A 60948-nucleotide genomic window follows, 5' to 3' on the forward strand; every position below is an offset into this window, starting at 1 on the left:
TGATTGACTTGGAGTTACATTGTGTTGTTTAAGTGTTCCCTTTATTTTTTTGAGCAGTGTATATAATAAAACGAGTCCTATATCAATATAACCTGAAAGGCCGCTCAGCAAGAATGAAGCCACTGCTCCAAAACCGCCATAAAAAAGCCAGGCTATGGTTTGCAACTGCACAAAAATAGAACTGTTTGGCCATGATGACCATCGTTATGTTTGGAGGAAAAAATCGTAGGCTTGCAAGCCGAAGAACACTATCCCAACCGTGAAGCACGGGGGTGGCAGTATCATGTTGTGGGGGTGCTTTGCTGCAGGAGGGACTGGTGCACTTCACAAAATAGATGGCATCACGAGGATGGAAAATTATGTGGATATATTGAAGCAAAGTCTCAATACATCAGTTAAAGTTAAAGCTTGGTCGCAAATGGGTCTTCCAAATGGACAATGACTCCAGCATACTTCCAAAGTTGTGGCAAAATGGCTTGAGGACAACAAAGTCAAGGTATTGGAGTGGCCATCACAAAGCTCTGATCTCAATCCTATAGAAAATGTATGGGCAGAACTGAAAAAGCGTGTGCAAGCAAGGAGGCCTACAAACCTGACTCAGTTACACAAATCAAATCAAATGTTATTGGTCACATACACATGGTTAGCAGATGTTAATGCGAGTGTAGCGAAATGCTTGTGCTTCTAGTTCCGACTGTGCAGTAATATCTAACAAGTAATCTAACAATTTCACAACTACCTTATACACACAAGTGTAAAGGAATGAATAAGAATATGTACATATAAATATATGGATGAGCGATGGCCAAACGGCATAGGCAAGATGCAGTAGATGGTATAGAGTACAGTATATACATATGAGATGAGTAATGTAGGGTATGTAAACATTATATAAAGTGGCATTGTTTAAAGTGACTCGTGATACATTTATTACATCCAATTTTTGTTTATTAAGGTGACTAGAGATTTGAGTCAGTATGTTGGCAGCAGACTAACAGTCTGATGGCCTTGATGGCCAGGCAGTTTGCCCTCTGTGATGTGTTTTGCAGACCTCACTACCCTCTGGAGAGCCTTACGGTTGTTTGTGGAGCATTTGCCGTACCTGGCGGTGATACAGCCCGACAGGATGCTCTCGATTGTGCATCTGTAAAAGTTTGTGAGTGTTTTTGGTGACAAGCCAAATTTATTCAGCCTCCTGAGGTTGAAGAGGCGCTGTTGCGCCTTCTTTACCAGCTCTGTCAGGAGGAATGGGCCAAAATTCAACCAACTTAAGCTTGTGGAAGGCTAAACACAACATTTGACCCAAGTGAAACAATTTAAAGGCAATACTACCAAATACACTCAATTAGTATGTATACTTCTGACCCACTGGGAATGTGGTGAAAGAAATAAAAGCTGAAATAAATAATTCTCTCTACTATTATTCTGACCTTTCACATTCTTAAAATAAAGTGGTTATCCTAACTGACCTAAGAGAGGGAATTTTTAGTAGGATTAAATGTCAGGTATTGTGAAAAACTGAGTTTAAATGTATTTGACTAAGGTGTATGTAAACTTCCGACTTCAACTGTATATATATATATATATATATAACATTGACACCACTGACACGTTCACCATGACCCATCGGATGTGTGCTTGTCTATGACACAGGAGATGCAAGGAAATTCAGCAGCTTACTGATGCATGCTGGAACAGGACTTGTTCTAGGAAGAAGCAATGTAGACCTACACAGCTAGTTCCAACCCTATGGAGGATCTAAAGTAGTGGAGGAGGTAGTTCACAGCTCAGTAATTTAGCCTTGTCCAGTGATGGACAAGGCTAAATGGTTCCCTGGTACATTACCACCTAACAGTGCACAGCTTCCAACCCTATGAAGTAACTTATTCTGCCATGTGACTTACAAGTCAAACATCAACCCTTGGAGGAATAAATGAGCTTCTTGGCATGGTAGGTAGGAAGCAGTGTGGGTTTAATTGGTCCACCAAATCACAGCGCCACAATTCTTCCATCCTTGCTATCACTGATATACCCCCGATCCAATTACGTCTGGCTTAGATACTACGGCTGCGACGGGTTTCAAAGCATCACAGACGCACAGCTCCTCCTTTCCCAGAACCCAATGGGACTATAGGCGGCGGACATCAAAGCTTTGTGGACGAGGGCTGGCTGACGCACGCATTGGAGCAACGACATACACACGCCAACGGAAGCATTGACACATACACCACAGAAACACACACACACAAAACCACATAGAATACACACACAGCCAATTCCCTGACCCCCTGTGTGTGTTTTACTCCTAGCTATTACATACAATTGATCAGAGACCAGACCTCCTGTCGTGGAAATTAATTTCAAAGGGGCAATCTGGAATTTAGATGCAATTTCCCATTTAGTATTCTGATCTATATTTTCCCTGTAGAAAATTGTAAAGGTCTGCCTGTGGTTTTAATGTTCTATGGAGGGAGTCATCATTAATTATATAATCGATTTATTTTGGGGGAGCAAGAAGAGAGACAGAGAGAAAGAGTGAGAGAGAGAGAGAGAGAGCGAGAGAGAGAGAGAGGGAGAGATAGAGAGAGAGAATTTGAAGGATTTCTTAAGTTCAGGGTCAAGACCAATTGTATTCCTCATTCTATCTCTATCTAATCTGTTTCCTTATGATTGTTACCATGGACACAGAGTTGCCATAATTGGGTGCCTCACACCAGTAAATGGATAGGTTGTGTTCTGTTGAAGGTTGACAATGATGTCAATGCTAGGCCATGGCCTTGGTACTGCCAGCTCATGGCATGAAGGGGGGCTAGTGGCAAGCACAGCCGTGAAAGGAATGAGAGAAGAGACTGACAAGAGAGGACATTAAAGAGTTTAAGCGCAAGACACACACACACACAAAGAACACACACATGTGCAGGCAAACACAGAAGCACAAAGGAACGTACACACACACACACACACACACACACACACAGTATCAGGAATCAAGGTAAGACCCAAGTGCAGACTGTGTGAAGTAACAATGTTTATTATAACCACAGGGGCAGGAAAATGACAGGTCAAGGCAGGCAGGGGTCAATAATCCAGAGCAGAGGCCAAGGTACAGGACGGTAGGCAGGCTCAGGGTCAGAGACAGGCAGTGGTCAGGTGGGTGGATACAGGGTTAGGACAGGCAAAGGTCAAAAACCAAGAGGACGAGAAAAGAGAGACTAGGGAAACAGGAGCTGAGACAAAATGCTGGTAGGCTTGAACAAACAAGACGAACTAGCAACAGACAGAAAACACAGGTATAAATACACAGAGGGAAGATGGGCGGCACCTGGAAGGGGTGGAGTCAAACACAAGGACAGGTGGAACAGATCAGGGCGTGACAGTACCACCCCCCCTGCCCCCCCCCCCCCCCCTCCTCTAGGGACGCGACCTGGCGTCCAGGATGTCTCTAGCGGAGACCCAGCACATCTCCTCCGGGCCATAACCCTCCCAGTCAGCCAGGTGCTGGGATCCCCTAACCTGAGGTCGAAACTTCAGGAGGCGTTTTACCATGTACGTCGGTCAGCCGTCGATGAGACGACGGAGAGGGGTGGGCCTGGAAACAGGAGACAAGGGGCAGTCAGACATGGTTTTATTTCTAGACACAGAAAAGGTAGGAAAAATACGGAGGTTACAGGGCAACAGAGGACGAACAGCAGAGGGACTAATGATCTTGGAGTGGTGGGGAAAGGTCTCGGAATGCCAGGGTAACATCCATGAGACTCACATTGGCCCCCGAGTCGATGAGAACCTGGAGAGACTTGGACTGGTCGCCCCACAGCAGGATGGCATGGAGAGGGGGGCGAGTAATAAACTATAGCAAAGCCGCTAATAAGCCGCTAATATGGGAAAAAAATTCATTATGGATCAAATTGTCCAACATTTCCCTGCTGACGGAAAATTCCAATCTAATAAAGAATTCAGGGATGCTATTGTGAATTGACACAATGAAATGAAAGAAAAATCCAAAGCTCAATACACCAGCGTTTTGATGTTAGCATTCTATCAACAAAGGTAGCAAATGCTAGCTACCTAACGTCAGTTGGCTACTTATACATCAAATTTGCCAGTATATTAACTATATGCTATATACAGTAACTACACAATGGCTATTGACTTGATTGTTCACGTGATTCTTAGCTTAGCTAAAGGGCATAGTCACTGTGTGTTCTCAATGGACATTGCTAATTGGGGTGCTTTGTAAATTAGCTCTGGCTATCTGCTCCGATTTCAGAGCACTCTCGTCTGAATGTACCAGAGTGTAGAATAACTGTTGAATTTACGGACCCATTGAATATGGCCGGTGTCAGTAAACATTGGGGGAAAAATAACGTAATTAAATTGTTGCCAGCAAAACAGTTAGTCACCAACACTTTCGATAACATGTAAAAAGCTTAACCAGCTCTGCTAGGGTGAGTAAAGTGGTCAGAGTGAGGTGTTCTTTTATTTGTGTCTGGAAGTAGCTAGCAAGCTACTTGACTGCTTGACTGCCTTTGTGACCCACACAAAGGCGGTCTGAACGGTCTGAATTTACGAACACACCGTTCGAACACAGCTGCAAAAACATTGGGTGAGTACATTGATAGAACGTGTACGTCTGCTTTGATGGCAGGTTTGAAACCTGTTATCAAAACGGATATTGCGGGGGTAGCGTAAAAATACTGAAGTGGAGTGTGTGGAGCCGATGGTCATTGGTGAGTGTAGGGGCAAAAGAGCTTGAAATTGGCTAAATTTATGACAGGAAAAGTATTGTTATTACTTTGCATCATGCCGCGTTGAAACAATCGCTAAGTTTGTGCATTTGAGGGTTCTGTGTTGGGACAGTTTGTAGTACATTTTTTATTGCGGTAAAAAGACAAAGAAACTCATATGCCAGACATCACCCCACATTAGTAAACTATTTGACAAAGCAGAGGTCGCGAAGGACATTACACGGGATCGAATAGGAAGAATGCGTTCTTTGGCACGACCAAACACTCCTCGCAGACTCAGGAAAACCTTTTTATTTTATTTAGTCTTATTCTGAATAGATGTATAGAATTGAAGAATGGGAAGAGGCCACAAGAAGACAAAAACTGTTAATGATTGGAGGGAGGACAGTGTCCTCCCTGTGAACAGAAGTTATCATGTTTGTTTTGACTGTAATTTAAAACTTTTTAATAGGAAAGTTTGGACTGATTAAGATTTAACAAAGTGAAAACTAACTAAATGTAAGTTTCTGACCCTACGTTTTACCAGACACACCAGCATGCACACACAACTCACTTATTAGGAATATTTATTAAGTGGTGTTAATACAGTGTTTGATTTATTGTGTGGAGTCTTTTAAACCTCTCTAGGGTATCCCGCCTGGTCAACATCCAGTGAGATTGCAGAGCGCCAAATTCAAATACACATTTTAAAAATTCAGAAAAGATACAACTATTTTAGATAGGTTTAAAGATTAACTTCTTGTGCATCCAACCACGGTGTCAGATTTCAAAAATGCTTTACGGCGAAAGCATACCTCACAATTATTTGAGAACATAGCCCAGCAGACAAATCATTACAAACAGTAACCAGCTAAGTAGAAGAGTTACACAAGTCAGAAATAGAGATAAAATTAATCACTTACCTTTGATGATCTTCATATGATTGCACTCAGAAGACATTCATTTATTCAATAAATGTTCCTTTTGTGGGAGGCATAGGAACTAGTGAGAGGCATAGTGGGAGGCACAGGAACTGCAATTTGAGTCCTAAATCAATGGATACTGTAATGGCATTGAATAGAAAATGACACACAAAAAAAGTCCTACTTCCTGAATGGATATTTCTCAGGTTTTCGCCTGCCAAATCAGTTCTGTTATACTCACAGACATTATTTTAACAGTTTTCGAAACTTTAGAGTGTTTTCTATCCAGATCTACTAATTATATGCACATCCTATCTTCTGGGCCTGAGTAGAAGGTAGTTTAATGTGGGCACGCTTTTCATCCAAAATTCCAAATGCTGCCCCCTACCCTAGAGAAGTTAATTTGGTTGTAAACTGGGTACGTAGAATGATGGAAATGTTTGAAATGTTTTTAAATGGTTTCTGAGGTACATGGAAAGAAAACACTTAATGGGGTTGAATGACCTTTGTTCTGACTTCCTGGTGAGGCCTGATCACCCTCACTAGAAAGACTGGAGACATTGGGTGAAATTTAAATGGGCTATGTAAACACTAATAATTAGGAAGAATTTTATAATTTAGCAATAGTCCTATGTGTGATTTGGAACACAAAAAAGAGAGAGAGAATGAGGGACACCTGTCTCTAGTCTATTTTGCCATTACCTTATGGGATACAATTGTTTCTTATGGACTTATCAAGAGTTGTAATTCTAAATTGATTTCTTATTCTAATTTGGTTATTTTTGATTTAGCAGGCTGTGTTTTTGTTTTTAATTATCGGTCCCCTGGGGCCCTTTGGTAAAAATGCAAATGTGTTTCTTAACATTCTTCACAAAGCTTTTCTTTTCTGTTTATATGAAGAAGTGTATCGCTGTTGTTGTGTTTGTTTTTGTTTTGTTTGACAAATCTCACCAGATTGGGTCTGCTGGATGGTTGGGTTTTCTCCCTAAGGCGTAACTCTGAGGGGAGGACGCCAGTATGATAAGGGAGTAGAAGCAAATTTGCAACATTATTTCAACAAGTGTGTTGTTATGCTCTTTGACATTTGTCTTAGAAATGTTGGTATAAAGAAATCATTTGTCATAGGGTGAATATTTGGTCTAGATTTCCAGAATCAGAAATGTCTTAAACTGTTCTTTAGGTCTGTTCTCTCTCAAAGTTACGGCGATAGTGACTCCAGATGGTATCTTGATGGATGGAAGGAATAAATTGACGAAAACCGTGTGAACCTCACCCCCTCTAACCAGCTGAAGAAATGGTGACAGATGAGTTCACTACGACCTTGTCCTGCACCACTTCTACGGTGAGACCTCAGTCCGAACCAGCAACCTGTACACAGCATCCGTTTGAAGTTATCAACCTGCTTTTCTCTCATGCCCTTTCTCCCAGGAGTGCGACATGAGTCCACGTGGAGTGAGCATGGAGAGAGATCATGTCCAGACTTCTTTCATGCTGCTGGTGTACTGGTAGGAAAATGGACAAGACATAATGGACTGTAAAGGACAGTGGAGGCTCAGATGAGAAACATCATCAAGGGTCATCCACTTTGAACATGTGCCATTGGGAGGACGAACTGAAACACAATCTGAAGAAGAACAAGAAGACACGCCAGAAGATGAGTGCCGGGAAAGAGCGGGTGGTCAACCGTGCCCGTGATTGAATTAGGCTTATCCAAAATGGTTTATTTGGGGTACCATGTTGATTGTGGTGGTCTGCCCACTGCGAAATGTATAGTAATTTAGACTACGAATGCATTGAGATACCAATCTGTCATTACCAGAAGTGATGAGAAGAGTTAATGCTGGGAATATAAGATGAATAAACTGTTTGTACATGTACATTCTAACCGTATCAGTGTGTGCTAAGTTGAGGGTCTTGAATTTGAGTGATGGACTCAACGTGGAGCATTGAAGGCTGTCTTTCCAAATTATGGGTTGTATAACATTGATAGTAGGGGTTTTGTTTTACCATGTTATCAGAATTCTAATACTAAAGCTCATCAATACATATGGCTTTCTGGGTGATACAGTACAATTGACTTGAGCATGTTTTAGTATGTTTATAACTATGTAAGTGGACTAACCGTAGTGACTAACGTGTTGTGGGTTAGATAGAATGATTTATGTGCAAGTAGATTTGTAGCCGAAGGCTAAGACAGAATGTATGCATTAGAGTTTACAGAATGATAGGTGACCATTGCTATACATTCATACCCCAGGGTGAGGTTAACTTGACTGTTGTAGTGAAGCATCTGAAAGACACGACACTGTTCATTGGGCCTTAACTGCACAACTGTTGAAGTGCATGGATAATCTTATAAAAAAAAGTTGTTTTGAAGGATACATGTCTCTCTCCTTTTGGTTAGAAATGCCCACCTCACCCCCCCCCCCCCCCCTTTGGGGTGCATGACCCCCCCTGTACATGCAAATGCATACACAAATATGCATGTATACAAGCACCCACACACACACTCCCCTTATTAACCATGTTTTTCTAGTCCTCTTTAATCTACCGCAAACACATTTCCCACAGTGATGTCGTCAAAGCTTGATACTTGTCTGAACCAAATTGAGCAGCAAGCAGCGACAACACTCAGTATAATGGTGACAAAGGCACGGTAGTTCTTTCATTAACACATGCTGGGCTATGGTGGAGAAACACTGCACAACACACAGTGCATTCATAAAGTATTCAGACCCCTTCCCTTTTTCCACATGTTGTTATGTTACAGCCTTATTGTAAAATTGATTAAATAGATAAAAATCTCATCAATCTACACACAATACCTCATAATAAAATAAAAAACAGAAATACCTTATTTACAGTATTCAGACCCTTTGCTATGAGACTCGAAATTGAGCTCAGGTGCATCCTGTTTCCATTGATCATCCTTAAAATGTTTCTACAACTTGATTGGAGTCAGCCTGTGGTAAATTCAATCGATTGGACATGATTTGGAAAGACACATACCCATCTATAAAAGGTCCCACAGTTTACAGTGCATGTCAGAGCAGAAGCCATGCCATGTGTCACGCCGTGATCTGTTTCACCTGTCTTAGTGATTGTCTCCACCTACCTCCAGGTGCCAACCATTTTCCCCATTATTCCCAGGGTATTTATTCCTGTGTTCTCTGTTTGTCTGTTGCCAGTTCATCTTGTCTTGTCAAGTCAACCAGCATGTTTTTCCGTGCTCCTGCTTTTTCCAAGTCTCTGTTTTCTAGTCCTCCCGGTTCTGACCTGTTCTGCTTGCCCTGACACTGAGCCCGCCTGCCTGACCATTCAGCCTGCCCTGACCTCGAGCCTGCCTGCCACTCTGCACCTCCTGGACTCTGACCTGGTTTATGATCTTTTGCCTGTCCACGACCTGTCTCTTGCCTGCCCCTTGTTTTATAATAAATATCAGAGACTCGAATCATCTACCTCCCGTGTCTGCATCTGGGGCAGGGTACCAAGACCACAGTGGCCTCCATCATTCTTAAATGGAGGAAGTTTGGAACCACCAAGACTCTTCCTAGAGCTGGCTGTCCGGCAAAACTGAAAAATCGGGGGAGAAGAGCCTTTGTCAGGGAGGTGACCAAGAACCCGATGACAGAGATCCAGAGTTCCTCTGTGGAGAAGGTCATCCATCTCTGCAGCACTCCACCAATCAGGCCTTTATGGTAGACTGACCAGACTGAAGCCACTCCTCAGTAAAAGGGGCATGACAAAAGAGAGCCTGTAATGCGCCTTCCTCTTTTGGACGTTAAACAAGGCGACACTCCATCTTAACTCCTCCTCCACATTTACCGGATTGGTTGAATAGTGCAGAAAAAAACCTCCCTGACAGTTATTTTTTCAACTCTGGTCAAGACCAGTATGTAGGGGATCTAGTTTCAGGCATTTTTTTGGTTGTTGTATTTTTCACCTTTCTTTAACCAGGTAGGCTAGTTGAGAACAAGTTCTCATTTACAACTGCGACCTGGGCAAGACAAAGCAAAGCAGTGCGACACAAACAACAACACAGAGTTACACATGGAATAAACAAGCCTACAGTCAATAACACAATAGAAAAAAGAAAGTCTATATACAGTGTGTGCAAATGGCGTGAGGAGGTAAGGAAATAAATAGGCCATAGTAGCAAGTAATTACAATTTAGCAAATTAACACTGGAGTGATAGATGTGCAGGTGATGATGTACAAGTAGAAATACTGATGTGCAAAAGAGCAGAAAAGTAAATAAAAACAATATGGGGATGCGGTAGGTAGATTGGATGGACTATTTACACATGGGCTATGTACAGCTGGAGCGATCGGTTAGCTGCTCGGATAGCTGATGTTTAAAGTTAGTGAGGGAAATATAAGTCTCCAGCTTCAACGATTTTTGCAATTCGTTCCAGTCATTGTCAGCAGAGATCTGGAAGGAAAGGCTGCCAAAGGAGGTGTTGGCTTTGCGTGGCTTTGGCTTTGCGTGATACGGGTACGTTTTGTTATCATGACCAGTGAGCTGAGATAAGGCAGAGCTTTACCTAGCAAAGACTTATAGATGACCGGAACCAGTGGGTCTGGCGACGAATATGTAGCGAGGGCCAGCCAACTAGAACATACAGGTCGTAGTGGTGGGTGGTATATGGGGCATTGGTGACAAAACAGATGGCACTGTGATAGACTGCATCCAGTTTGCTGAGTAGAGTGTTGGAGTGTATTTTAAGTGTATTTTGTAAAAGACATCGCCGAAGTCCAGGATCGGTAGGATAGTCAGTTTTACGAGGGTAAAACGGCGTGAGTGAAGGATGCTTTGTTGCGAAATAGAAAGACTAATTTTGGATTGGAGATGCGTAATATGAGTCTGGAAGGAGAGTTTACAGTCTAGCCAGACATCTAAGTATTTGTAGTTGTCCACATATTCTAAGTCAGAACCGTCCAAAGTAGTGATGCTAGTCAGGCGGGCGAGTGCGGGCTATTGAAAAGCATGCATTCAGTTTTACTAGTGTTTAAGAGCAGTTGGAGGCCACGGAAGGAGTGTTGTATGGCATTGAAGCTTGTTTGGAGGTTTGCTTACACAGTGTCCAAAGAATGGCCAGATGCATACAGAATGATGTCGTCTGCATAGAGGTGGATCAGGGAATCACCCGCAGCAAGAGCGAAAACAGCAGAGGTGTATTTGGAGGGCAAGTTGGTCAGGATAATATCTATGAGGGTGCCCATGTTTATGGATTTAGGGTTGTACCTGGTGGGTTCCTTGATAATTTGTGTGAGATTGAGGGAAAATATCTTAGATTGCAGGACATCCGGGGTGTTAAGCATACCCCAGTTTAGGTCACCTAACAGAACGAACTCTGAAGATAGTTGAGGGGCAATCAATTCACATATGGTGTCCAGGGCACAGCTGGGAGCGGAGGGGGGTCTATAATAGATGGCAACAGTTAGAGACTTGTTTCTGGAGAGATTAATTTTGAAAATTAGAAGCTCAAACTCTTTGGGCATAGACCTGGAAAGTAAGCCTGCAAAGTTCTGCCAATCTCTGCAGTAGATTGAAAGTCCTCCCCCTTTGGCAGTTCTGTCTTGACGGAAAATGTTGTAGCTGGGGATGGACATTACACTAATTTTAAAATGGAAAAGAGATTGGAGATAAATTGAAATATATACAAAAAAATACAAAAAAATAGAAAATGTACAGGGGAGAATGACAAACCACGTCTGCACTGCTACGCCATCTTGGGTGGAACGCTTGCTACGTTAGGTTAGCCGAGTCTGGCCACAAGTAGTGTCTATCTATTAAGCTGTCCGTGGTGCGGAAATGTTCTACCCTCAAATTGTTTACCAAAGTTACACCAGTAATGTTGGGGTACTGACCAAAAGTATGAGCTGAAATGCACTGTTCCAATTATTGTAGAAATGTTAGGGTTAACTAAACAACAAAATAAGCTTTTCTTCTGTAACTGCAGAACAAGGGTGGCAGGTAGCCTAGCGGTTAGGAGGCCAGTAACCGAAAGGTTGCTGGTTAAAATCCCAGAGCCGACTAGGCGAAAAATCTGTTGATGTGCCCTTGAGCGAGGTACTTAACCCTAATTGCTCCAGGGTCGCTGTCAATAATGGCCGATCCCTGGCTGTCACCCCACTCTCCGAGGCTGTCTCAGGTGGATTGGGATATCCAAATAACTAATTTCTAATGCACTTGTACATGTGTGAAATAGGACAAATGTAAGCACCCATCTGAGTATTATCTTAACATGATGAGAATGCTGCAAATCTGCCAGTCAATTTTACCTCCAGGACTGAAACACAGTCTGAGGTCAGTGGCCCCGCTGTCCATAACTATTAACTGTCCAATGTGCTGAAATTCTCTGCCCCTCAAATTGTGAGCCATAGCTACAACAGATACACCAGCAATGTAAGGATTAACTTCACTAAACATTCAAAACAGGATTTACTTTTACAGAGATTTTAAAAATATCCTTTTGTTGTCCATCTCCATCTGATGTGCATATTGAATTTGTACAGCTTGTTCCGTGGTAGTGACATTTGCTAAGCTTGTCCCTTGATGTCCCTGTGCAAAGACATGAATGTTCAGACCTGGATCTGAAAGGTCACATCATATTGATTCATGGCAGAAGACATCAGCCCCATTTTTTAATGGGCAGCACAGCAGGAGACTGCCCAAATGTTGGAATCATGCTTAGCATTGATGCAGGCTGATCAAGTCACATGGTGACCATACAGTATCTTGATTCACTTGATAGTCTAAGAATGTTTCCATTTGGTTGTTGTTTCTAAAGTAATTACTCAGTAATGTATTTGTAATACATATGTAATCTTTCTAGACTTTTTCACTTTGTAAATTCACAGTTGCTCATGTTTGTTTAGTTGAAGTTAAAGCTGAAGTGTATAGCTTGATGTTGATTACATTTTGCTTTCATGCATAGGCCTAAAGGATATAACTCGTAATATTTCCCCTGCTTCAATCCTGCTCCACTTGGTCTCGACCAGAACAGAGGAGTAGGTGTGTGTGGGTGAGTTTGTGACTGGGGCGTGTTCAGAGTGTGTAGCCCAGTCGATGCCCTCGGAGTCCCTTGATGTGGAGGTCAGTTAGACGCGCACTGTTGCAGACAGACAAAACATATTGCAGTTGACTATAACAGCCTTGGGTTTATACAGAGTACACCATTTGAAGACCAATTCTATTCAATGTGAGCTATTCGAAAGCACCTTCCTCTTAACGCGCTCTGTGAGGGGCGTATTTTGAGACGAAGGGAGGTTGCGCATTGAACGCAGCGTCGTAAACTATTTCGCTATCCAGCCCCAGTCAAAGGTTTGTGGATTTTATTTTTTCGTTTGTACACCCGCTCAAATCCACTTTTCAACTGTGCGCCTTTTTGGTTAACACAATTTTAACTCTAACAGAGAGGTGAACATGGGTTTATTTATTTTGGACAAGCGCGGAAAGGTGAAGGATAACGCCATATGTTTATTGTAACGGATAATAATAACGGACATTTGGACTTGATGGCCAAAGAGCCTTGACAACTGTTGATGGTTACTGTTTGTTCTTCGATTAATTTTCACAATGACAGGTGACCAGCTGTTGAATCTCCGAGGAAAACTCTCCTCATTTTCTCTCTGGCTATCTCTGCTCTCTATCCCCGCAGCCTCCGACTCTATTTCACCAGAGTTTCTATCCTGAACCTGTTTGTTATTTTACACGATAAACATTACGATGGATAATGAGGAATGTGTCATTTGTTACATAATAAAACGATGCGGCGAGTTCCCAGCACCTGTTGAACAGTGACAAGCCTACATTATGGCCTGCCGGAGCGGCTGCTGTTGTGGCTTCGGTCCCTTCAACGAGGATAACGCCAGGTTCCTAATGTTAGCGGTGTTTATAATCCTCTACCTCCTCTGCGGTGCCGCTGTCTTTTCAGCACTGGAACAGCCGATGGAAGCAGAGGCGAAGGACCGCTGGGCGCAGCGTTTTGAACAGTTTAGCCAAAAGAATAACCTGAGCAAGAAGGAGCTGGACAACTTCTTGAGGAACTACGAGGAGGCGAACTTGGCCGGGATTCGCGTGGACACTATCAGACCTCGGTGGGATTTTACCGGCGCGTTCTACTTCGTGGGGACTGTGGTCTCGACCATAGGTGATATTTTGTGTAGCTTATAGATTCTCTCATTATCACATATGACACATCATATCCAACACCATGAATCAAAGCTGAAAGCAGGAGATAATCAATTTTATATTTAACTTACTTGGGACAAAATTGCTATTCATATTTTTTGGCACTCCAAAAATTGTAGTTTTTAGGAGTAATTTTAAAAGGAAATTAGGCTATAGGACCTGTACTGTGTAGGCTATAGGGATGTTATGCTCTTATGAATTATTTTCAATAATTCCACAACTAGAACAATCACAGCCAACTAAAGGATGCTTCAATATGCATGCCTATCAAGTTTTAATTAGTCTTATTGTGTGTCATGTAATTGGTTTCAATATGAAACCCTGTTAAATTAGTGCCGCCTGGAGTGCCAATTACTAGGAAACTCCAGCAACTCTCTGTCTCTCCCTCTCTGTCTGAATGATATGAGACTGTGTTGGCAAACAAAAGCCTGGTGAAGAGGGGATGTTTATGGCTCACAAGCCAATCTTATCTCTGATCTTTTGTAGCTAAGCCACACAGCTAAAAGCCTTAATGCCTCTAGATTACTTTATTACATGTCAAGAAAGAAAATAAATGGATTTGGAGGAACTTAGCTAATGCATTTGTATTCAGTACAGATATACTAAATACATACTTATTGTACTTAGATAAGGGGACAAAAGGAAGCCCTACTTTTTCCAGTGAATGGAAGTAATTGAAGAGATCCCTTTTCACCTCTGACTGCTCATTGTTAAATGCAGTGTGAAATGGAACATGGTCATCATGGAACAGAGAGAGCATGTAGTCAAGGACTGGAATGGATGGACTCATCATGAGATTCATCACAGCTGGGCTCACACTGTCCATCAGATAAGAGCTGTGTGTGTGTGTGTGTGTGTGTGAGAGATTCTGTTAGTCCTCCCTTGGTCTGAAAGTAGGCATTCCTAGTGTAGTATAAAGGGGTGGGGCGAGAATGAGAAAAGACGTGATAAAGGATGGTAAAGAGGGAGGAGGAGAGAGGGAAGTAAGAAAGGTATAGAGGAAGAGAAATAAAAAGGGAGGGTTAAGTGTGTGAGAGAGAAGTCAATTAGAGAGAATTATGAAGAGAGAGCGATGAGGGGATGTCTAGAAAGAGAGAAGGCGAAGAATCAAGAATAATATTATTCTTGTCACCATTAGCAACCCTGTAGGCGAGTGAGTGAGTGGCTGAGGAGGCATTGTGCATGTGACTGGATGGTGCTTCACTCCACTCAGGGCAGAGGGAGGGAGGGTGTGCTTGTTAACAACCAATTAACCGTCAGCATTGAACAAACTCTGAGCTTACTTACTGTACAGATGCTAAAACGCGCACACAATCCAAAAGCCAGAGCAAGGCTGTCGTGTTTGTGTGTTTGTGTGCGTGCTTGACACTTCTATTTGGGGCCTGTCTTGTGTGAGCGTTGCTTCAACTTATGTGCTTTTCCACCTGTCTGGGAAAGCTGACAGTGTACATTATTCTCAGGCTGACTGATTTAGGATTGTGAATAAACAGGATTTGAAATAAAACAAAAAATCATACTGCATTGTTCAGTGTGATTCAGTATTGAATTGTCACACTGTTGTTTTCTAATGGTAATGATTCTACTATCTGTCCAATCATGGTGTAATTAGTAATAAATTCAAGCAAAAACATAATTACTAGTTTTGACCTGTACTGTTTTCTTTATAATAACATATCCCTCCATCTTCATGTTCCCCAGGGTTTGGAATGACGACGCCAGCGACCATCAGTGGTAAGATCTTCCTCATCTTCTACGGCCTGATCGGCTGTGCCTCGACCATCTTGTTCTTCAACCTCTTCCTAGAGCGCGTCATCACCGTCATCGCCTTCGTCCTCAAGTCCTGCCACGAGCGTCGCCACCTTCGCAAGGCCGTGCTTCCGCAAAATGGCCGCCGACGCCTCTCCGAGGGCAGCGGAAGAGGCGGCAGGGGAGAGGGGCTGGCTGGGTGGAAGCCCTCGGTGTACTGTGTGATGTTGATCCTGGGCGCCGCCGCCATCTTGGTATCCTGCTGTGCCTCGGCCATGTACTCTGCTGTAGAAGGCTGGGGCTACCTGGATTCTCTGTACTACTGCTTCGTAGCGTTCAGCACCATTGGGTTTGGGGACATGGTGAGCAGCCAGATGTTTGCGTACGACGAGGGGAATGAGAGCCAGACAGCGTACCGGGTGGGTAACTTCCTGTTTATTCTGACAGGAGTTTGCTGTATCTACTCCCTGTTCAACGTCATCTCCATCGTCATCAAACAGGTATATGCTCATAATACTTCAGCTCTTATTGCCTTTGGTTTAACCGGGTAAGTCATTGAGGAAAAAAAACTCTTTGACAATAATGACCTGATAATGGCCTGCATCATCATCAACCCGGTGGGATTGTTGTTATTGTTACTGTATTCATCTTGCTCATTTTATTAAGTAAAGTAGTGACTTTGGGTGTTTTGAAAAGCACTTGTGAATCAAAGTTATTATTGTAGCCATTCATTTTGGAATCGTAAAAAAAAAAATTGTATTCAGAAAAATGTCATGTAAGCTTAGTCTCTAAGACTTTTATTATAGCATCGCCATTGATCATTTATGTTGGGACTTTGAGGTGCTGAACTGGCTGCTGAGAAGGCTGGAGGTGCCATGTCGCTGCCCAGGGAGGGGGCGCCACCAACCGCACCTCAGACACCCCCGCAGGAACGTGGTAGTGCCCGGACACCTAAGGGCCAGGCGGGACCTGTCCATCGAGACGGACGCGGTGAACGACAGCGAGGCGGACGGACGGAGGATGTCTGGAGAGATGATCTCCATGAAAGACTTCTTGGCTGCCAATAAGGTGAGGAGAAGACATGAACATGCATGTGTCCACTACTCACAGTTTACGGCTGTTCCCAGATCAGACTTTGTGCAGATGTGAAATACTTGAGGCGTGTTCACATATACCTATCGGATCCAGATCCTGCAGTGTTTGGTACCCTGATCCTCTATATCCGGCCATTTAATTGCATAAGTGAAGTGCAAACGAATCGTGGTTCCTGCCCGTGTGGTCGTTCCAGGAAACGTTGATGCTGTATCATTAGATGTATTTTTACTGCTATATTGCTGTACCCAGCGCTTGTTCTACATTTATTTGGTCATGAATTAGTTTCTCTCCATTCATCAGGTGAACCTGGCCATCATGCAGAAGCAGCTGTCAGAGATGGCTAACGGTCACCCTCGCCAGTCAAGCTCCAGCTCCCGCCACAATGGCTTCTCCGGAGGGGTGGGCGCCCTGGGCATCATGAACAACCGCCTGGCAGAGACCAGCGTGGACAGATAGGCCTACACCTACCTATACATATAAGTCAGACTGATTGACTGGCCAGAGAGACAGTCACAAGAAATCAGGACTTCCTCTAAAAATACATTGGTTTTAATTGAACAAATAGAGAAATGTACAATACCCAACTCAATTCCAGGAGAATAATTGACCCCATGGACTAAAGCCTGGCCAGACCACATCAGTTCAGAATATGTCACGTACACCCCGCACATCCAATCAAGCTGCGAAGGGAAAGGAAGTGCAGTGGCATTCAGTGTGCAGGAAGTTTGCCGTTTCATAACTGTAGGGACAATGAAATACAATACGTCTGCCCTACTTAATCAAGCTGTCCATCGCAGGAGAATAATTGACCTGAAGTACCAACCTATACCGCAACGAGGTTCCACTGTAAGATAACTCTGCCTGCCGCCACCCATTCTTCTCTGATGCATGCTGGTTCATCAGGCAGTGTCTATGTGCGTGCGTACAGGAGTGCGTTGGTGTGCACGCGTCTCCTTCACCCACATCTGGATCACAACCAACTGTAGCTACTGCTGGAATCTGGTGGTTAGTTACTGAGGCAGTTTCCATGGTGACACTACAGAATACAGAAAGCTACCCAAAGACATTGTAGCTGAGTGGTTTCAAACTACCCTATGGTATTCTTCATATCACTAGCGAATAACAGCTAGCCAACAAACTGCTCATCACCACAACTACAAACACCCTATACTGTCATCTTGATCAAGAAGACCCACCGCTCGCCTGCTTTTCAGAGAAAACACCTAGAGGGGAAGTAGCCTTCTGAGAAAAATACTGAATTTCCACTGTGTGTAAGAAACCGCAACCGATCTATAAGGGGAGACAGCCTTATGAAAAGGCAGGCAAGACTTTTAGAGACAGCTGAATGTGGCAAACAGAAACCCTGTCTAAATATCATGCTTCTGTCTGAGTGGTTATGGCTACAGACTTGTTATGTTCATCAGCTGTAATGGGTTTTCTATTGCACTGCCGCCTCTAACTTGTTATCTGGTATGTTTGAGACATAGTGCAATGGACAATAACACCCAGCACAGCACCATTACAAACTAATGGATATCTATTTATTCTATCCAAAATGAAAAACAGAATTCTATTCTTTCGAGATTCCAATTTAGAGCGTATTATCAGAGGGCTGTTATCTTGCTGTTTCACCACACTATGTGAAAGCACCATAAGGCAGCAGCATACGGACTCTAACAATGAAGTATCACTCTTTTGTCCATATCTATCTGGACCTGGCCAGCATGCTCATATTAATGCTATGAAAAACAAGTCTCTCTCTAAGGTTATTTCAGGGCCTTTTTTCTCATTCTTTCCACGACAGAGGTGTTATGTTCTCGTTCTATTCTGAAACTGGAATGAGAGAAAGAGAGAGACAAGTGAGAAAGGGATCTGTGAGAAAACAAAATGGCCGGTTGGGTGAAAGAGAAAACGGAGAAGTAGAAATGGACAGATCTGTGAAAAGGAGAGCCAGTTTTGGGGGAAAGAAAGCAGTAATGAGCAGAGAGAGAGAGAGAGAGAAGAGCAGAACTGTTCAGATCACAGTCTACATTATGGATTGGGTTGGAGCAGGGGCGACATACGCCTCTTCACACGCCTTGTTGAACGCACCGAAGAAGATGCTCAAATTATACATGGTGCTAGTGAGACAGACTCCTACAGATTTACGTCACAGCGAGCTTTCGTGCTGAATGTCTCAATACCCAGCTAGTTATTCCGAAAAGCCGTAGAGAAAAGAAAAAGCCCATTTATCATGTCTTCCCTGTTACCTCTAATAACGCACTACAGTGGAGAAGCAGTATAACAGGTGTGGCGGTCTGAATACAGCATAGCCCACAGTATGAGTCAGCAAATTAATGTGACCTGATATTTTTGTACCAAATGGTGATCTAATTTCATGTCACGATTTGAAACAGTGGTACAGTATATTATTGAGAAAATGATACAACTCTGCTACTTATTGTCACTAGCAGATTGTTTTTGATACTTTGTAATTTCATCCATTTTGAAACAACCAATGTATCATTGGGTGACTATACTGTTGACAAAGAAATTACAACTAACTGTAGAGTACTGGCAAGAATGTGACAGAAAAAATATGGATACGCCTGAAATTATCTTGTCTGGTGGTCTTGTTTGTATGTTGTCCCGTTGGGACTAACTTTATCACAGAGAGAACAGTAGTTGGCTAGCCTCTACCAGGCTTTCACCAACAGGAGCGAGACCTGGGAGCCGAGGCTAGTAGTTGGCTACTGTCCCTCAGGAGGGAGGCAGAGAGAGGGTGAGGGAGCCTCTTCACCGCTGCCTAGCAAACAGGAGGTGTGAGAAGAGAAGGTGACTCACTGCGTTATTCAAAGCTCCTGTCAAATCACATGTAGTCACAATAGCTCTTTGTGGAGTTCCTAGCTGGAGTTGAGTGTTAAGTGGCTGCCCACTCACTATTCCCTTTATGCCCATTCCCAAGAACACTGCCGCCACACTGGATAAACACATATAGCTAACATAAATACAGATGACTTGAGATATGACGAAATAGAGATGAGGTGTTGAAAAGCTAGAGACTGGAGATTTTCTTCCTATTGGGGCCATGGGGTTGTGAAACTAATGTCCCTGCACGTGTAACAACAAGACTGTTAAAAGGTGCTGACATGCTAGAGCTAGATAGGCTATTTTGAGTCTGGTGTGGTTAATTCTTGTCCGGGGTAAACAGTCTTACAAAGGCTCTTGAATTAGACCAGACAGATGCACATGAGGTGATGACTGGCGTAGAAAGACTGGCTTATTCATTCGATTAGTAAAACCTCAGTCATTATGTGAATAGGAGTAAATTGCTGCAACAATAAGTATATCAATCACAATCCCATTATGAAGCATGTGCGAATGAGGGTGAGCGCAGAGAGCTGAGAGAAAAGGTGGGAGTTGTGCATTATCTCAATGGCTTATGAGAGCTCCCATGCGGCTATTGGGTAGAAGTGAATTAGGATACAGTATGATTAACATACTGTTTCTGTGAGTCATCATCTCAATTCAATGCATGGGCCTAGTCGAGTAAATAAAGTCACATCCGGCTTTCACTCCAAATCAAGGCCTGGCAAAGAGGCAAAAGAATAATCAGATATTCCGCTTCTAAACATTTAATCCATTTTTTTGTTACAGTATGTGCCAAGAGGAAGTCATAAATCAGTATAATAGATTGGGGGTCAAAGCCAAAGAACAGGAAGTTGATCAATCCCAATCGAGAGAGGAGCTGATTTTTTGTTTATGACAGTAAAACATTCTTATGGCTATAACATTTGTTAGCGCCTTCAATTCTTGCACATTTGATCATAAAAATGTACATTTCAACACCGAACTGCTAAACTTGGAACCAATCAGAACTCCTGTACATACCCCTTGTGATCAATGCAGCCAATGGCCTGCTCCTAAGATGTAAACAGAGCCTGGTGAAAACTCAAGCTGCTGTCTGTCTGTGTGTGATGAGCTCCCAAAGACTGAAATAAGATAAATATGTTTTCGAGTGCACTTGAAATATGCAGCATGCAATATGAATTGTCTTGATCGTACGAAGACGCAACTCCGTTGACCATTTTACCAATTTATTGAAAGTTAGCCAATGTTAGTTTGACTAGCCTAGCCAGCTACTGTAAACGTCAATGTGCCTGCTCAGGATTCTAGTGTTTCATTAGCTGTCTCTCTGTCAGTGAATTACATTTTTCGAACCATGTTTTGTCATGATTATTTGTCTCATTTCAAGTAACTAGCTGCAGGCCTAAATAAACATTACATCTTATACCTTGCAAACCCAAATAAAAGCATGTTTGTAGATAGATGTGTGTGTCATGTATGCTAGAATGGAGGTTTAAAAATGACAGCCGCACATGAATATTAGCCAACACAGCATATCCTACACATATAGTATAGCTTGCAATACAATCTTCTCTTAAAAACAGCTAGGCACAATGTACTGTATACTATGTGCAAGATGACCACAGTTTGATTTCTAAACCAGATGAGTTCTCCAATATCAGCAGCTGCCCAATACCATGGTGGGCCTGAATCATGTTGAATCCATTGGAATAGAAGGTATGGAGAATGATAAAGAGCCTGCAGGATTATAGAAACAGCAGATGGGAAATGAATGTCTGAGTTTCAAATACTAAATGTTCAGTGAATGTGAGTATATTTAGTATATTAACTTTCCTACTAACCTTTTAAAAGTTGACAATCCCAAAATCTTGCCAACCCATTCATTATTCTACTGACTGTGACTGAGTGTGAGACACGTTTTCCATAATGTACGTTTCATGCATATACATTCCAACAAAGAACACCGTCACAAACAGTGTTTCACCATTTAATGAGTACGGAGACCAATAGCAAAGGCTTCTAAATATAGTGTAGCCTACCAATCAATTTATAGAGAGAGAGAGAGAGAGATTCATGCCATGGGGGGCACAATGTTATGACATTGCAGTCCAGAAATGAGAGCTTTACCATCTACGCCAAAAGGCTGGACCTCTGATGGAGACTGTAGAACTGTCATCAATGCATGCTTCAGTATTCCTCCTCTCTAGAAGGAGTGTGCCCAGGCCCCATAGGTGTATCGAAAGGATCCCACCCTGGTCACCAATGTAGCCAACCGATATAAAGAAAGAAGTTCCGTAGTGGAATGCAATCTTTAAAATGGTGTGGTCCGGAGACCGAGAACTCCACCATCTACGGCAAAAGCCTGGGCTCCTGACATCGACAATAGGATTCTCGTCACTTCATGTTACAATGGTAAAACATAATCTGTTTGTAACCTGATCTTCGAGATGCTCTAACAAGCATGTGTATCTGTAGTGGGTGTTCTTCTACTCCAAAATGCACTAGACTGTGTAGAATTTGTAAGACAAAATCTCCAAAGAAAAGACAACAGGCAAATGCACGTGGTCGCGATGTCTAATAGTGACAGGAGGGCTAGTTCAAATTAAATTAGGATGGTTCTCCTCACAGGTTGAGCCAATGCAGTTGAGCCAATGCTTAGTAAATAGTACTTGGTTGATCTCTGGGAGCAGGACACAAGAGAGGAGAGATAGTAAATCCATGTGTGTACTGCGCGAGGAGGTTCCTCGCCATCTTAGCTGCCGCACATCTAGAATTCCCCAGCATCATTGCCGGAACTAGTCCTTTCTATGCGATGCAGCCTCAGTCACATGTAGAAGTAAATGACAGCGTGCCCACAGTGCTTCCAAAACAAAGATCTACACACACTTACAAGAGGCATATAGCTCACTCAATACAAAACATGGATTTTCTCTGGTTTGTTTCTCTGTTTGTAGAAACACCTGCAACTGGACACAGGCCTTTATTAGATAACTGTTTTCCAAACTCGAGAACGATGAAAGTATTGCCAATACCAGGTTAGTTTTAGAATCTATAGCGGCGTTTTATGTAAAGTTGGGAGTTCTTTTTCTATAACTAAATAGAATACACATATTAAAAAAGACTTAGCAGTTTGTTCGGAAGGAGTTCTCTCTCGAACTGTCAACAGCTGTGTTTAGTACCTTAGATACGGAGAACATGATAGGCAGACGTGATCAGCAGAGATGGTACCTGGATAGTAGGTGACTCACTGTGTTGATTGGTTTGCTGCTTAGTACTTGGCAGTGTTTGCCTGTCCAGCTAACAAACATAAAAGTATTTAGAAAAAAAGGGCAAGAATTGACATTGCCAACAAAGCGGAAATGTGTTCCGAATAAATAAATATACACTATGTAAAAACCGATCATCTCGAAAACTAAAGCAGATACAATGCTTTAGCACGCTACCTATAACTTTTTCCACACACAAACAATTCTTCAAAACAGCATGGTTCGAGACAGCACACTCTGCTAAATTCCAGGGACAAATGTTCTCTTCTTCAAGGTTGATTGGCAGACTACAACCTATGAAGTGCATTGCCACCACCAACTGGACAGGTGAGAGTCATTAATCGACACTAAAAATAAAGAGTGTAACAAATATCATCCCACAGTAAAAAAAAAAAAAACATAATTCTCTACTCAGGTTCTGGGGCCTGAGGGTGGTACTGCCTGAGACAATTCTCCATGTAACTCCTCCGCTGAGAATTCTTGTAATTCCAGGAACCGCTCTGCCGTAGACACGATGACGTCAATCTTTCTGGACTTATTTTCCACTTTGGCCACAAAGTCCACTTTTTTTTTTACATGTAAAGTTTCTGGGTCTTGCTGGTGAGAGGCAAACTCTACCACCAATGAACTTTCTGAACAACTCGGTCCCTCAACCCTTTTCACAGCCTCTTTTCCTTGTTTCCATTCACCACACGATTCATCCGACTTGCGTTGACCACACCTGGGATATTCTTCATTAGAGCAACATCGACTTCCCACGAGACGGCAGATATTAACCCATTGAGAGGTGCCCTACTCCGAAGAGCTACGCAAGACACGGCATATTACTCGAATCCGGTGAGAAACAACATGCCTTTTCTGTTCTGCTGAAATACAAAAAATCTGAACAAGCCCACTCTTTTTGATCCTCACAGCTTTCACTTAATCCGCCACTTTGGATATCCCAAATGAATTTGTAAAGTTTGCTCTTGAGCGCTGTTCATCTTTTAAAAAAAACATACCCCTACCAGATAAGAGGGAATATGAGCAGAACTCTAGGTTCTGTTTTCCACCAGAACTTTGCTCAGTTTTCCATTATTTTGGACAAAAGTCAAATCTTCCTCGATTCCACCGCCATTAGATTCAAGCTCTACTGTACACCTGCTTCTGCCATTTTCTCCACCTGCCTTCAACTGCTAACTTCTTCGGTGGGGTTTAACGGCGGTTGGCATCCAATATGTTGCATTACCGCCCCGAACTGAACTATAGAATAAAGACATTACACTGTGTGATACAAAATGGGGAACTGGGACAAATAAAACATTATGTTCATTTTTTTCTTACCCTGCACTCTTTAAAACCCACCATATTATTCCACTACTTTGACCCTATCTGATCCTACCCTAGGGCAACGACCTTAGAGGACAGGACACTACCACTCAACACACCCTGTGAAAACTTCTGAAGTCTCTGCAGCTGCCACTACATCTATTTTCTGTGACTTATGTTCCATCTCTGCAGTACAGTTGATAACCATTGCTCTGAACGCTAAGAAGCCAAGCTTACTGAAACATACACTACCGTTCAAAAGTTCGGGGTCACAATTTTTTTTGTCCATTAAAATAACATCAAATTGATCAGAGATACAGTGATACATTGTTCATGTTGTAAATGACGATTGTAGCTGGAAATGTAATATCTACATAGGCGTACAGAGGCCCATTATCAGCAACCATCACTCCTGTGTTCCAATGGCGCGTTGTGTTAGCTTATCCAAGTTTATCATTTTAAAAGGCTAATTGATCATTAGAAAACCCTTTTGCAATTATGTTAGCACAGCTGGAAACTTTTGTTCTAATTAAAGAAGCAATAAAACTGGCCTTCTTTAGACTAGTTGTCAGGATTTGGCCAGTATTGTTCCGGTTTTGGCCACTAGATGCCCCCATTGTGCTTTTTGACCCTTTTGTTTTCCCTTGTTTCCAGTTATTATTTGCACCTGTGCCTCGTTTCCCTTGAATGTATTCCTCAGTTCTTTGCTCTGTGTTTGAATGTTAGCACCCACCCCCAGCGATGCTGTGAACATTTGTTGCTCCAGTTGGACTCTCTTGTGGTACTCTGTTTTTGTTCTCGTTTATTTATTTTTGATTATCTTTTGAGGCTTTTTCCTGCTGTACCTACCACCTTGTGGATTTACCTTTTGACTTGGAGGATTACCTTTTTCTCTTGGAATTACTTTTGACCTTGTGGATTTATATTTTTGCCTGAAGAACTTTCCTTTTTACTTTATTAAAACACCGTCTCAAGTACTGATGTGTCTGCCTCATCTTCTGGGTTCTGCCGACTATTAGTGGCTCAGTTTGCTAAGTGACTGTTTTTCACACCGGAGACCCGAGTTTGTAACCGGGTCTTGACACTAGTTGAGTATCTGGAGCATCAGCATTTGTGTGTTCAATTACAGGCTCAAAATGGCCAGAAACAAAGACCTTTCTTCTGAAACTTGTCAGTTTATTCTTGTTCTGAGAAACGAAGGCTATTCCATGTGAAAAATTGCCAAGAAACTGAAGATCTCGTACAATGCTGTGTACTACTCCCATCACAGAACAAGGCAAACTGTCTCTAACCAGAATAAGAGGAGTGGGAGGCCCAGGGGCACAACTGAGGACAAGTACATTAGAGTGTCTAGTTTGAGAAACAGATGCCTCACAAGTCCTCAACTGGCAGCTTCATTAAATAGTACCCACAAAACACCAGTCTCAATATCAACAATGAATAGGTGACTCCGGGATGCTGGCCTTCTAGGCAGTGGATCCAGTACAAAAGCTCTACATCCTAACATTACTTTATCAGCTAAAGACTCATTCACAGCTCAAAATATCTGTTTCACCACACTCTCCACCAGATCTGTGTCGCACCAAACGTAGGGGGCGTCACAAACACATGAAATCTTCAACTGCAATTGCTCCACCTCCACACTTAACACTACCCCAGAAATCACTCCCTTCAATGGTGCCCTATACCTAAGCGTAAAGCAAGATACAGGTCTTCCCCAAGTTGCGTCACACGGAGCGCCTGCTCTCACAAGTCCACTTCAGGTTACCTTCACTGACTCAACAGAACCCACCATATTTTCCACAAAACCTGAGTCCACCCATGGATCAGCCAAAAAGCATGGATCCACCCTCTTAAAAAAAAATATTGCTCCCACTGGACCAAATGTATCTCTATCATAACAATATCCATCGATGCAAAGCTCGGGCTTCGAGCTCCTCACCACACCTTCCACCTCTTCCATTTCACCTCCAGAACTCGAACTGGCATCCAGATCACTCTAAACTTGACACCAATCTTCCTTGACATACCCTCTGCCTTGTTATTACTGGCTTCAATAGATTCCCACCCATCCTCGGTCTCCATCAGTGTTTTCAACCTCACCTCATCTCCCAATCATTCTTCCTTAACCAATTACCAACTCTGAGAATATTCCACATTTCCAAGTCTAAATCTCTTTCTTGCCTCCTCAAGAGACATGCACTCAACCTGTACACAACCTACAGTCATCCACTATCCCCAGGTCCTTTTAGCTATTCAAACTCTATGAAACTCCTTTCCAAGCCCACCACCATCTGCTATGCATTGAGTTGTCCAACCCTCAACTGCTAAGGGGTGCTTTTATACTTTCTGACTTGCCCCTCTGTAATTAGGGCACAGGGAAACACTGATGAAAACTTAGGTTCCTACTCTGTAATATTCATACTAATGACGATATTTGCAATTCAATGTAACAAATAAAAAGCTAGTTTCCTAGCTAACCTTGTAAATTTGCTTTACCAAAGCAATGCTATTATGGCCCATCCACTAAATTACCATCTATTTAGTTGTATGAGTCATGCTATTGTATGACAAATGAATTGCTCATATTTTATATTTCTGTGACAAATGTACCTTATGAGGGGAGACTTGTAGGTCAATGAGGCCTTATCTTTTTTTGTAAAAATGCGTAAGTGAACAAGCAAATTTATTTATGGCTCATGTTTTGATTAAGTAGTACAAAGATTTAACATTAGCTTCCAATTTGTGTAGCTTGATATTAGAGATCTGGCAGGTTTTTCTTATACAGAAAATAAGATTTGGTGTAGTTTTTATATTTTCGAAACACATTGGCTGTATAAAACCCTCATTAAAAACCCTCAGCCAGGCGCATCTCCCGGCCAGCAGACAAAATTACTACAGCTACAATACCTCTTTCACCAACTGGCCTGGACCCTTTGTCGACACGGAGCCCGCCGTTCCACCAGGACTGGTCTGCCGATGTAACTCCATCCGTTGTGCCCTCAACCGGCCTTTGCCGGACGTCAGAGCAGATGCTTCTACTAGCCCCGGTCTGCTAACTTTGAATGCTGTGTCTCCCGCTTGCTAGCGTAGCAACGACTACCCAGTGGCTTCCCTGTTTCATCTATTGCTGTTCACTGGACCCTATGATCACTTGGCTACATAGCTGATGCCTGCTGGACTGTTCATTAATCACGGTACTCCATATTTTTTTGTTTATCTGTCGGCCCCAGCCTCGAACTCAGGCCCTGTGGGTAGTTAACTGACCCTCTCTGCCCAATCATCGCCATTTTACCTGTTGTTGTTGTCTTAGCTGATTCGCTGTTGTTGTGTTACCCGTTGTTGTCTTAGCTACCTCTCCCAATCAACACCTGTGATTGCTTTATGTCTCTCTCAAATGTTAATATGCCTTGTATACTGTTGTTTAGGATAGTTATCATTGTTTTAGTTTTAGCACATTCCAACCCTGATGTCCTTGTCGTTTCTGAATCCTGGCTTAAGAAGGCCACCAAACATTCTGAGATTTCCATCCCCAACTACAACATTTTCCATCAAGATATAACTGCCAAAGAGGGAGGAGTTGCAATCTACTGCATATATAACCTGCAAAGTTCTGTCATTCTTTCCAGGTCAATGCCCAAACAGTTCGAGCTTCTAATTTTAAAAATGAATCTCTCCAGAAATAAGTCTCTAACTGTTGCCAGCTGTTATAGACCCCCTCAGCCCTCAGCTGTGCCTTGGACACAAAATGTGAATTGATTGCCCCCCATCTATCTTCAGAGTTCGTTCTGTTAGGTGACCTAAACTGGGATATGCTTAACACCCCGGCAATCCTACAATCTAAGCTAGATGCCCTCAATCTCACACAAATTATTAAGGAACCCACTGCCTCATCGCCTGCATCTGCTGTGGGTCCGCGGTCAAACCACCACCCCTCATCACTGTCAAAAGCTCCCTAAAACACTTCTGCGAGCAGGCCTTTCTAATCGACCTGGCCCGGGTATCCTGGAAGGCTATTGACCTCATCCCGTCAGTCGAGGATACCTGGTCGTTCTTTAAAAGTAATTTCCTCACCATCTTAAATAAGCATGCCCCTTTCAAAACATTTAACTAACATAGAACTAAGAACAGTTATAGCTCTTGGTTCACTCCAGACCTAACTGCCCTCGACCAGCACAAAAACACCCTGTGGCGGACTGCACTAGCATCGAATAGTCCCCGTGATATTCAACTTTTCAAGGAAGTCAGGAACCAATACACGCAGTCAGTCAGAAAAGCAAAGGCTAGCTTTTTCAAACAGAAATTTGCATCCTGTAGCTCTAATGGCAAAAAGTTTTGGGACACTGTAAAGTCCATGGAGAATAAGTGCACTTCCTCCCAGCTGCCAACTGCACTGAGGCTAGGTAACACTGTCACCACTGATTAATCCACGATAACCAAGAATTTCAATAAGCATTTCTCTACAGCTAGCTATGCTTTCCTCCAGGCTACCTCAACCCCGGCCAACAGCTCCGCACCCACACAGCAACTTCCCAAGCCTCCCAGCTTCTCCTTCACCAAACATCCAGATAGCAGACATTCTGAAAGAGCTGCAAAACCTGGACCCGTACAAATCAGCTGGGCTAGACAATCTGGACACTCTCTTCCTATAATGTTACAACCCCTATTACCAGTCTGCTCAACCTCTCTTTCGTATTGTCCGAGATCCCTAAAGATTGGAAAGCTGCCACAGTCATCCCCCTCTTCAAAGGGGGTGACACTCTAGACCCAAACTGTTACAGACCTATATCCATCATGCCCTGCCTTTCTAAAGTCTTCGAAAGCCAAGTCAATAAACAGATCACTGACCATTTCAAATCCCACCGTACCTTCTCCGCTGTGCAATCCGGTTTCCGAGCTGGTCACGGGTGCACCTCAGCCACACTCAAGGTACTAAACGATATCATAACTGCCATCAATAAAAGACAGTACTGTGCAGCCGTCTTCATCGACTATTGCTAGGTAAAGCTCCAGTTTATCTCAGCTCACTGGTCACGATAACAACACCCACTAGTAGCACGTGTTCCAGCAGCTTTATCTCACTGGTCATCCCCAAAGACAACACCTGCTTTGGCCGCCTTTCCTTCCAATTCTCTGCTGCCAATGACTGGAACGAATTGCAAAAATCGCTGAAGCTGGAGACTTATATTTCCCTCACTAACTTTAAACATCAGCTATCTGAGCAGCTAACCGATCGCTGCAGCTGTACATAGCCCATCTGTAAACAGCCCATCCAATCTACCTACCTCATCCCCATATTGTTTTTTATTTACTTTTCTGCTCTTTTTCACACCAGTATTTCTGCTTGCAATTCATCATCTGCACATCTATCACTCCGGTGTTCATTTGCTAAATTGTAATTACTTGCTACTATGGCCTATTTATTGCCTTTCTTTTTTTCTATTGTGTTATTGACTGTACGCTTGTTAATTACCTTTGTAACTGTGTTGTTGTTTGTGTCGCACTGCTTTGCTTCATCTTGGCCAGGTCTCAGTTGTAAATGAGAACTTGTTCTCAACTAACCTACCTTGTTAAATGAAAGGTGAAATAAAAAAATACAACTAAAATTGTCAGCTAAGTTAAGCATTATGTTAGCTAGCTAACAGTACAGTAGCTCGTCTTCCATTGAATAAAGTTACAGCGTTGTTTGCCGGTAGCGGCAGCTAGCTTTCATGCTGACACCCCAATCATTAAATAAATAGCTGTGATTACTAACTTAATCATCCTAAGCATTTAGTACTCCATGTTGAGTCTGTGGTCAACTCAAATAACCTGTCAGCAGCTAAATAGCTGAAGTAACGTTAACTAGCTAGTTAGCCAATAAAGTCTACCAACACTAAGTCTTGTTCAAGGTTAAACAGGATATCTAGCTAGCTAACTTAGCTAATGTGTTGTGTTTATAATTTCAGGATCAAAGCCAGAGTGGGGGCCAAGGAGGAGGCAAGAAGGATGACAATGTGAGAAGGACATGGAAACAACCAGAGCCTCTGACAACCACATCTCCTCACCTGGATCTTTCAGATGTCTGTGTTAACCTGTTTTATTCTACTTTCACTAACCATGTAACCATATCATATGTTTATAGGAGAAGAAGAAGTATGAGCCTCCCATCCTCACCAGAGTTGGGAAGAGGGCGAAAAAAAGCAAGGGACCTAATGCGGCTAGCAAGCTACCTTTGGGTAACGCTGTTATGTCACCTCACTTAGGACAACGAATCTCTCTTTAAAACGGACCCATCGGCTCAATATCTAGTATCTGTCTCTGCATCATTCCTAACTCTCTAGCTATGTAATTTCTCACTCACTCGCTTGTCAAGAAAAACTATATTGATAACGTATTGTATCTCCCTCTACAGTCACCCCTCACACCCACTGCAGGCTGAAGCTGCTGAAGCAGGAGATGATCAAAGACTACCTGCTGATGGAGGAGTTTATCAGGAACCAGGAGTAAATGAAACCCCTGGAAGAGAAACAGGAAGTACTGAACAAGGAGATATAAAATACTATATTACATATAATGCTATATTCCTTTAAACCCCAGGAGGAGAAACAGGCGGTACTGAGTAGACCATCGAGATACAGCTAACTGACAAAATAAAGGAAACGCTTGAGTAAATGAGGGATGCAAAGTGTATTGAAAGCAAGTGCTTCCACAGATATTTGGTTCCTGAGTTAATTCAGCAATTAACATCCCATCATGCTTAGGATCATGTATACAAATGCTGGGCAGGACATTGTTTTGGCTACCCTGGCAATGCCCCGATTGGATGACAATGCCCCCATCCACAGGGCACGAGTGGTCACTGAATAGTTTGATGAGCATGAAAATGATGTAAGCCATATGCCATGGCATATGTCATTATGTTGGTTTTTCCTTTATTTTGGCAGTTACGTGTGTGTATGTGTATGTATATATATTTCTGCTCCGTACTACTCAACCACTAGGTACTGACATATACTGAACAAAAATATAAACGCAGCATGCAGCAATTTCCAAGATTTTACTGAGTTACATTTCATACTGTCTAAAGAAATCATGAATGGCACGACAATGGGCCTCAGGATCTCGTCACAGTATCTAAAATGCAATTGTGTTGTCCGTAGCTTATGCCTGCCCATACCATAACCCCACTGCCACCATGGGACACTCTGTTCACAACGTTGACATCGCAAACCGCTCGCCCACACGACGCCATACATGTGATCTGCGGTTGTGAGACCGGTTGGATGTACTGCCAAATTCTCTAAAACAACGTTGGAGGCAGCTAATGGTAGAGAACACTCAATTCTCTGGCAACAGCTCTGGTGGACATTCCTGCAGTCAGTATGCCAATTACACTCTCCCTCAGAACTTCTGTTGTGTGACAGAACTGCACATTTTAGAGTGGCCTTTTATTGTCCCCAGCACAAGGTGCACCTGTATAATGATCATGCTGTTTAATCATCTTCTTGACAGGCCACACCTGTCAGGTGGATGGATTATATTGGCAAGGGAGAAATGCTCGTTTTTTTGCAAATGGAACGTGTTGCCAATCTTTTATGTCAGCTGATGAAACATGGGACCAACATTGTACGTGTTGCGTTGATATTTTTCCTCAGTGTATATCTGCTCTGTAGTACTCAACCACAAGGTATGAACATACGCTGAGTGTACTGAACATTAAGGACACTTGCTCAGCTGACCAGCTGAATCCAGGTGAAAGCTAGGGTCCCTTATTGATGTCACTTGTTAAATCCACTTCAATCAGTGTAGACGAAGGGGAGGATGCAGGTTATAGAATGATTTTTAAGCCTTGAGACAATTGAGACATGGATTGTGTATGTGTGCCATTCAGAGGGGGAATGGACAAGAGAAAGGATTGAAGTGCCTTTGAACAGGGTATGGTAGTGGGTGCCAGGCACACCGGTTTGTATGAAGAGCTGCAACGCTGCTGGGTTTTTCATGCTCAACAGTTTCCCGTGTGTATCATGAATGGTCCATCACCCAAAGGACATCCAGCCAACTTGACACAACTGTGGGTTGCATTGGAGTCAACGTGGGCCAGCATCCCTGTGGAACGCTTTCGACATCTTGTAGAGTTCATGCCACCGAATAATTGAGGCTGTTCTGAGGGCAAGGGGGGGGGGGGGGGGGGGGGCGCAAGTCAATATTAGGAAGATGTTTATCTGATCAGTACTACTCAACCACAAGGTACTGACATATCTGCTCTGTCCTACTAGTGCTGAGCGATTAGTGCTTTTTGAGGTTGGTTCAATCCTTTTTGACATTATATGCATTATGTGGGTTGAATGCTGTAACAACACAGAATAAAACAATGAATACAAGTCCCATGATGGCAGTGACATTACTGCTTTCCACTCATTAACCATTTATTCACATTACTTTAAAAATATATATATATATATATATATATATATATATATATATATATATATATATATATATATATATATATATATATATATATATATATCAGTTGCTGTGTATGTTGCATTTGTTTTTATTTGATGACTGTATTATTTAATTCCAAGTCATCTATTCTTCATAGTGCTGGTGCCTATGCTGTCTGACAAAATCACTATTTTAGTAGTTCTTTAAAGTAAATAAGGCATACTTTTTTTATGACTGCTGAATGCCAACTATCGACCACTTAGAGCATGTATTTTCAAGTAGAGATACCTTGGGAAGCAACTGCTCTCTATCCCTCTTGTCTTCTTTCTCTGTCCCACACTAACCTAACATAGCGGGCTTCAAAGAAACACACAGGCCGGACTAGTAGGCGTGCGATACATTATGGTTGTTGTCATTTACCAAGTTTTCTGCGCTAAACTATGTCGAATATTGGCCTGTTGGTAACTCCATACTACATCGCACAGTTCGGGCTTGATCTGATTTATCTCTAGAGAAACTGCACATTGTGCGCATTAAGCTCCCAGAAAAAAAAGGAACGAAATGGAATTCAAATAATTGAGCCGACTTCGGTCAATTAGTTAAAAATATATATATTTAAAAAATAACTGAAATGTTGGTTAATCGCTCAGAACTATGTACTACTCAACCCCAAGGTACTGACATAAAGCTGTTATGTACTACTCAACCGCAAGGTACTGAAATATATACACGTAACTGCCAAAATAAAGGAAACACCAACATAGTGTCTTAATAGGGCGTTGGGCCGCCACGACCCAGAACAGCTTCAATGCATCTTGGCATAGATTCTACAAGTGTCTGGAACTCTATCGGAGGGATCTTACACCATTCTTCCACGAGAAATTACATAATTTGGTGTTTTGTTGATGGTGGTAGAAAACACTATCTCAGGCGCTACTCCATAATCTCCCATAAATGTTCAATTGGGTTGAGATCTGGTGACTGAGACACACACACCCTTTAAACCCACGAGGCTCCTTTGAGGCCCCCTTTCAAAGTCACTGAGATCTCTGCTAGCCATTGTAGACAAAATAATGGGCAACTGAGCATTTTTATACATGACCCTAAGCATGATGGGATGTTAATTTCTTAATTAACTAAGGAACCACACTTGTGTGGAAGCATCTGCTTTCAATATATTTGTATCCTTCATTTACTCAAGTGTTTCCTTTTATTTTGACAGTTACCTTTATGTGCTCTATGCTACTCAACCACAAGCTACACAATACATATTTTATAGGGCTTTTTGCACTATTGAGCCGAGTCAAACCGAGCTGTACTGGGCTGGCGTGGTTATGCATCCAGCATAGTTGCTGGAAACGTACTGAAAAGGACAATGTGGAAAAAAATATCTGAATCGGCATAGTTTGGTTCGGTGGCCACAATAGTGTGAAAAGGGTATAGGTTTTACGCACTAACTGTGGATACGAGCGTCTGCTAAATGACAACAATGTGTCCAAGGCAAATTTCTTTAGTTTGGTGGGAAAAGTATTTATTATTATGTTTGGGTTGAGTAGCGAGTGACGTTGACTGACTCTGTCCCTATTCTCTGATCTGTGTCTGTCCTCTAGGTCCATGCCGTGATTGGTGTCCTGATGGATGACACTGATCCCCCTGGTCACGGTGAGGAAGGTGGAGAAGGCCCCTCAGGAGACCTGCGCTGACATAGGAGGACAGGACAGCCAGATCCAGGAGATCAAGGTACAAGAAGAGGACTCCACTAAACGTCATACCTTGTAACTGCTTAGTAAGTATTTTAAGCATTTTATCCGAAATGAGATGAGTACCACGTTATGTACCTAGCCTATACTAGACTCTCTGGACACTCTCTGTACAGCCTGTAGTCATTCACTGTTTGTTAGGATACCGGTATCGCGATTGCAGATTTTCCTTGGCAAAAAAGAAAACACGGAAGCATACAGAACTCTATGGTCCTTTTTTAAAAACCTACTTTATGTCAAATATTGTGTGCTATAGCTTGCAAAATAAACAAACGTGACTCTGGGGGACAACGTACGGCTGTTTTCTTTCTAACATTAGGACTGTTTTCCTGAAATAATTCAGTCTGCTTCTGACTGTGACGCTGTTGTTCTGTAGGAGTCCGTGGAGCTGCCCCTCACCCACCCTGAGTACTATGAGGAGATGGGCATCAAGCCCTCTAAAGGAGTCATCCTCTACGGAGCACCTGACACTGGTGAGTTAGATGGACATGAACTAAACCATCAATGTACATAATAACAAATATCAAAACAATGTACATAATCCCTGAGACATGCTTAGCGCCGAGCAGTGTGGACAGGGAAACATACATTGAAATCATATTATAATATACAGGTATATCATAATATATGTCATTTAACAGACTTACAGTCATGCATACATACATTTTACGCTTGGGTGGTCCTGGGAGTCGAACCGACTATCCTGGTTTTGTATGCCCCATGCTCTACCAACTGAGCTAAAGAGGACCATATTACTTAATATGGGTGCGGTTCGTGCAAGGTTGTTTGTCTGTCTGTGTGTGCGTGCATACCTGTGCCTGTTTGTGCATCTCTGCTAATATGTTTGTGTGCCTGTGCCTCTCTCTGTGTGTTAGGTAAGATCCTGCTGGCCAAGACGGTGGCCAACCAGACATCAGCTACATTTCTGCGTGTGGTTGGCTCAGAGCTGATCCAGAAGTACCAGGGAGACAGGCCCAAGCTGGTCCGAGAGCTGTTCAGGGTGGGCCGAGGAACACGCACCATCTATCGTCTTTATCGACGAGATAGACGCCATCGGCAGTAAACTGTACTTACTACAACCACGTTCTTAAAATATGCCACTTAAAAGGCCCAATGCAGAAGTTTTTATTTGTAATTTCTGTTTAACAATGAAGTACCTTACTGTAATAGTCGTCCCCCCCCCCCCCCCCCACCCCAAAAAAATAGCTATTTCTCAAGCAAGAATTTTGCTAGGACTGTCTGGGAGTGGTCTGAGTGTGGAGGGGAAAACTGAAAATGAGCTGTTATTGGCAGAGAGGTTTGGAACTCTTTCTTATTGGTCTATTAACTAATTTACTGCCTGGTGACTAAAACTCCACCCATTTAAACCTGCTGATTAGAAGGTCCTTGTGTAGATAGTTGCTGGTTGAAAATACAATCAGGAAATTACACTTTTAAAGTGTTTTATCAGCTGTTGTGTACAATATGATACGAAACAGGAAAATCTGAATTTGGACTGCACTATGCAGAAATCACTCTGCCATTTCCTGGTTGCTAAAATTCTAGTAGTTCACCTAATTTCAGTTTGTGACAAAACAAGCAAGTATAGTGTAGATGGTCATTATACCATCTAAATATATTTCCCATAACCAAACATATTGTAATTTCAGCTGTTTAAAACTGGTGTATAAAACTGAAATTAAAAGACGCAAAAACAAAAACTTAAGATTGGGAAGCATAAAAATAGCGCACATAGAACAGATCTACCGCTTCTTAGACTTACTTTCACTGAAAATTACAGATCTATAACACACGTTTCTATGTGAATTTGGTCAGGCCGCCCCAAAGGTTACATATTGCAGCTTTAAATGATAGGAATAGGCATAGCAAGGTTGTTTAATAGCTCCACCATGCCCTCTGATAGGTTTCGAGAAAGTTGAACCATTTTGCTTATACCAACCAAATCCTCTTAGATATTGACAATTACTGGATCTGACTTGTTGATTTGGGAATGTGCCAACTACTGTTTCTCTTCCCTTTAGGTGTGACTAAACGTTGTTTTTCTCTCCATGTGTAGATATGAGTCTGACTCTGGAGCAGAGAGGGAGATCCAGAGGACCATGTTGGAGCTGCTCAACCAGCTGGACGGTTTTGACTCCAAAGGAGATGTCAAGGTGATCATGGCCCCTGACAGGATAGAGACCCTAGACCCTGCATTCATCAGACCTGGTAAGACGCTCTCTCTCTCTCATGAGTATCTGAAAGTTGGAGCCTATTTTTGTATTGTGTATCATATTTAAAATCGACCGGTAGAGCGGGACTCTTAGACAGGGATAAAACGACCTCAGTTGAAGTGTATATTGAGGATCGAGATTCTCCTATAAAATGAATGCAGATTAATTTCCTCCTTCTGAGCTCCATCTGTGGAACTGACCTCTTGACCTTGAGCGAACAACGGATGGAGCTCTCAGAGCACTTTACAAGACTCCGATCAAAGGAAACAACATTCACTGAAGCCATTTGAGCAAGGCGTCTTTCTTTTCTTCCCACAGTGTTGAGTCAATGTCAATAAGTATTCTGTTCTAGAATCAGAATGAGTAGAACCGAACGGCCATTCCCTCGCTTTGATATTCCATGTCCCTCACCCCCTTCCCTATGTTTTTTTTTTCCAGGTCGTACTGACCGAAAGATAGAGTTCCCTCTGCCTGATGAGAAGACCAAGAGGAGGATCTTCAACATCCACGCCAGCAGGATGACTGTAGCCGACGACGTCCCCCTGGACGACCTGATCCTGGCCAAGGATGACCTGTCAGTTGCTGACATCAAGATATGGATGTCCAGGGTTTCCTCTACCACAGTGGTCCTCAACCTGGGTACCTGGTCTATCTGCATGGTCATTGGGAAGACTCATAAGAGCATAGGCCATGGCGATACAGTTACCCCAAAAAGTGTTTTAAAAAACACTGCATTACCAATACTAAGGTGGGGTAGTCCCCCTATCTAGCACTGTTGCCCCTTGCCTGCCAACAAAGAGTTGGCCTCCATGGGTTTCAACTGCTTTAGGTGTGTGGCTTTAGGAATGTTTGCAGCCACTCTAGGGAAAACATGATTCTCAAACTGCCTCGAGCTAAACCAGATTTAGTATATTTGACTTGACTGTGCTGCCCTCTAGCGGCAGTTCTTTTAAGGTAAATCCTGAAAGGATTCTCCTACTTCCCAGCAATGCTCTGCCTTTTTCGGCTACTTTCAGAATGCCTCCCTCCTTCCTTGAAGTCATGGATCTGAGAGAGTTAGGTCTAGGATCAGGTCTTCCATGTCCATATATTCTTATTCATTATGATATAAAAGACAAAACTGATGCTAGATCAGTACTCCTACTCCCAAAACTATTTGTGAATACAGGCCCTGATCTTTTGAGGCTGACCTGAGTTGACCTTTCTCCTCTCTTTCTCCCCCTCCTCCAGGCGATCTGCACCGAGGAAGGACTCATGGCCCTGAGAGAGTGCAGAATGAAGGTCACCGACGAAGACTTCAAGAAGTCCTCTTTGGACTTCAGGAGAGGACGCCGGAGGGTACGCCGGAGGGCCTGTACCGCTAACCCCGGACCTCTGACGTTTAACCCCTGACCTGTACCCTGTCCGCGGTGTGAGAGAGCTTTGATGTATTTCGTTGCATGTTACGTTTGGCTTCCTTTCCAGTTGTCTACTTTAACTTCATGAACTCTGACGATAAATACAAGAATTTGAATGGGAGAGAAGTGTTGTTATTCCTCGTTCCATGTATGATTACTCTCATTTCCCTCCGTGCTCCGTTTAGTACAGGTAGTGTCACGTAGTCAGTTGTCCTAAAGTTTGGTCTTCATTGGAGAAGCCTGCAAATCTAGGCTAGAGTAGAAGTAGTGTTCTATAGCATACAGTCTGCATCATACCCACGTCTGGGTTCCATAACTGGTTCATCAGCCCCAGTAACAATCTTTCTATGTTTATTTTGCGGTAAATTAATCCCGTTGTATTTATTCCGCTCAATCACCATCTTCCAGTAGTATTCAGACTTCAGACAGCACTGTACATACTGTTTATACAGATGCCCTGTTTCTTCATAGTCACACTTAAGGGATATCACTCTATTCCTCTTGCAGAGGTCTGTCTGATTCCCAAGACAGAATAACGGAACTAAGGAGGAGGATGCAACCATTGTCCTGATGTTGAAACTATTGTATCTCTCCTTACTATCTCGCTCCCCTCTTTCTCTTTGCTTAAAAGAAGACCTCCATTAATAACAGGAATGTTCCAGTATCTCCCGCACACGACGTCTTTTAGGAGCCACCCCAGAAGCAGTCACCCGGACACACATCTAAATAGTCCCTCACATCACTTCTGTCTGTTTTAATAGGAAGTGTAGTATATCGCTTTGATATTAAAAAAGACATGTTATACACGTGCGTGCACACACTGGAACAAATCAGCTCCTCCGAATCCTTCTGGGCCTCTCAGAAGCTACTCATTTCCAATCCCCATTTCAGTGATTCTCCCCTATGTTCACCTCTTTTCCAGTACACTGAGTTTAAGAGCACAAATTAATCTGCTTTTTGTGTGCCGTTGCGCAGCTGCAGTTCATTTGACACGTGAGACGCAGAGACGCAGCATCGATTTAATTCCTCTTGATGTGGGGCCATGTATAACTTTGTATTCAGCAGAACGCTCGCTAGCCCATACAGTTTCCTTTTGGGATTGAGTGAAAATGCCGCACGCAGCCCTGATCACTCTCCATGTCATCCCCCTTATCAACTCTGTCACGCAGTTCAACTGCAACGCAGCGCACATTGCAGCACATTCAGCAAACCCTAAGAAAACTTTAAATCAAGCGTGGCGTATAGTAGGGCCAGAGAGACAGGATAGGAAGGAGGGGAGAGGAAGGAGGGGCGAATTGTAATGAGCCATTTGGCCTGCCAAGGATAACATCTGTTGAGGATGTGTGAGCCACACCACGCATGCCGGTATTAGAGACTGTTGGTAGTTATAACTACTGGTTATTACTGTGTAATAAAACATATGTAATGTGGGACTGTCATATAATAATAAAGACTAACCTTGTTTCCATGTTCTGGTACATATTTATTCTAATTTTACCATTGAACTGAGATTTGATTGACAGGCCCACTGTTGACCTTTCAGTGATGTCTCAGTCAACTGAGTAGGCAAAGATCCTGGACATATCTGAGGACTTCTCTTCATTGTCATTGACTTATAATGTGTTGAGGGTGACTTTAACAACCTCCGTTGCAGGCAGAGACTTCTTAAAGACTTCATAGATTATTCAAATACTTGAATGTTCTGACAGACAGAAACCGATCGGGTTTGCAACTGGATTTCTCTGTGGCCAGAGGGAGAAGCATTCTCATCATTCACCACTAAGTGGCGCCAACAGTGCGTGTTTTTATAATAATCGCACTGACAAAATAAACTGGACGTGAGAATAGGCCATTCACAGTTCTTGGACGAATATCGCATCAAATCTGATATTTGTTTTCATCAATCGAACCCAATCATTTACCCAATTAAAAAACGACTGTAACCTATGCTAAATCCTGAAATAGCTTTCCTTGAAAACATTTTTATATTTAGCCTTATCAACTCTTTATCAAAGCAACAAATACAACATACTGTTATGAAGGCAAAACTGTTCAAATCAAATGTAGAGAGCAGTGTTGCAGCTTTAGCCCAATTACATTTGTTTACACCGCCGCAACCATGCTCCACTCTTAAATTTCGCGTGCATTTAGAAATACTTTCTAGTAGGTTGCATATCATCCAATGAAAATACTTGCACCTCCCAGCATCGAGTCTCAGCAGCATGTCAGACCGATAGATCCTCTCTTCTGTCATAAAATACTAACATTTCCAAAGCTTTCAGTAAACCATAATTACATACCCATCTAGAACAAAATCTACAGGATTAAAATGTGCCGTTTGGACAAGCGACGGCCCTAAATCGCATTTGTTTTAACTTTGTTATATTTATGGGATTTCCATCAAGCACTACTGCCTGGTGCAATGCAGATCCGACCTAGCCAATAATTGTGGCCCATACATAGTGTGTAATATTGCGGGTCTGCTCTAACCAATCAGAGGCAGCGTCACATAACAGCGTTGCAAAATTCTCCAGCGTCAACCAGGTAGCGTCTTCATACACCAGTAGTATCCTTCCGCTGCAGTGAAATAGTTCAATGTCCAAGTTCCGTGCTGCTAGAGTAGAGATCTAAGTTTAGTTAGATTTTATGGCCTTTCGATTTTATGGCCCTACAGTATCATAGATGGTCATAAATGATATTAATGCGGAAAGAAGGTCTCTATTATTCACTGACATATTTACTGTAGGGTGATAAATTATGATTTAGCAGCAAAATAACATTAAAGGGTGTTTGGAGGTTCGACTATCATCTATCCTCATGCTTGAGTGGTCGTCAACCAATATGGCCACAGGTATCTATTACTGAAGGAAAACATTTATAGCTAAATGGTTATTTAGACTTGGATGAGATGTGCCTATAATGTATAGCCTATAGTAAAAATAACACAAAGTGGCCTATCTACAATGACCCTGATGGTGTTTAGAATGTTCTTGGCTGTTGTTGCCCCCGGTGTATGGAGAGTTGCACCTGCTAACAGATCAAATGTAGGTGTCATATGCTTCGTAAACAACAGGTGTAGACTAACAGCGAAACGCTTACTTACGGGCCCTTCCCAACAATGCAGCGAGAAAACATTTGCAATAATTGAAAAATAATAACACGAGGAATAAGTACACAATGAGTAACGATAACTTGTACCAGTACAGAGTCGATGAGCAGGGGTACGAGGTAATTGAGGTAGATACTGTATGTACATATACTGTCTGTAGGTAGGGATAAAGTGACTAGATAACAGGATGGATAGTCAACAGTAGCAGCACCGTATGTGTTGAGTCAATAGAGTTAGTGCTAAAATGGGCAATGTTGCAGATAGTCTGAGTTGGTGCATCGGTATGGCTTGCTGAGCGGTAGCAGAGAGAACTGTCTATCTGTCCATGCTACACCGGAGGCTGGTGGCACCTTAATTGGGGAGGACAGGCTCATAGTAACGTCCTCCACCTCAGCAGCCTCCTGTGCCAATGGCGCAAATCATCATTGAATTGGGGGATGTGCACAGCAGGGGTGTATTCATTACTGAAACTGTTTCCTAACGGACGCAAACAGCAAAATTAGAGTTTTATTGGATAAAAGGTAGGTTCCTCCCCGTTGCTTTTGCTTACGTTAAAGAAACGTTTTGCAACAGAATCGGCGGAATGAATACACCCGATGCCTGCTGCACTACAGTATGCTACAGTAGAGGCAAGCTGTGCTGTGATTGGCGTGTCTCCGTCCTGTAGCGGGAGGGGCTTAAGGTTAGCCAATATCTCCAGTTGAAGAAATAAGGAAGTGAGTGAGCAGGCTGGGCTAGTGTCGCGGAGGGATACATAGTCCCCATTCTCACCACCACGGCGACACACCTCCATCCCGCTGGAAACTCCATCTAAGGAACGAGCACACTCGTTCTCTAGTTCATAGACAATCAGCCCAGATCCATCGAACATGGTATGTATTATTATTTTTTTTTGTATTCATTTTTAGATAATTTGTCAATGCATTTAATGCCACGATGTAATGGGAAATGGAAGAGGGTCAAGGTATGGGGAAATCCACAATTTTGCTTTTCATTCATATAGGTTTACAGCATTGTATCTGGCCGGGAATTAAATTAGGGTGATCAAAAAGCTTGCTGTTTTGCAACTGTTCTATAATTGCACGGGATATGTCATCTTTAGTCTTAAGAGGGCGAGTTGATTCTATTTGGAGGAACATTTTCTAGGGCGATATAACCGCTGAGTTGTATATGAAGAGGATGTAACACAAAATGGAGCGGGATTCCGCGATAACTGCGCAATTCTTACGGCATAGTAGTTGGCTCGATGGCTATATCGGGGCATGTTGCTGGCTCGACGCTGCACGGTGCAGATTTTATTCATTCAATCAGATTAATAGCTTTGGGATAACTAGCAAGTTGCTAGACGATTACAGCATAATTCTGTAGCTAAAGTGATTACATTTCCGAGTATATAGTGTGTTGGCTGGAATAGGAAAGCGCACTGGCAAATTATGGGGTAACGCTGCACTCGTAAAGAGTTGACAAGCGCTTTTACCTATGATGCTGCTTCATGTCTCAACACGTTTTATTACTGGGCAATCTAGTTATATCAACTCGTATATGCTACCGAATAGGTTTCATCCCATTTGGAGGAAAATGAACCCATTCCATGGATCGCTATTAGCTGCATTTTTCCATGTTGCATCATCGCGCTCTGTCTGATGGACCAACCATAATGCGAATTGCAGCAATAAATCGCCTGTGATCCGCAACTGAAATCGCCCGTCTCCCTCAAATGGGGGAATCTGAAAAATTGAAACATTTTATACAATTCCGCCCTCTGGTGTTCTACAGTACAGTCGTTACAAAGTTTCGCCTTCAAGCGCCGTTTATCTCGCTGTAACTCCGCCTGTTTAGGTTGTCTTTTGCGTTCTTAATGGTATATGCAAATGCGATGATTGTCGTTTCATCGAGTCGCAGAAGCTCTCTGTCACAGAAAAACCTACTTTGTAGCCTAGACGAGAACATCAACAGCTGTTCAGCCTTGGGTCTGCTGTTTTAAAAAAATATATATTCCTTCAAATGCAGAATAAAGTATTTGATGTTTAATGTCATTCTTATTACATCATTTAGCAGCAACAAAGTTATATTTCATGGGAATTATTGTGAGGCTAAATCACAAATGTGTTTCAAACTTTACACTTGTATAACTGTCAACGGTCCAACAGCTCACACACAATTTCCATCTGTCGAAATTGAGTTCATTCGATTGCATAGAAAGGGAAAGGGCGATACCTAGTCAGCTGCACAACTGAACGTATTCCAACCCGACATGCGTATTCTACATTTGACCCCAACCCCTCTGACTCATATAAAAAGCATCTCTCAGATGTCACAGAAAGTCATCCAGTGGAAGTCATGAAGCCGGGTGTGTTGAAGGGAAACGTCTCTCCCAATCAATATATTGATGATCTATTGATTACCAGCCCTATGGCTCATTCATAGCACTAGGGGAGGCAATAGAAATGTTTCTCTGTGCGATCACACATCTATCCCATATGGTATTGAACTGCTGCATGTGGTAGGTTTCCTGTTGCACGCCAGTGTAGTAGTTGGAGTATACGTTGCACATCGCCCCTTTTGAAAAGTTGAATCCGTGAGTACGCCCCTGTGTAGGCCTACCATACACGCCAACATAATACAACTATTGAAGTGGAAACCGTGTATCTCTATTCAGATGGAAGTATCAAGTAAGTCGTCCTGTCCCTATCCTGTTCCAGCCTTGTTTGCTGGCGCATGTTTGGTAACTTAGAAGACATCTGATCCAGAGCATTGAATCATTTATCTGCTTGGCAGGTGGTCCTGGCCTGGATGAGTCGACCTGTGAACTGCTATCAGGGTTGTGTTCATTAGGCACCAAACAGAGTGGAAAAACTAAGAGGAACTACCTGGGCTCATCCAATAAGAAATGCACATTTTTGTTTTCTGTTGCAAAATGTGTATTTTATTTTACTGTGGGTCCTAATGAACACAACCCAAAACTCAACCCACCAATCATGCCCATATGGTGCCCTAGACTGGTGTTGATGGTGACGTGCCCCCCCACCCCACCCCCCTCTCATCTTTTGTCCAGACTGAAAGAGAAGAGGGATTCAACACATATGAGCTCAAAAGCTTCCCAGTATAAATGTGTGTCTGTGTGCTCATACATATAGTGTGTCCCTGGGGAGTAAGAGTTTCCTTTGTTATGAGTCATATTCATACACTTTAGGGGAAGCAGGTCCATATTACTGATGCCACCTACTCTCTATTGTAGGCTACCCTGTAAAAATGTAGACTAGAGATGCTCGGATAATACCTGCCTGCCTTGTAAAGGATGTTTAAGAAGAGTGATGGACTGCATAGCAGAGACCAGCCAAACTAGTTTCTTCTGTAAGCTACTCCGGTTGTGTAGCCTAAAAACAAACATCAGAACAATAGGCTACCTGGTGATGTTTGAGAAGAGAAAGAATGTCATTTGTCTAGTGAACTAACGAGTCCTGTCTCGTCCCATGCTGTGGTTGGTCAGTGGGAGTGGTTGTCCCACTCATTCCAGAGAACCTGTAACAGACAGGAACCCCTCCACCCACACCCTTCTCTCTCAAGCTGGCCTGAATGCTTGCCCAACAACACCCTCACTACCATAGGAAATAGTGACTCAGAGGGAGTTTCCTGGGCACAGACGTGTGGGTGTGTGTGTGTGGCGGGTGGAGTGGTTCTGTGTTGTGTTAATTCAGTAGTACTTTGCTGCCTACCAGCAGGTTGATACATCCACCAAGCCCCTGTTGCCTTCCAGCTAGACTGGCCAAGAGTGAGAGGGCGCCCCAGAGGGGAAAGGCCTGTATTAGGAGTGTGGGCCTGGTTCCAGGCAGCCCCAGTGATGCCAAGGGAACGGAAGGGCTGGAGAAGGCCTGGTCGCGCAGCAGCACGGTGAGGCCCAGCTGTCTGGGAAACAGCCACAGGAGTTCTTCCACTGTACCTACCTGATGCCCCGCCCTTCACAGAGGGAAGAAGAGACCGATGACAGAGAGAGAGGAATAGGAGCAAGAAGGATAACAGGAGTGAGGGACGAGAGAAACATGAGTTGTAGGGCGGGAAGAGAGGCCGTGGCCGTTGTCCATTCGTTCATTAACCCCACCCGTCAGTGTAAAATCATTTATCTCAGACATTTCACAAATCTCGCAGATGGAGGGAACAGGGAGACCAGAAGGAGGAGGAGAGGGGAGAAAAGGCTATTGTCTGATGCTTATTGAATCACGTCAGCTAATTTAATTTAGCCTGGTGAAGTTAACCATCACACTGGACGTATCAACCAAGGCCACCGATGTAGCACCAGAGCCATGTAGAGACTATTTTGCTATCAGCCTGGTTTAAAGAGCATCTAAAAAATGAAATCATGTCATTTTGAGGTCTAGGCCTTCCCCCGGTCGTCTCCATTACTTTGCGTCTGATATATCCTAACCTACAGACTTGCGCTAGGAAAGAACCTCACCCATCATACACACTATGGTATAAGGAGTGGCCTTTGCACATGTCCATTTAATATGGTTGACTGAGACAGAATCAACACTATCGTGGTCTGTGTTTGGTGTTGTAGTTACACAGACGTCTATAAAGCCTACACATATCTACTGTACTGTAGGATATCTGGTCTGCTTTGGGACAGAACTGAACTGGTTGCTATGTGACTAATTCACAGGAAACCTGGTGATGGAAACGAAGGGCATAGAGGGAAATGCCAATTAGTGTGTGTTCCTGTTTTTCCCCCTGCCAGCAGCAGGCACTCAGCATTACATCAGTGGTTTGTTGCCGTAATCATAAGCATGTTTTGCCAATCTGGGAGGGTACCGCGGGATTTACCATTTACACACACACACACCAGTGTTATAAGACCTACGGTGCTGTTGCTGTGTGTGAATATTTGTTTGAAACCTGAGGCCTTGTGTGTGTGTGTGTGTGTGTCAAGACTTCATCCATCTGTGGGCCCATTGTAGGAGTGCTGCCAAGTCATTACACACACACACATACACACTCATTAAAGTGCCTCTGACTCACCAGAGTCATTAAATAGGGCTAGCAGAGAACAGGGAACATGCTGGGAGGGAGTCAGGGAGACCAGATCAACTGAACACACCCCTACAGCCGTTTTAGAATTTTCAGCTAACAGCAGGCCAGGGCCAGTAGGCACAGAACAGGTTCTTCTACCTGGGTAGTGTTCAGTTGGAAGAAAAACGTTTAGAAACAGACGTGGTACATGACCGTGGGCCAATAAGAGAGAGCACTCTTTTTCTGATTCAAAAACATGTTTGTGGCCACTGAAAATGACCCAAGGTAGTCTCTGGAACAAGGTGGGGGTGGGGGGGGTCTCTTCCCTGAACAACGTCCTCACTGTGGGGTGTTGGGAAATCATGGAGGCAGGCGACAGCCTGGAGAGCATGACTAAGTCGTTTGGTATTTGGGATTTAGCGACTGAGTGAATGACTGTTTGTTTGTTTTTCTCCCTCAATGTTTGACCCTCAGGCCGATCAACTAACAGAAGAACAGATTGCAGGTAGGAACGACTGAGTAATCCCGCTCTCTAGCATGTTTTAACACGTTTGACTAATTCGTGAACAGTACACACACACATTACATATATATATATATATTTTTTATTTTATTTTATTTTTTTATTTAACCTTAATTTAACTAGGCAAGTCAGTTAAGAACAAATAATTTTTTCAGCGTCGGCCTACCCCGGCAAAACGCGGACGACATAGAACAACATACTGCAAGGGGAAAAATACAGGACTTTATTTTTTCACTGTCCATTGACTTCAGCCATGTTCTTGTCTGAAATAGGTGGAATGAAATATCATCTTCTCATTTGATGTGTGTGTGATTTGGGCCAGCGCTAACTAGCTAGTACACTCTGTTATTCTCCTCAGTTAGATCTATAAACCCCTGGGTGGCTAATTAGCCAATGCTACTGGGTCCCAGGCTAATTCGGTCTTGTCTTCAGCAGTATACTTCAAACATCTTACTCTGGGGGGGTGGGGGGGTTTCTTATGGCCCTTCAATATTAAAATCCCTTAGATCTGCCTGTATATTGATTTGAACAAGTTATCAAACACCATCACGTCTACACTAAACCTCCTAAAACACAGACCTTTTGGCTGTAGGCCTCTCTTGAACTACGTCTTACAAACTACTAATTATCTGTCTATATAAACCCTTTACAACCTCCCTTAAGTCTATCCTAATGTAAAGTGTTACCCATCCCACAACCAAAGCTTGAGCCACAGCCCAAGAAGCCCTGACTGAGTCTGTGACCCACCCACCAGTAGGAAACACTGACTTCACCATTGAGACTTTACGTAACCCCACCTTTCATTCTCCTTCCCCCCCCGTCCTCGCAGAGTTCAAGGAGGCGTTCTCCTTATTCGACAAGGATGGCGACGGCACCATCACGACCAAAGAGCTGGGCACCGTGATGAGGTCGCTGGGACAGAACCCCACAGAGGCGGAGCTGCAGGACATGATCAATGAGGTCGACGCCGACGGTGAGTGAAACACATGAAGCTGGGTTAGGCACACCCGATTGGTTAAAAACAAAAATGGGGAAGTGACGTTCAGACGGGGGAAACTTGGGCAAACACGTGAGTCATCAAAAGGCGACGAAACCTGTAGTCATTAAACTGACCGTGCAAGTGCATTCTGCTTTCATCTCCACGTATTGGTTTAGCACGGTCTGTCCCCTTTAGAGTTTAGCCTATACAATTGTTTGGGAATGTGCCTTCAGCAGTTCAGTCACTCACTGCCTGTCAAACAGTCCCTCGGTGTCTTATGACTTCACTGTTACCTGCCCGAAGGCCAGGCAGATTACTGTCAGTGTCAGCTTTTGCACTAAGAGCACTATGGTGAGTGACAAGTCTTCAAGACCCCTGTCAACTTATCAACACAACTGTCTCCTGATTAAATAGATATGGCTGAATCAACTGCGACTCTTGAGGTTTAATCCCAAATTACACACTGTTCCCTTTCCAGTGCACTACATTTGTCCAGGGCCCATAGGGGGAGCCATTTGGGAGACACATTGAGCCAGTGAGAATGAGAGGTGATCATGGTAGGAGGCTGTGTCCTTGACTCTTAACGATGTTGGAAATTAAACCCGTCAGTCGTCTAGGCGACCAGGCATGGCCACCTATACCAAGATGATGCCCTGTCAGCGTAAAGGGTTTTGGTAAATGGGACCTTATCAATTGCAGACATATTGCTCGATCTCACCACTGTTTGGCTCGGCTCGCTGTATCTATCCAAAGTCCCCGCCTCTCTCTGTTCTCTGTCCTGTCTAGTTATCTGTACAGCATTTTTGCTCTGGTTTAGGCAATCTGGGTCAGACAGCGATGAAGCTAGTAATGGAAAATACAACTAATTACATAACCTCTGTTCTGCGTTTCGCTCTGTACATTCAGTATCTCTTCTCTCCTTTGTAAATTCAGTACCCTCATAGTGATGTCAACAGCAGGGCCACAGCTTATTTACTAAACAAGCAGAATGGATGCCTGAGGGAGAGAATGAGGTTCGCTTTACCCCAGAGAGGTGTGCTGTTGGTCTCTGAGAGAGGAGGAGGTCTCTTGTTTGGGCTCTGAAGTGGTGTTTTGTGTTGCCCTATCATTGGTTCTCCGGGTTTGATCCCTCCTCACCAATCTCTGTTGTCCCCGTGTGAAAAATATTTGGACTTCATTGGTTTCAATGGAACATTTTGCATGTTGTCTTAGGGGCTGGTCCGCCTTGCCTAGGAAAAGCTATGGGGAAATAGTACTAGCATAAGGAATGAATGTCCTCATAGACCGTAGAATGAGTCTTCCTCCTATAGTTTGCGTGAGCAGTGGCTCTTATATACAGTATAATCGTACCATCTCCCACTCGTTCCCTCTCCTCCTCATCTCCATCTTTCCCACCCACTCCTTCTCTCCTTCTTGTACTTCAAGACCGGCAGAGTCGGGCCCTGGAGTCACAGCCAGCTCTCGCTGCAGAAAGATCTCACCGGGTGGTTCTATGCATACTACAGGACTCCACACTCTCATGCTCCGGGTGCATTCTCAGAGGACGTTCTCTTGAGTTCATCCTTGTGAGGACAAGAGTGTGGAGAACGCTTAAAATATTAGATTTCAGAAGCACTCGCACTCCCCCTGCTGCCTCACGCTGCACCTCCCCATTCACTGAACGTTTCTTCCAGCCAGGACAATGGCAAGAATAGAGACCAAACAAGGTACACGCAAAGCAAACAATTTACTTAATTATTATCAGCCAGCTATGTGAATCGGACTTACCCATTCATGGAACCTTCTTACAGTCAGAACCAGTGGCAAAAGAGACGAAACAAGATGTACACAGAGCAAACATTTTACTTCATACAGAGCCTTCAGAAAGTATTCACACCCCTTGACTTTTTCCAAATGTTGTGTTACACACAATACCCCTAATGTCAAAGTGGAATTATGTTTGTGACATATTTACGAATGAATTAGAAATGAAAAGCTGAAATGTATCGAGTCAATAAGTATTCAACCCCTTTGTTCTGGCAAGTCTAAATAAGTTCAGGAGTAAACATGTGCTTAACAAGTCACATAATAAGTTGCATGGACTCACTCTGTGTGCAATAATAGTGTTCAACATCATTGTTGAATGACAACCTCATCTCTGTACCCCACACATCCAATTATCTGTACGGTCCCTCAGTGGAGCAGTGAATTTCAACACAGATTCAACCACAAAGACCAGGGAGGTTTTCCAATGCCTCGGAAAGAAGGGCATCTATTGGTAGATGGGTCAAAGAAAAACAACTAAACAGACATTGAATATCCCTTTGAGCACGGTGAAGTTATTACGTACACGTTGGATGGTGTACCAATACTCCCAGCCACTACAAAGATGCAAGCAGCTTTCCATGAGGCCAATGGGGACTTTAAAACAGTTACGGAGTTTAATGGCGGAGAACTGAGGATGGATCGTTGGATCATAACATTACTCCACAATACTAACCTAAATGAGAGAGTGAAAAGAAGGAAGGCTGTAGAGAATGCTTGTTTACGAGGTTGCGTCCATATTTCTGTGTATGCTTTCTTGTCGACGCATGCTTAAAAATATGTACAAAAAGAGTACGTATTCGAGATATGTGCTCCGTTTCGCATACTTTGATTTGGACTTCTACTCCGACCCTTGCGTGCTCAGAGCACGGTAGTATGCATTTTCAGAAACAGCCATAGTTCCCCTTTGAAATTCACATTTGTTATGGATGAACGTGTATTTCAGAGGGGTTACAGGGTTAACTCCGCCTGCTTCCAGGGTTAAAACAGAAACGACTCAAAGGGTTAAGTTTAGGTATTCATTCCCGAGTGCTTAAGGTTAGGTCTGTGTTTCGGGGAAGGCTTAAAACAAAGACCAACTATTCTCACGGCATGCTAGAGCATTTAGACTGCGGTTTGCCCAGTAGACTAAGCAGCACGCTCCGGCTCCGAGCATCACGTGATCGAGCCCAGTACAAAATACACGTTTGTATTTTTTTTGTGAGTGCCGAGGAAAGCATATCGACGTTCCCGGGACCTTGTCAAACGTCCGAAACTGCTGTCTGTTGCTAGTGATCAGGCTGCTTTATTACTCCAGGCCTCCTCTTCCTCTGGATTGTTCTTTCAGGCCCTGCCTGGCTGCAAAGGGGCTCATCACACACACACACACACACAAAGGCTGTCTGCTCTCTGATTGGGGCTCCCCAGTGGCATGTGTTCTTTTTGATGGCTGCTGTGCTTGTGCTGCTGGCCCGGCCAACAGTGTGTGTGTGTTTGTATGCGTCTCTCCGTATCTCGTCTTTCTGTCTATGTGCGTCTGTCTCTGTGTCTCTCTCTGTCTCTCTGTGTGTGTCTCCATGTTTGTTTGTGTCTCTGTGTGTTAGGTCCTGAGATCACTAGCCCGCGGCCATTAGATCACCATCTGCCTTATCGCATTATGCTCTCTACTCTGCTGTTGTTACAGCCCTGCTTACAGGGAGATCTGCTCTTCCCTGGTTAATCCCAGTACCACCAGCCCCACCCATCCTCCGCTCACACACACACACACACACACACACACACACACACACACACTACTACATACGAGGTTAATCCAGCGGGTACTCTGACCTCTCCTCTGACCTTCCCCCTCTCTCTGCCACCCCAGCACATCCCAGCTCCCTCTCTTGCTGAAAGGCACTCACACACACACACATACACATACTGCACACACACACACAGCATATGTTTTACTATCCTTGTGGGGACCTAAAATTGTTTTCCATTAAAATCCTATTTTCCCTAACCCCAATTCTAACCCTACCCCCCACCCCACACACACACACACACACACAATCCTCGTACAGTAGTATATCTCAGAGCCTATCCCCCTCCCCGTAGAGAACCATTATAATCCCTGGGTAATCCCAACCTAACAGGCTACATGTTCTGGATCTGATCCCAGATCCCACCATTGACACCAACGTACTGTATGTCAATCCCATAGAATAGGCTGGTTAGAGCCTATGTCAGGGAAAGGGTTGGGATCTAACTGCTGCCACCAACATCCGACCATCCTCCACCCATTTCACTGTTGGTCAGAGGCTGTGTGGGAGAGATTCCACGGCTGCCACCAACGTCCATTCACCCACCACAGATGAACCCACACCACAGGAGGCTGGTGGCACCTGAATTAGGGAGGACGGGCTCATAGTAATGGCTGGAATAAATGGAACGGTATCAAACACATTAACCGCGTGGTTTCCATGTGTTTGATGCCGTTCCATTCACTCCGTTCCAGCCATTATTATGAGCCGTCCTCCCCCCAGCAGCCCCCTGTGACCCAGACATCCTGTGAGGCCTGGTTAGAGAGAAGGATTAGAGATGGTTAGAGGCTATGTCAAGGTGGAGGAGGCGGCAGGCTCCTTGGTCCCTGACTCCCCAGGCAGAGCGAGGCCCTCTGTCAAGGGCAGATGAGAGGTGATTTTTATTTTTATGGGGCCTGTCCAGCATACAGTAGGAGATGTCTGAGGATGGATTCTCCCTCTTCCTCTGGTCTCTGTAGCTGGACATCTACAACCTCCTCCCAGGGCTACCCTGAGGTATAGAGGAAAGACACCCAGTCTAGTACTAGGACACTGTCCCGTGTGTACTGCTTTTTATAGAAGTGAATTGAGTTGTATGCAAGGACATAACAGGTGATTTCACAAAGGCTTTTCAGGGTCTTTCATCATCATAGAATGATGAAGAATTGCTGGTCAACAAACAAGCCTTTTTATAATTTACACACAGTTCTATATATATATATATATATATATATATAGATATATATATATATATATCTCATCATCATCATCATCATTGCAATGAACTAAACCGGGTGTTATAATGAACTAAACCGGGTGTTTCCTATCTCCAATCCAGGCAATGGCACCATTGACTTCCCGGAGTTCCTGACCATGATGGCCAGAAAAATGAAGGACACAGACAGTGAGGAGGAGATCCGTGAAGCCTTCAGGGTATTCGACAAGGTAAAGTACTGCATGTTTACTATCTAACACATCCTCGGCGAGTAATCCTCAAATGACAATTTTGCTTTGTAATGAACTAGTAAACAGTCGTCTTTCATAAGCTCTATCCACCTCTGATAAACACACCGTCTCAACTGCCAGTTATGGTGACGCTGCACTCTTAGAAAGAAAGGCGCTGTCTAGAACCTAAACTGGGTTTCCGGCTGTCCCCATAGGAGAACCCTTTGAAGAACCCTTTTTGGTTCCAGGTAAAACCCTTTCCCTAGAGGGTTCTACTTGGAACCAAAAAGAGTTATCCTATGGGGACAGCCAAATAACTCTTTTCTTCTAAGAGTGTATATATATATCATTAACCATCCAATGGGGATTTGATTCTCTGTTCATTGCCTAATGGGGATTCACCTCTCCACTCATCATTGCCCAATTGGGATTAGCGTCTCTTTTTTTTTTTTGTCCTGATTGCTCCCCAATGGGAATGCCTTTCCGTCTATTCTCACCCAATGGAATTTCTTCCCTTGTGTCTCCAGGACGGAAACGGCTACATCAGCGCAGCAGAACTCCGTCACGTCATGACAAACCTGGGGGAGAAGTTAACAGACGAGGAGGTAGACGAGATGATCAGAGAAGCAGACATTGACGGAGACGGACAGGTCAACTATGAAGGTAAGAGGACAGACCACCTAGCCTTGTATGCTTAACCAGCCACATGTGGCAGTGGATATTATTGGTTAATATAACGGAGATGAACTATGAAGGTAAGAGGAGGACAGTAGTTGTTCCAGGTTAGCTCTGGGTAGTGTTCATTGGGTCACAAAACGGAAAATGTTTCAAAACATTTTGCATGGAAAACAGAAATTAGTTTCTTATTAGTCTAGGAAGTCCCTCTCTGTTTCAGTACGTTTTCTTCCATTTGGTACCTAATGAACATGACCCTGTACAGCAGGCATAACCAGCTACAGTGCCTTTAGAAAGTATTCATACCACTTGATTTATTCCTTATTTTGTTGTGTTACAGCCTGAATTCAGCCAGAAGTTTTGGGGGGCAAATGTATTGATATGGAAATATATCAAATTTACATACGTATTTACACCACTTTGCTGTGACACTCCAAATTGAGCTCAGGTGCATCCAATTTCCTTTGATCATCCTTGAGACGTCACTACAGCTTGATTGGAGTCCACTTGTGGCTCATTCAATTGTTTGGACATGATTTAGAAAGAAACGCACCTGTCTATTTAAGGTCTCACAGTTGACATGTCAGAGTAGAAACTATACCCCGAAGTCCAAAGAACTGTCCGTAGATCTCCAAGAGAGAATTGTGATGATGCATATATCTGAGGTATAAAACATTTTTTTTGTCTTAAGTTTCCAAGAGCACAGTGGTCTTCAACATTGGGAAATTGAAAAAATATGGAACTTCCCAGACTCTGCCTAGAGCTGGCCGTCCAAACAAACTGAGCAACCTGCCTAGAAGGATCTTAGTCGGGGAGGTGACCAAGAGCCCAATGACCACAATTACAGAGTTCCTTGTCTGAGATTGGAGAACCTGCCAGAAGGACAACAGTCTCTCTACAGCACTTCACCAATCTGGGCTTTATCGGAGAGTGGCCAGACGGATGCTACTCCTGAGAAAAAGGCACATGGCAGCATGCCTGGTGTTTGCAAGAAGGCACATGAAAGACTGAGATAAGGCACAATAGTCTGTGGTCTGATGAGACAAAAATTTAACTCTGGCCTGAATGCAAAGCCCTATGTCTGGAGAAAACCAGGCACAGCTCATCACTCGTCTAACACCATCCCTACCGTGAAGCATGGTGGTGGCAGCGTCATGCTATGAGGATGCTTTTCAGCAGTCGGGACTGGTAAGGATAGAGGGGAACAATGAATGGAGCCAAATACAGGCAAATCCTTGATGAGATCCTGCTTCAGAGTGCAAATGACCTTAGACTGGGGAAAAGATTTACATTCCAATAGGACAATGACCCCAAGCATACAGCCAAAGCAACGCTGGAATGGCTTCAGAACAAGAATGTGAAAGCCCTTGAGTGGCCATGCCAAAGCCCAGACTTGAATCCCATTGAGAATCTGTGGAATGACTTGAAGATTGCTGTTCAACTCTGCTCCCCATCTAACTTAACAGAGCTTGAGAAAATCTGCAAGGAAGAATGAGAGAAAATCCAGATCTGCAAAGCTGTAATCGCCGCCAAATGTGCTTCTACAAAGTATTGAATACTTATGTAATTGAGATATTTGTTTCATTTTCAAAAATGTCTAAAAACATGATTTCACTTTGTCATTATGGGGTATTGTGTGTGTAGATGGGTAAAAAAAAAATATATATATATATATATATTTATTTATATATTTATTTATTTATATTATATATATATATTATATATATATATATATATATATATATATATATATATATATATATATATATATATATATATATATATATATATATATATATATATATATGACTTATCATTTTTTTTATTCTGGCTGTTACAGAACAAAATGTGGAATAAGTCCAGGGCTATGAATACTTTCTGAAGGCACTGTACAGGCATCAGTCAGTCTTATCCCTGTAATCGGCATGTAACAGACATGTTAGAGGTATAGCCCCGGAGCAGGCTTGTAGCAGCCCCGGAGCAGGCTTGTAAGCAGCCCCGGAGCAGGCTTGTAAGCAGCCCCGGAGCAGGCTTGTAAGCAGCCCCGGAGCAGGCTTGTAAGCAGCCCCGGAGCAGGCTTGTAAGCAGCCCCGGAGCAGGCTTGTAAGCAGCCCCGGAGCAGGCTTGTAAGCAGCCCCGGAGCAGGCTTGTAAGCAGCCCCGGAGCAGGCTTGTAAGCAGCCCCGGAGCAGGCTTGTAAGCAGCCCCGGAGCAGGCTTGTAAGCAGCCCCGGAGCAGGCTTGTAGCAGCCCCGTAGCAGGCTTGTAGCAGCCCCGTAGCAGGCTTGTAGCAGCCCCGGAGCAGCCCCGGAGCAGGCTTGTAAGCAGCCCCGGAGCAGGCTTGTAAGCAGCCCCGTAGCAGGCTTGTAGCAGCCCCGTAGCAGGCTTGTAGCAGCCCCGGAGCAGGCTTGTAGCAGCCCCGGAGCAGGCTTGTAGCAGCCCCGGAGCAGGCTTGTAAGCAGCCCCGGAGCAGGCTTGTAAGCAGCCCCGGAGCAGGCTTGTAAGCAGCCCCGGAGCAGGCTTGTAAGCAGCCCCGGAGCAGGCTTGTAAGCAGCCCCGGAGCAGGCTTGTAAGCAGCCCCGTAGCAGGCTTGTAGCAGCCCCGTAGCAGCCCCGGAGCAGGCTTGTAGCAGCCCTGGAGCAGGCTTGTAGCAGCCCTGGAGCAGGCTTGTAGCAGCCCCGGAGCAGCCCCGGAGCAGGCTTGTAGCAGCCCCGGAGCATGCTTGTAGCAGCCCTGTAGCAGCCCCGGAGCAGGCTTGTAGCAGCCCCGTAGCAGGCTTGTAGCAGCCCCGTAGCAGGCTTGTAGCAGCCCCGGAGCAGGCTTGTAGCAGCCCTGTAGCAGGCTTGTAGCAGCCCCGGAGCAGGCTTGTAGCAGCCCCGGAGCAGGCTTGTAGCAGCCCTGTAATGTTTCTAACATTAATGTGCACCACAGATTTTGGTGGCTGTATCCATCAATTGTCCCATTAACAATCACCCGCATTAGAAAATGCATTTAATTTAAACTTCACGATATCAGCAAAATGCCTGCGATAAGTGACCGGTATGGTCGACGTCGATCATTTTCAGTTTTCTACCCAGTTTTCTACCCTCTTCCCCTTCACCCACTGTCACTCCTATTCCCCACAAGACACTGCGCTCATTCTTTTAGAAGGAGCTGTTGACACAATAAACAGTCCATATGTCTTGGCTGGAAAGCGCCCTACTTCCTCACTCTCTCATTGTGCCATAAAAAGCATATGTAGTCTAAGCATTTGAAAGCCTTCTCTTTTATTTTGGTTGGACGTCATTGTGTTGTTTTCACAGTGCAGTGACTTTTTTTAATCAAATAAGCTTAATGAGATGAACATGAAAGCCGTTTGGAAACGGGACACTAATTAGAATGATTTGCATTCTGTTCCTCCACTGCTTGATTAAAAAAAAATGTATAAACAGTTTCACAATTTAGCAGGTGACTGCCTCGCCTGGCGCTTTGCCAATGGGGCTTAATGAGCTACAGTACGTTACTTATCTTTGTCTTTGTGTTCTTCTCTCTGTCTCTCTCTCTCTCCTTTCAACAGAGTTTGTACAGATGATGACTGCAAAGTGAAGCTCGGCCAACCTGCCTTGTCCCCTTGTAGAAGACGATAAAAAAAGATCACAAGTTATACTTACCTCTTGGGAAAAAAAAATGTTCATTTATTCATACTGTTTCTGTATAGAAAATAATTGAATGTTAAAATAATATATCCTTCTGTCCATCTACACAGAGAAACCAAAAATCTACAAAAAATATCTGCATGATATGGTTAGTGACTGACCCCCCCCCCCCACCCCCCAAATAAGATGAGTTTAGCATCAGTACTTCAAAGACGCATATAACAACCTTGTAATAATTACCTTCAAACTGAAGCAAGGCATTTGGAACCCCTTCCAAGTTCCATCCATTTGCTGGTGATGTTTGGGCTGGCCATCTCTCTTTCTCTGTCTCTGTCTCTCTCTCTCTCTTTCCTGTTCTTCATGCATGCAGCTTGTGACTGGAGCACTCCCTCCAGCCAATCCGAGCGTGCTGATTCCACAGGGGTGTCGTTGGTATGGTGTCGTTGGTTTGGTACAGTTTTTTTTTGTATTTGGGGAGGAACCCTAGTGATATGGTATATGAAAGGATAGGTTTATAATTCAAGCAGAAAGTGGAATGGAACTTACTTGTATGTTAGATAAAGTACATTTTCAAAATGTTTGGCATGTGTTTGTTTTTTTACGTTATTTGGACGGCCATCTTAGGTATTTGTGCGTCCCTGCCCTGAAGAGGAGGGATATAAAAAGTCTTACGGCGGAGCTTTGTTTTTTTTTTGCTGAGATGGAGTGTTCCTCTTTCTGACATTAAGGGAGATTCACTGGCCTTCACGTTATTTCTTTCTTCTGTTTCCTCGACTCGGACAAGAGTGTGGCGGAGTTGTTGTACTTTGTATATGCAGTATGCATTCTGTAGGTAAGAGTTGCAGCACAAGAGTCTTTTCAACTGTTCGTCTGAGTTCAGTTTACATTCATTCCAAGTTGTAAATGCTAGTCTTTCATTTTTTTTTTTTCAAATAAAAAAAAGACCATGAACTTAATCGCTGTTGTTGTGTGTTTTATAGGATGCTGCTGAGATGTCATTTTGATGTCATGTGACAGTGATTTCGAATCCATTGTCAAATATCAACTGTGATGATACTACATCAAAAATAAGGACACAGTATGCATGTCTCTGACATAGAAGACTGAATTATAGTCTTAGCTTATGCAATTACTCAAGATTACCATGTTGTACACTATCGACGTCGTTCGATTTAGCCAAACCATAGCCCAACCAGTCGCGGCAACATTTGAATATCTGCTCCTGCTCTGTCAGCAAACTCTAGCTAGCTAGAGGTTTGGGGGGGAAAGGGGAAAAGACACCACTGTTTGCGTTCTCACTCAGCCATAGATAAACATCTATGGCTGTGCTTCTGCTCTCTGTTGCTAGGCAACAGCGGCATGCTGTTACTAGGATGTTAGGGGTTTGAAAAATGCAGGAGGGAGTTTTAATAGGCCTCAGCTGGAGAGAGAAGCTTCCATGATGTAGCCGTGTCCTAGTAAGGCCAGGCTAAAACCGGTCGTCATGTTTCAAACACCAGTATGGGAACGTGGTTGACCACTCTATGGTGTTTACCTACAAGTCCATGAAGACGGAACCACATTGTCTGACTATATTTGGGTCACGGTTTGACCATATTTGGTGAGGAGTAGAGTTTTGGCTGTCTGTACAGTGTCCACCCTTGGCTAGCCCAGCTCCATTCTGACCTTATGTTTTAGCGTTTCCCTCGGTACTGATAGGAGAGCCAGAAGCACATGCTTCTCCACACAGCTAACATGCACATGTCATCCTTTACTATTAATGTCATATCTATATAGGGTCGTTGCATAATGTTTGTGTGGTTCTGTGATCGATAAATCGCATCTCCAGGCATTGTAAACACCTTTCATATGCGCAGTCATATCTCGTGATGAAAACGTTCAACGGGAACCCTTTACCCTGTGGAGGTACTCTCACCAAAGAAGCGCTCACCCTCGCTGACATGGAACGCCACAAGGACAACCAGCCGTAAAATCAATTGAGGTTGACAACCCACCTTTAGCCCATAGGGACCAGTTAACCAAAGGCTCCATTTCAGGGTCGTGTTTTGCAACCTGTCAGCCATTCACGCTCGTGGTTCGCTCGATGCTAGTGGGGGTACCTATAACACACAGGACTGTCACGCTACTCTAAAGTCCAATACTGATTGTGGACAGGTGGGGTACTGACAATACACGCCATTTAGCAGATGCTTTTATATGAAGCGGCTTACAGTCAGTCAGTCATACGTGCGTCCATTTTACGTATGAGTGTTCCGTGAACAAAACCAGTGGGCGTGACAATGAACAATACCCGACTACTGACAACCGGCCAATGAGCCGGAGCACCGCAGCAGCCAATAACTAGACTCCACAGACGTACATGGTTGAAGTGGAGGGCGGAGGAGAAGAGAGACCAGACTTCCCCTCTATTCTTGTGTGACACTGGTGGGTTACACACGTACACACTGCATACCAGTAGGACCTCCCCTATTCTCTGTAGTAACACTGGAGCCCCCCAGGGGTTAAATTAAGAACGTCAATATTTTAGGTGTAGATGAAGCAGCACTTTGCGGTGGCAGTGGTAGTAAGGGGAGAAGCACTGGCCAGGGAGGGAGAGACGGAGCAGGAGAGATCACATATCACAGCTGCTACTGCGGGAAAGAACTAGACACACTGATGAGACAGGCCTGCAAAGTGTGTGTATTGGTGGTGGGGGGGCACTTATCTCTTTCCGCGTTCACACCGACTCATAGGATCCTGCCAGGAGTTTTTCCTGATGGCATGAACTGGCCATAAACTGAACATCTCCTGGCCTATAATGATGACTGCAGTATTGGTGCAGTCTTACAGAGCTGAGCCACAGGGTTCTCTAGTAATCTATCACCTAGCTGTACAGCCCCTTTTATTTCCTAGTCATCCCAACCTATAGCCTACTGAATCAACCTGTGTGTCTTTTCAGCTTGGGTCTGTCTCCATCTCTCGCTCTTTCTCTCTCCATCTCTCTCTTTCACTCTCTCTGCAGAGCTGGAGTTAGTACCACAAGGAGCACCCTTCATCACTAGGGCCCCCTTCTCTCTCCATCTCTCTATTTCTCCATATATCTTCCTCTCTCTATTGCTCTCTCTCCATCTCTCTATTGCTCCCCCCTTCCTGTCTCCCTACCCGTTCTGTTTACAGCATTTTTTGTTTTTACTCTACCCCATCAGTCATCTCTTTCATTTCTATTTGATTTCTTCAGTCTGGTTTCGTCTTTGTGGGTTTTCCTCGTTTCATTATTCTCTCTCCCTCCATGTACCTATGAGACAACACTCTGATCCATCTTTGATTGTTGGGCAATATTACTACAGTGTCACGACAACAGGGCCTCTGAACTCAATATTCACAGACGATAATATATGATTCCCTCGCCAGGCCAGGCATTACAAATAACCTTTAATAATGGGTGGACTGGCAGAACAGGAACAGTTTGCTCCCTTCTAACAGTGTGTGTGTGTGTACGTATATATGTATGTGCGTGTGTATGTGCAAGAGTGCAGGCATAGATCAGCCCGGCCATCTATGGCTGCTAGTGGCGTAGAGTCTCAGTCCTGTGGGGCCCACCTGCATTGTAGAGCCCAAACATTGTGTAGCTAACTCAATAAACAACACTGTAACAATACATTGTGTAGCTAACTCAATAAAAAAACAGGCATAGCAACACATTATGTAGCTAACTCAATAAACAACCCTGTCACAACAATACATTGTGTAGCTAACTCAATAAACAACACTGTAACAATACATTGTGTAGCTAACTCAATAAACAACACTGTCACAATACATTGTGTATGTAAGGATCTGGGTGTAGCTGGTGCAGAGGAGTCAGGTGCAGGACAACAGAGATGAGTAACACAAGGAACTTTACTCAAAATGTCCAAATCCATGAAGTAATACCAAGCCCACAAACATCGGACAGAACTTACAATAAAACAATCACGCACAAAAACCATGGGGAAAACAGAGGGTTAAATAATGAACATGTAATTGGGGAATTGAAACCAGGTGTGTAAAATAAAGACAATACAAATGGAAAATGAAAAGTGGATCGGCGATGGCTAGAAGGCCGGTGATGCCGACCACCGAACG

The 60948-nt window shown here is 43.6% G+C and overlaps 2 protein-coding genes and 1 pseudogene across 2 annotated transcripts; all 3 read left to right on the top strand.

Moving 5' to 3' along the window:
* The first annotated feature begins 12700 nt into the window (after nt 1-12700).
* Nucleotides 12701-20983, top strand: LOC139415633 (potassium channel subfamily K member 13-like). Its single transcript, XM_071163746.1, has 4 exons — nt 12701-13803; nt 15543-16090; nt 16431-16658; nt 16986-20983. The coding sequence occupies exons 1-4, from the start codon at nt 13467-13469 to the stop codon at nt 17139-17141; spliced, it is 1269 nt and encodes a 422-aa protein (XP_071019847.1). The 5' UTR covers nt 12701-13466; the 3' UTR covers nt 17142-20983.
* Nucleotides 18719-37873, top strand: LOC139415434 (26S proteasome regulatory subunit 4-like; annotated as a pseudogene).
* Nucleotides 37874-41713: 3840 nt separating this feature from the next.
* Nucleotides 41714-57800, top strand: LOC139415263 (calmodulin-1). Its single transcript, XM_071163232.1, has 6 exons — nt 41714-41887; nt 46497-46527; nt 47375-47518; nt 52430-52536; nt 53064-53199; nt 56766-57800. The coding sequence occupies exons 1-6, from the start codon at nt 41885-41887 to the stop codon at nt 56792-56794; spliced, it is 450 nt and encodes a 149-aa protein (XP_071019333.1). The 5' UTR covers nt 41714-41884; the 3' UTR covers nt 56795-57800.
* Nucleotides 57801-60948: the final 3148 nt, after the last annotated feature.

Source organism: Oncorhynchus clarkii, chromosome 8 (genome assembly GCF_045791955.1).
Source record: "Oncorhynchus clarkii lewisi isolate Uvic-CL-2024 chromosome 8, UVic_Ocla_1.0, whole genome shotgun sequence".
NCBI lineage: Eukaryota > Metazoa > Chordata > Actinopteri > Salmoniformes > Salmonidae > Oncorhynchus > Oncorhynchus clarkii.

What these genes read in the sequence shown, in the direction of transcription:
- LOC139415263 (XM_071163232.1), top strand. An exon ending in CAATGAGGTCGACGCCGACG is followed by an intron (nt 47,519 to 52,429) that starts GTGAGTGAAACA and finishes TCTCCAATCCAG; the next exon opens with GCAATGGCACCATTGACTTC. An exon ending in CGGACAGGTCAACTATGAAG is followed by an intron (nt 53,200 to 56,765) that starts GTAAGAGGACAG and finishes TCCTTTCAACAG; the next exon opens with AGTTTGTACAGATGATGACT.
- LOC139415633 (XM_071163746.1), top strand. Translation starts at nt 13,467, where the DNA reads ATGGCCTGCCGGAGCGGCTGCTGTTGTGGCTTCGGTCCCTTCAACGAG. An exon ending in GACTGTGGTCTCGACCATAG is followed by an intron (nt 13,804 to 15,542) that starts GTGATATTTTGT and finishes CATGTTCCCCAG; the next exon opens with GGTTTGGAATGACGACGCCA. An exon ending in TCTCCATCGTCATCAAACAG is followed by an intron (nt 16,091 to 16,430) that starts GTATATGCTCAT and finishes TGGGACTTTGAG; the next exon opens with GTGCTGAACTGGCTGCTGAG.